The 68,251-nt window shown below is 42.3% G+C and overlaps 1 protein-coding gene and 1 long non-coding RNA gene across 5 annotated transcripts; one reads left to right on the plus strand and one right to left on the minus strand.

Moving 5' to 3' along the window:
* Window positions 1-22,624: 22,624 nt before the first annotated feature.
* On the plus strand, window positions 22,625-30,336 carry TNIP2 (TNFAIP3 interacting protein 2). 3 transcript variants are annotated; one of them, XM_042053495.1, is made up of 6 exons: window positions 22,626-23,172; window positions 25,347-25,652; window positions 27,434-27,517; window positions 28,062-28,343; window positions 28,717-28,836; window positions 29,323-30,336. In XM_042053495.1, exons 1-6 carry the CDS (start codon window positions 22,723-22,725, stop codon window positions 29,602-29,604), a joined length of 1,524 nt encoding a protein of 507 aa, XP_041909429.1. In that variant the 5' UTR covers window positions 22,626-22,722; the 3' UTR covers window positions 29,605-30,336. The 3 variants fall into 3 exon arrangements, with proteins under 3 accessions (XP_041909431.1, XP_041909429.1, XP_041909432.1); XM_042053498.1 differs by having other exon boundaries at window positions 22,627-22,791; XM_042053497.1 differs by lacking the exon at window positions 28,062-28,343 and having other exon boundaries at window positions 22,625-23,172.
* Window positions 23,890-44,698, minus strand: LOC121676677. 2 transcript variants are annotated; one of them, XR_006020531.1, is made up of 4 exons: window positions 44,604-44,698; window positions 41,252-41,351; window positions 31,409-32,429; window positions 23,890-28,202 (listed from the first exon to the last, which is right to left on the minus strand). It is a non-coding gene; the product is annotated as an uncharacterized LOC121676677 (long non-coding RNA). The 2 variants fall into 2 exon arrangements; XR_006020530.1 differs by having other exon boundaries at window positions 31,409-36,225.
* Between the last annotated feature and the right edge of the window lie 23,553 nt (window positions 44,699-68,251).

A 68,251-nucleotide genomic window follows, 5' to 3' on the forward strand; every position in this document is an offset into this window, starting at 1 on the left:
TAGGGTAACCCTCTTACCTGTTCTGCCACCAAAGCGGCGCTTAGAGGGGACGGTTTCCGTGGCTGTGACTGAAGCCCGCCGAGGACTCGCTCCCCAGAGCCGAGACGCGTTTCTCGGGGCAGCTGCACCCCCTGCAGACCGTGCTGGAGCAGCGGCGGGACGGGGACGGAGCCGCTCCTGCTCTCCGGCGCCCGGGCGTGCGGGAAGGGCGGCCCGAACCCGCCAGCGCCCTTGGGGCTGTTCCTTTCCTCCGCTGTCCATTTAGCCGCGCCGGACACAGCTCTCCCCGTTTCTATTCCTTCCTGGATAATACTCCCCCCATGATTTTGCTCTTCTCACTCAGTTTTTTCCCCGCCCCTCTCCATCCCGTTCATCCACCTTGGGATACTATTTCCTTCCTCCTGCCCCAGTTGCCCCCTGCACCATCCCACCAGGCAGCTGCAGGTGGGGGAAACCATAGGGTACAAGCATATTGTTCACTCTGTGCTTTCTTGCACTTTGTACTTCTCAAGGCACCAAAAGGGTCAGAACAGCCCATTCAGGGAAACGCTACTTACCAGTTTAGCTAATTAAAAAATTAGTATCGTTTGCTGAAACAGTAAATAGCAGATTGATGATTGATTAACAGCTGTAAACTGGTGACTGATAATTAGATTGTTAGATTAAATAATTACATTAAATACTCTCAACCCATCAGGCTGGGCATGCCCACACTCAGGATAAAGCCTTTCAAGTACAACATGAAAAATCAATTTTCCACTCTAGGACACTGCAAGAGGAGATCAAGCCTTGCTTTAACCAACTGGCTCCCATGTTCCCAAGCCACCTTTGCCTACAGTATTTATTTACCTTTACTGCTTTTAAGGAATGTAAATGCTAGTCTTTCTTTCCTTTGAAAAGGTGTCCACCACAAGCTTTATAAGGATTATACGTTGCGTTTGAGTATCTGAGAGGGGTGAGCTAAGAGGAACACATGAACATGAGTGAAATTTTTCTCCTTTTTTTTGGGAAGATCAGCCTTTGAGGTTTTTTGATGTAGGGAGTAAAACTTTTACCAAAAAATTGATGTGATATCTTCCCTATACACCCTAGTTGCTGCCCTATTTGCTCTTGTCCTGGCCAGAGCAGGGCTGGCCTTAGCTCCCTCTTCTTCCTCCAGCCCACAAATATTCCTTCCATCTTTCCGTTGAACTGAGCAATGAAGGACACATCTTGGTTTTCCAAGTTGATTCCAAAAAGCACCCACATTTTAAGGTGAAAGATCTTTATATATAAAAGTTCTGGAAGGAAAAAGGAAGATGTGATCTGACTATTTCTATTTTGTCATTAACGTTAAAACAAAACAGGATGAGATGAAACAGTCACCAGCATCTGGACTTGTTGCCTGAGAAACCATTACCCGTTACCGGAAGAAAGGAATTCCTTGGAAACAACAACTTTAGAAGCCAGAAGGAAGTTGCACAACTCTCAGTGGTGAACGCAGCAGTTCTCTAACACAGCAACAGGCGAAAGATGTGCCCTGAGTAATAACAGCTCATCAAGATGTGGCTGAAACCCTTGTTATTACAGGCCCTGGTAGCCAGTCAAGCCCTCGAGGCTGCAGACAGCCAAACCACGTAGCTACTAGGAGTGCCATCACAGGGTATTTTTTCTTTTTATAGTGCTTAAAGATCCTTAAAAGGGATTAACAACCCTACGAGGAGGGTAATTACTATTTTCTCTACTTGACAAACCAGGAAAATGAGATCTGGAAACTTTAACTGACATATGCAAAATGCTCCATGTTATAATTAAGAGATCAGAGCTCCTACCTTTGGGGTCAAGCTGCTGAATTAATTTATGTTTATATATTATGTAAATTGGATTACTTTAAAAGAAGGTTTAGAATGAGTCTTGACTTCTAAATTTCCCTTCTGGTTCTGTCATTCGTCTATTTAACAAAATGCAAAAGGCATACGTAAACCAAGCCACACCTGTTTCACACTTGCAGCCTTTAATCTGCTGATGACTAGGAGGCTTTCTGATGCCTACAATGAAAATATTTGACAGCATTTATCACTGCCATTATATATACTTTTGTATTTATACAGAAGTATGTGCACCAAGAATTGGGAAGTTTACTCAGGAGTGACAAAGCAGAAGGAAATGGGCAAGGGACTTTACAGGGTTTCTCACTCTATTGAGATATGGTAAATGTGGGAGATGCATTTCTGATTTTGCCTGGAAACAAAGCACATCCTACTCCCTACACCTACTGCACTATAGGATTTGAAGCAACATCACTGAACATTCTGGTCTATGAACAGCAAGAGTTTTGGTTACTACATGTGGGGGAAAAGATTTATGCTGCTCTAACCCCATTACACTCATATGATAATATGGAATTTTTGTTCTCTTTTGTTCTCTATAAAGCTTAGTATCGCTGTCTCCAGTAAGACCATAAAAATATCTGCTATTTTGTAATTTGTTTTTTCATCTTTATTAGAAGAGCAAAATGAATTTTGAGCCAGCATATTCAGGACAGCTGTGAGATAAATTGCTGTCAGATGGCTCTAATTCTGAATTCATGATCCAAAGATCAACAGCTTCTTCACAGACAGACAGGAATACTGTACTAGCCCATTTTTTTTTATCCACCATGCAATTAATCAGGTTGATGAAGTCTATCAGCACCTGTACATTTTATCTTTTGATGCAGTGAAAACTGTATGCTCATGCTTTTCATGGTCTAGAGCTCAAGTACGTTCATGCATCCTGTGACCTGAGAACTTGTCCAGAAAACCCAGGCTCTGTGCACTTACATCACTGTCAGCCTGGGGAAGATTGGAGAAAGGAAAAGCATTCCTCAGGCAGGCCTAGGAAGCACTGTGCATCATCAGAGGCAAGGTGAAACTTGCTATGGCGTGTGGCTGGGATAAGCACAGCATGTGGGCTTGCAAAATCACATTGCAGATGCTGAGGTGAGTCCCAGGATTTTACAGCATTGGCAAATGACTACTATAGAAGTAAACATTGGCTAACATAGGCCTGTGTGCCCGTGAACTTCTGGGGCACTGTGGCATTTCAAAACATCCACAAAGACACACAGGATGACCTGTGAGGAACTATGTACTTGGCTGATTACTTCTCACCAGTCAAACACCAAGACAAGGGTAAAGGGACACTGTTCTAAGAAGTAGACACCATAAATGACTGCAGGGTTTGTGGTAATGACTCCTATGGCCACAGTCAGGGTGGGAAGCACTGTACTGATGATTATGACTCATCAGGAACTGAAAATTTTTTATGTGAGTTGGCTTAATGCTAATGTAAAAGTAAATATTCTGAAGAGTGAGAAAGGCAACAAAAAGATTTTTGACGTAAGGTGTGAACCTCTGACTGTGATCAGCATTTTAAGGAGGAATTCAAGGTATTACAGACAAGGAATTCTTATTAGAATAAAGCACTAAATATCTTCTTGTAAGTTTTTTTCCTGCCCTGTAGGTAATCTACAAAGAAAATGTAAGGATCGAGGGCCTTCCAATATTTGTGGGCTAATTTTCTAAGAGCCTTTTTTGAAAGAGCCTCTAAATGCAGTTGCATTCCCCTTCTAGGACAAAAGACACAAGCAGCTTTTGGGTGGCACACGTACTGGTGGGACAGAAACACGTGGTGCTGTACACCTTACTCTTGCCAAAAATTTGACTCTGCCTCATTTAGCAGGTCATCAGTATCATCCACCAGTAGAGTATAGCAGGTCATCACTCCTCAGCAACAATACAGAGTTAGGAGTATTTTATCCTGAGAGCTCCACGGCCAAGAAACATAACAAGGGACTGAGCTCCTGTCTCTGACAGAACACGTGGCACAGGCATCTACCATGGATACGTGTGACTTGAAATCAGAAGCTACGGATGACACAGGAAAGTCCAGTGAACATGAGCCTATTCCTTCATCATACAAAATAAAACCTGCAAATAAACAATAAAAAAAAGTTTGTCTAAACTGGGACCTGCGATTTGTAAGACACAGAAGTCAGCCCAGGGGCTGGCATAGGTATAAAGGTGCAAAACTACCCCCTAAACCAGTGGTAAATGTGGTGATACTTCAGAAATTCGGAAAACATTGTATCAGCAGCAGCAATTTTGCCTCCGTTTGTGACTATCGCTTCTACCCGGGCTCTGGGAAAGCTGTATTTGTGAAGCATTTGTAAGGGAGGTAAGAGGATAATGGGGATTTCAAACACAGCTGATCTCAGCTACTCACCTGTATCAAACAGCACAACAGAATTCTTAACAGTGAAGCCATTACTGTTCCATTATTCATTATTTCAGAGAGAATATTGTAAATATTTAGACATAACAGAGCAGGCTGTCATCCAAGCAAAAAAGGTATCCGTCCTAAAGAGCAAATAAATTAATGACACTAATAAAAAAGCTCATTACAAAATATTATTGGGGATGAACACTAAAAAAGCCCAGAGGGTTAAGGGTACGTGTTTGTTTAATGAGTTTTACTTTCATATTGCTCGCTGCCCTGCCGACAGAGGAGCACCGCTGGGCTCTCTCCCTTGCTCTCCGCTTGTCACTAGAGGGCAACGAAGGCTCCCAGACCAGGGCAGAGGTTCCCTGCAAAGCCTCGGCTTCCCCGGAACGACTTCTTTTCTCTTCTAGTGTGAGTCAGCCAGGACGGTCAGAGAATGGTTCCACCCTTAAATCCTGACATTGCGAAATGGGCTCGGCCAGAGCCCGCGGGGAAGCGGCGCTTTGGCAGCGGGAAGCTCTGGGAGCGCAGCATCCCCTCCATCTTCAGCTACACCCTCTTCAGCCCTCGGGTGCGCGGCCTTAGCCCTCCCCAGCAGCTCTTGCAATGCCTCTGCTAAGCAGTGTTAAAATGCTGGTTAGGCTGCATTTTGCTGGAAGACAACAGGGAAGTTCCCTTATCCTTTACCTGGGATATTCCTCTGGTAAAGGCCTCTGCTGCTGGGATGTGATACACGGCTGGGAAGGAGCAGCTGTGCTTTGTAAGACCAGGGAAAATGGCACGAATCAGATGTCCCTTTCTTTACAGCCCCCGTGCACAGACACAGCGCAGCTGCTCGCCTGGAGTGGCAGGGGGATGTGGGGGTGGGTTTCCATCCTGAATCAAAACACTCCGGCAGCTTCACACCCCCCAGATGCAGCTCAGGGCTGCATCTCAGCCTGCAACACACAAAACACAAGGCTGCAGGTGCACCTCTTGCTTCCCCTCCTCTTTCCCTGCCACTGTGCTGTGGAGAAACTTCTTTCCTTCCTTCCTTCCCGCCTTCCTTCCTTCCCCCCGTTTCTTGGCCTGTAGGTCTCACCCCTGCATTTTGCCAGTGAAAAAACCCATGGAAACAGCAAAATTCTAGTGATTACAACCCCCAGCAAAGGATCACAAGCCAGAAGACTGAAAGGTCAGTTATGGACTTAGGCAAGCTCATAATAACTGTGAGGTTTGGTGGAGCCTGCTGTCACCCTCAGCTCTCAGCACAGGACCTGCTGGGTGACCTCCCCTCCCCTCCAGGTGCAGCCACTGCTCTTTCCAAGACAGATAAGCAAGTGGTATTTATTTATTACCGAGTTATTATAATTTTCTTATACTGCAGTCAGGCTGCAGGAGAGCGTGGGACTGGCAGGAAGGAAAGAAAAGATCATTGGTTGGCTATGAAATAAGACTTCCAATAATAATTAGAGCAGATTAGATTAGAAGCATAGGAAAACACTGGTCTTGCCAGTTTTTCTGAGTTGATTTTCACATGCTTTCTATTTTTCCAAATGCTACATTTGTTACTTTTCCCAAAGTCTCCTACTGGAAAGTAAAAATGGGAAAAGTATGTGGTCCAATCACTACTATGTTGTGTGTCTATATATATATATAAAAATATATATAAACACACATATATACATGTTGTGTACACACATGTATACACAAAATGTATGTATGCAAATATATACACATATTTGTTGTCTATACATACATATGTATGCATATATGATGAAGTATGTGTTTACATGAAATTCTAGTTCACAAACTTGGCATTTTTCCCCAGTAATCTTCTGCACAAGAGTGGAAAAACATTGGAGAACTTGTCAAGAACAGGATTATTCTAGAGCAGTCTGAAGAGGTAAATTTAATATATAGGCAGTTTAAGTAGAAAAGAAAGTGCACAAGAAAAAAATCTGTAAATGTACATTTAATCCTCCTCTGCTTTTACTTCCCCTTTTCTTTATTCAGGGTAACTGAAATATAATTTAATCTGCCTAAACAACAGTGGCACAAATACCCTGGGCCTTATCATCTTGTAACTTTTGCTACAGGAAACATTAATTTTATGCTGCAAACAGCAGAACTGATTTGGATATATTAAGGAGCCCTGCTTGTGACAGGCACGTAGCCCAGCAGGCTGTCCTGGATGTCCTGCTGAGGCATGGAGCAGTGAGGAATGACTGAGCATGGCAGATGGACTGCAGAGGTGCCAACAGGAACCACTGGCACTCCCAGCATGTGGGAAGAAGCAGAATTATCCAGGTTTGTCTGCTAGCAGGGGTGATGGATCCACAGGTCCTTCAGCAGAGCAAAACACAGCAGGGTGGATCCTCAATACCAGCTGAGAGAGAGTGTTGGCTTGGTGATGTGGTTCTCCTGGGAGGATTAAATTGTGAGAGTATAATCCATGGAAAGCCTAATCAGCATTCAGCCACTAACAAGCAAAAACTGGTCTAAAAGAAGGCGTGATCTGCTCAGTATTTTATGCTTTCATTCTCCACATTTTGTCAGTTTATTTTTGAAGGAATTTCTGCCTTTCACTTACTGAGTTATGTTGATGAGGTGGTATTTGTATATGAGGATGCTGCTCAGGATCACTTTGAACCATAGAGGAACCACTGCATGTGTAAAGGTGATGAGATCAAGTTTTTACTGTTGAGCAGAAGATCCAAAATAGCTGTTGGGGATGGCAGCTTCCCCCAAAAAGCAGGAGTCAAAAAACTGAGTCCACTGAATATAGATACCTGACAACTTGGACACAGACTAAAACTTCTCTACAGGTCAGGAAGGAAATGAGTGATATAATGTCCAGGTTTCCAGCACTGAAGGATGGGAAAATGCTGTAAAAAGGGAGTAGAAGAGCCAAATTTTCCACTGTTTCCCTCTGCTACCATCCATTTCCATGACACCAAACAAGGAAAGCAACAAAACTACTAAAAATATGGAAAAGATCTGATATAGCTCTCCAGTGTCAGTCTATTACTGTACAGGATATTTTATTAAAGATATGACAGATGCCACTTAGAAATGAAGACGCCCAGTGACTGCCAATTTCAAGGCACTGCTCCACCAAGTGTCAAGTATCGTGTTAGAAGTGAGGAACAGCAGCTGAATTCTTTTTTAACAGCATCATTTCTCAGCTTCTTCCATAATCTGTTTGACTTCACAGCAGTCAGATGGACATTTTTTTCTCCATTCTTTTTTAAAATAAATCAATACTAAGCCTGAATGTACATCAACATGTTTGGTACTATCATAATAATAGAAGGGAAGTGGCTGAGAGCTAAAAATGAAAGAGTTCAGGACAGAAACCTGAAACCTGAACATTTGTGGGAAAGGACATCAGACTCATACTGTCAGTGTAAACTCAGATGAATAATAAATTTAGTTTCAATGGCCTTGCCATGGTAAGTTTAAGTCAGCTGGCTCTGAAGAAGGGGTCAGGCTTATTTGAAGTGAGATGAGAAAAAAATCTGTGACAGGAAGAACTGAATCTCTGGTATCGAATTTGCCTCCTTCTCTAGAACAAAAGCTGGAGTTTTTTCCCTCCACTGGCCACAGTACACAGCATTACTAAAACCACAGCAGCTTTACTGGTAGCACAGAAGGAAACTGAGAAGCACCGTGTAAACTGCACTGTACATGATGGGAAAACGATGACACAGACGAAACTTGTGAAACAGCACATTCTCCTGTTGGTGTAAAAGCGCTTTTTGGCTTTGCATTTTTGATTCACCTTTTTCTTCTTTCTAGAAAAAAACATGTGGCAGTAATGTGGAAAAATGAGTGATGACGTCAGAACTGGCTTATGAAACAGAACGGTGTGTCTTTACAGTGAACAGGTATTAGAACAGATTTCACTTTGTCTCATGCTCTTTCTGACACCTCACTCTCCCCATTAAATTTCTTTATTTGGGCTCCTTTATATATTAATAAATACACCTGTTTTTTCTCTGCTTGTATTTTTAAATTGTCGCTTAGTTCCTCTTCATCCAAAGTTTCCTATCACTAAAAGGGGAATAAGAATACTGACTTATCTCTGTAAACTGTTAAAAAAGCAGATGAAGACTCTAGGTAACATTATTGCTGCTAAGAAATTGCAATTTGCAGTGTATTTTATCTGAGCCAGATAAACATTCTATATTTTTTATTAGATGTAAATCAATAATTTGAGGAAACATTAATGTTTAATAAATGTTAAATGAAATCTGTAACAGTTTCCTAGTAATTGCATCCATTCTGATGAATGTTTTGCTTTATTCAACATTTTAGAAAGGGCTCAACTGAATACATTTATTAATTAGGCTACAGGGATTTTTCTTCTCTTTTTGTATTGAATTAGAAAATTCTTGTGAGACTGTGGCTTCTACGAAGATGAGGCAAATCAATTTATTAGCCCAGGGTGACAAACTTGGTAAACTCACAGCGTGCACTTCCTTTTACTTTACTGAAAACCAAACATGTCACAGTCCCCTATTTAGATCACAAAAGAACAGAGAAAAGGAACAATTGGTAATGGGAAAATGTTTACAAATCTTACTGTAAAGTATTATTTGGACCTCTTTGTATTACAGCTTTCACACAGCTGTATTATGATGCAATGATGATGGAAATAACTTATGTTTTGAGAAAGATGTCAGTTCAGCACAAATCTATACATTACCAGAATCTGCTGGTTCAATTTCTTGAAGTCAAATGAGAACTTTTCTCCATTAAGAAGCACTACAGAAATGCACCTGTAAATATTAAAATCCTGTTGACTGAAACTAAATAGACCTCACAGGGTTGCTTACTTGTGACTAATTTACTTTGAAAATTTTTCACTTGTGATTTTCCTGCTGACCCCTATAGTAACCTTCCTGTACTTCTTGGTTTGTTTATATTGGGTGGGGTTCTTGTTTGTTTGCTTGCTTTGTTTTGTTTGTTTTTTTTTTTTTAATGGAGAAACATAACCAGAAAATGGAACTGATCATAGTGTTACTTTTTTATCTTGGCCATGTGGTGTTAGAACTTTGAGCTATGGTGCCTGAGTAACATGTCAAGAGCATCAGGAACTCTGACCTGTTAGTAAACTGGGTACTACTAGAGTAAAAATTGATAAAAAATATATTAAGTAGAGGAGTGATTTCAGTTTCAGTTTCTCTGCGATGCTGTGACTCACAGGATTTCTGAAGTAAATGGGTGCAATCCATAATCTTTTGGTAAGAAGACTGTATCAAACAAGAGTAGTTAATTATCAGCACATTGAAATACACTGCCTTAGGTCGAATTCTGAGACACACAAAATAAACCCACAGCCCAAGCTCAACAATCAAGGATCCAGCGTAACCAAAAACACTCATTACTGCTCTAAACAGAGTGAGGCACTCAACTGAACATAATCTGTCACTTTATAATCTAGATTTCTCCAGTATGTTGCATCACTTATGAACTATATTTGCCAAGACTGTAGAGCACTGGCTCTATGTGTGTGTGTCTACACATGCACACAAGTGTGAACTTACAATATATAAACAGCTCCTATGATATGCAATATCATTTCTATTTCTATACAACATTTTATAATAGCAGATAAGAAAAGTTCTTACTCCAGAGTTCTTCTATGAAAAGTTTTTTTCTTTTAAAAGCCTTGTAATTAGCCTTCAGGGAAAATCTGTATTTACATGGAAATAACACACTGAGGCAATGGGATCTTCTGTACCTTGCAACAACCCCAGTGAGCATGTTAGTGCCTATGAAAGATGTCTCAGATGGACAGATAAAGGGGAATACAAATTAAGAACTTGTTTTCACAAAGATCCCAAGTTAAAGAAACACAGGACCGGCATCACCCTGGCAAAGGAATAAGAAATGAATGATCCATGCCCTAAAAAATAACTGAACCCATGAAAAGGAATAAGAAAAAAGAAAATGCTGAAAAAAATGCTGAAAAAAACCCCAGAATGCTGAAAACTAACTGTTAATTATCTCCCCATTCTTTTTAATCTTGCTTTCTGTTTGCTGCTGGTTATGGGAAAGAAGCACAAGATGTTTTACCATCCATTGGTATTTTTCTGCAGGCATCAGGTGCATCTGAGTAAGCAGAGCTATTTTTACATCCCCAGCCGTCTCAACACAGTAAAGTAATCACATTAAGTGCAGAGTCATGCACAGCACACAGGGGAATCACTCCTCTTGGTTTGCAGCGTCATACACAGGGAAAGGCACACAAAGTGCATCCTGTAGATTTTCACGAGTCAGTGACAAAGTCTCAGTTTCAGACTCTGCCCTTACCCATAACAAAATGTTCTCAGAAATTTTCCTCTAGTTGCACTAACATGGTTAAGTCCAGATTCAGTCAGATTTCTTTTGGTGGCAAGAAAATTTCAGAAAGTCCCGAGTACAGCCGTGACAGCCACTTTCCTGGCTGACACATCAAGGAATGCACTGGGGACCTCCAGAACAAGAAACGTGACAGTCCTGAGCACTTAACCCTGATAACGCAAACTGCAGTGCTACAACTTCTGCTTTTGCTTGTTTGGCACACAGGCTTGAGTACTCGCTGCAGCTCATTAAATAGATACAACCAGAAACAAAGTTCAGAACTATGCACATTGGAAGAAATCACACATTTTCCCAGGAGGTGTCTAGGAAGTGTTGTGACATTAAATTGGCCTGATTGTTGTAGGTCAATCAGCATCATACAAGAAGAGATACTCAGCTAAACATTAACACGGCCCAGGGATGAATATATAAGCCGAGTGTATCCAAGTGGAGATGTTCTTCACAGAGGTGTGCTAAGGGGGCCTGGCATCATTTATGCCAGGATCTGCACACAGCAGGATGTCACTGCAAGTATTCTGACCTCCTGACATAACCTTGTTGAAGTTTGACATCACCTTTTAGAATTTTAAATGGAAACACCTCCAGAGTGACAGTGATAAATGTTGCTGAACCTTTCAGTATGTGCAGGCTAACCATTTTCAAGCGTATGGCAAAATTTCAACTTTCACTTCATCCAAGTACAATGCAGCACACAGACTTTAAACAAAAAACAACAGCAGGCATGTGGCAAGTAAAATAACCCAAGCTTTTCTTGGGGAAAATAAAACAGAGCTAATGCCGTAAGGTCCTTTCTGTGCTTTTAGCAGCAGCTCAGACCCTGTGATAAGCCAGCTCCCCATAGAGATTTAAGGATTTATTCCATTTTGAAGTTCATTTCCTCCTGCATTCTGATCCCTGCTACCCAGTGTGTTAGTGAGCTCCTGGGTGTTCTTTTCGGGATAAAACAACTACATCATTAAGAGCACAGTAAGGGGACTATTTGGTCTCAATGGTCAGACAATATGCACAGGACTCAGCTGAGCTTTTTCCTCTTCCAGTAGCCTCACTCAGATGAAGGAGGAGAGCAATGCAAGGAGGAGTTACATGCCCAAACCCATGTGCTAGAGCATGTGCTATGTGCCTGAGACTATTAACACGAGAATCAGGAGGATACAAAGCAGTACTTCCGTAATTTTGGACACCTTAACAAAACAAGGAGACAGCAATGCAGGCAGGGGCAGCATCCTCACCATGAAAGCCACGGTCCCACAGGAGTCATTCCAGAAGCGCAGAGCAGCTCCTTGGGCAGGAACCAGGGACAGCCAACAGCTGCATATTTCCTAGATGACTCCCTACGGAGGGAGGTGAGGAGCAGTGAGGGAGGGTCGGGGTCAACAAGGTCCATGGCCACTGTCCCAGGATCCCAGTGGTGCTCGGGCATGGACCAAGGCTGTTGACCTGAGCTAAAGGCAGCTGCAGAGCTGCTTGTCCACCCAGTGCAGGTTACATGTGCAATGCTGCTTGAAATACAGAAAGTTAAAAGCTCCTTTCATAGAAACTAGGATGTGAACCAAAGACTACTGGCTGTGCATACATGGTTTTTAAGCTGGATGCTGCATCATACGGTCTGGGAAGCAGGATGATCTGCCAGCCTGATTCCTCAGGCAAAAGATGTGTGAAGGGGGCCTATTCTCAACCACTTTTTTTATGTCCCCCATAACTACAAGCCCCCACAGTGTTGCTGGGTGTTTTTCTCTGCTTCAGTGAAGGAGTAAAAATATGGAAAAACAATCTTTTTGAACAGTTTGCTTCATGTAAGCAGCAGGATGACTTCTGCATGTTAACCAACTACATCACACTTTGAATCGTCATCGGGCAAGAGTACATATTTCATAGAACCATGGAATTGTTTAGGTTGGAAAAGAACTTTAAGATCATTGAGCCCAAATGTTAACCCAGCATTGCCAAGTCCACCACTAAATCATGATCCCAAGTGCCACAGCTACAGATCTTTTAAATACCTCCAGATGCTGATTTCACTGCTGCCCTGGGCAGCCTGCTCCAGTGCTTGGTAAACCTTCTGGCGAAAACTTTTTCCTAGTATCCAGCCTAAGCTTTTCCTGGCACAACTTGCAACAGATACACATGATGCAGGTATTTCCCTGTTTGTTTCCATACCAGTTGCTACACGTACATATCTTTCCATCTTCTGCAAGAATCAAATAACATCATTTTACTTTAAAAGTGGTGAGGCACCTGCTGGGAAAATGAAGGACACATCTCACACAAATTTGAAATCAAGAACCATAAATGGCAGACATTTATTCAAATTAGTCAGCATCACCCTTCAGAAGTAACAGTAATAATACACTTTTGCCACTCGACGTCATACTGAGCATGCTACACTTAAAGAAAGGTATCACTTCCCCATTCTATCACATCTCATGTTGTATTTAGCTAAACCTGTCCAGTCTGTGGACAAGCCATATGGGCCATAGTCACTGCAAGGCTGACACTCTCAGAGGGCTGGGGAGAATTATGGACATTATCCATTTCCACACACGGAAAAACCTGTGTAAACAAGGATAGGAGCAGAGAGGAGGGCCCTTCTCCCTCATTGTCTGCCCTCATGGATCCCAAAGACTCCAAGTTTCTTTGTAAGACTAAAGCCACAGCATGACAGATATGGACCAAATCACCAGGCTGACTCCTCTGACAAGGCTTTGAGCATCTGTGCATTAGTGAGGAACAGCCCTGAACTTCCCTGGAGCACTGACCCGCTCCAGACTGAAACAGCAGCACAGGGTTCACAAGCATGCAGGGACAGCACTCCTCTGCTCCATGAAAAAGCATCTCCTCTTTCCAACAGGGCACAAGACTCTCAAGCTGCTTCCCAGACAGAGCAGCCAGGAAAGCCCTTTTATCACCGTGGTTCTCTCTCAATGCACAGGAAGGTCAGCTTCTCAATTCCATTTGCCTCTGGCCGAGGGAATTAGATCTCGGGTAGCAAACCCCTGTAGAGGCTGCTGCAGGAATAAATACACAGTGATCACCGTGGGGATAACAGCACTTTGAATGTCATGTGCTCAGTCAGAGCTGCAGAAAAGCCATTGGCATGACAGGGATCACAGTTCACTTGTGGCAAAGCCATCCTGTAGCTGTTATGGAGATATGCTGGGAAATTTTAAAGCTGTTATGGAGATATGCTGCTCTGGCAGAGACTAGTTCCATTTGGCTTATATTGCTCTGCAGGAAATGTACTTCTGAGAATTTTGCTGAGGTTGGAGACATTCTTAATAAAGATGGGAAAAGGAGAGGCTGGAAAATGTCTTTCAAGTGTAATCTTCCAGTATAAATTGACATTAATCCATGGGTAAACCTGGGAAAGAGAAAATTTTTGTCTTCTGACCATTCTAACTATAATTTTTTCTATTAGCAGGAGTCATTAATGAATTCTTGATCCTATTATTATCAGATATTACATCTTGAAAACTGCCTATTCTTTTCCAATGTGTTTTCAGTGTTTTTAGCTCAAGGATTTTTTGCTTCTTCAGCTCATAATCTTTTGATATTATATGCAACTTCGAGCAAACCTCTTGGTATCTCATTGCTTCAGGTCTCCTCATTCCAAAATAGAGAAAAAAAAAATCCTTGCCTGCTTTCATTCTGTCAAAAGAAACTTGAAAGAGCCGTGTAAGTGCTACAAAATACCAGTGATTTTCCCCACCTCTGTTTGGAGTAACACTTGTGGCACTGGGTGTGGTTGGGATGGAGCTAATTTTAATAACAGCAGCCCGAGCAATGCTGTGTTTTAGATCTGAGACCAAAGCAGTGCTGGTAACAGAGCAGTGCTTCAGCTATTGCTGAACAGCGCTTGCACAGCCTCATGGCCTTCCCTGCTTCTCTCTCTGCCCCCACGAGAAGGCTGGGGTGGGCAGGAGGGAGAGGCCACGGCCAGGACAGCTGCCCCCAAATGACCAAAACAATTTTCTGTGCTGTTGCACATTGCTCAGCAATAGAACTGGGGGTGGGGATGGTGTGTCAAAACAAGCCATTACTCAGAGGTTGTCTGGCCATCGGGCTGCTGGTGGGAGGTGGTGAGTGATGCCTTTGCATCAGTTGTTTGGTTTCCTTTTCTTTTCTCTGTTATTAAACTGTCCTTACCTCAGCCCACAAGTTTTTCTTGCATTTGCCCCTCTGATTCTCTCCCCCATCCTGCTGGGGAGGGGACTGAGTGGCTGGGGGATTTTACCTGCCAGCTGGGAACCACCCATCACACTCCTCTAGTACCTCTGGAAATAAATAATGCCTGAAGCACAGCTTTCTTCTCAACAGCTAATCAATCATTTGGCTACTCTCATTATCACACAAGTGAACTCCTTCACTTCCTTTAAGTTTACAAGAAACCTATAATTTTGCCTACAGGAAAGAACCAAGATTCGGATTCATTATCTGGCAAATTCATAGCTTTTCTTTCATTCTGAGACACTTCCTGCATAGCTCACAGGAAATAAGAGATGGGGGCAATTCTGTTTAATTTTTTTTAAAGCTGTTGGGTGAGCTAATGGCCACCATCATGTCAAAAATCTGATTTAAAAAAATATTACAAGGAGTTGTTTTATCTCTAAGTCACAGTAGTGATCATGCAAATGTGATATACAGATATAATAGAAGCAAAGTTTGTAGGGAGAGAGAAACCAAGTAATCTGAGGAAGTAGAGATGATTTCAAAACGTCTTTGCTCTTTTTCCAGATACAGCAGAGGGTCCAACAAAAACACTCTCCCTCCAAATCCACTCTTGTAACAATATCTCTAAGGTTTTTTTAAAGGTGTAATTTCAGTAAATACAAGATAATGGCAATATTATAATCTGCTCTCAGAGAAAACGGAGTATTTCCAAAGTGGGTTACAAGAAAATTGTGACTGGTGGAAATCCTCGAAGTTCAAACCCACCGTTTCTGAAACCAGTCCTTTTAAAGATGTCTATATATCTGCATGCCCTGAAACTGGAACATCACAATTATACTAAATCTGACTTACTAGCCCCCAAATGAGCCAGTATGTAGAGTATTCCAGTGTAGAGAACCTTTTTTATTTTGTTTATGCAAGGCCTAACACAGTTAACTTTCTCACAGCTGACGTCTAAGCATTTCAGTCAAAACCAGGTAAGTGTGTCAATTAAATGGTCATAATGGGTCATTCTGTTAAACCAGTTTGAAGTCAAAACTTTGATATTTTGTCTAAAAATTAGGTAAGGATAAGCACAGACTGATATGATCTTCATTCCACGGACCAAACACTTAATATTCTGCAGTTTTTTTGCCTTTAAGCCATCTACAGCAATGTCACTGTTGTCAGTAGTGGAAAATTCAAATGGCAAAGCAAACTAAGCTGTTACAAAACTTACTCAAAATCTAGCAGCAAATTCAAGGGAAGAGAGAGCAGAGATCAGTGTCAATCAATTCTTAAACTCACTCCATTAGGTGGTGGCCTCTCTATTTGTTCAGTTAAATATATTAGTAGCTCTCATCAGAAACTTCAATGAAAACCTTACATCTAGAATTCCCTGCAGTATTCCCTCTACAGCTTAGGGCACTAAGATAGTAAAGACTTTGCCAAACAGCCACCTACCCTAAAATGTACATTAACCCAGCAGTCATCATAACATATTGCATAAATTTAATGTAATTAATTGGAAAAAGCATTTAATTTAGAGCTGAAAATATTTATTCCTGTAGACAGAGGCATATTTCACTGTACCACAAGTGTAAGTTCCTGGGCCACTGGGTGGCTCAGACACATTCAGCCATGAAAAAGCTGCAGTGGCTTTTTTTCAGGAATTATCACTTCCAAGAAATACATTATTTTTTCTCATGGTCTGATTTAATCTTCTACAACCCATACCTACCTGCATGCCCACATTAGACTCATTTATTGTGCTAAGCCTGAGCAGGTACTGGCATGAAGGCTCCTCAGAAATACTATTTTTCCTTGTTCCATTAATTCTGTTTGAGAGCAGAAAGTGTCAAAATGCTTGTCTGCTTCAAGCATGACCTATGACTGAGAACATACTTACTCTGGCTTATAATAAAAATACACTTGAACAAGAGCTGAAGTTTTCAGCAGCTGGTATCTACATGGCATCAGTCCTTCACTTCAGCCTGCAAAGGGCTACATTAATGACTTGAATTTAAAACTCTGCTGAGAACTGCTTTTCCCTTTCCTGCCAGGACAATTGATGGATTTTCTGCTTTAGAGATGGAGCTCCAGAGCAACATTACTGTACTGTGCTGTTTCTTGCCTCTGAACTGGACACTAGTCTGAATTTTGGGAAATGTTGCTACTTCTGTGGAAAAAGAGTGAATGGTGTGGTAAGGACACTTCCACTTTCTTGTTCTAGTTACTTAATTCCTCCAGACACTTCTTCAATATTATAGTTCTGAAAACTATTTCACCATCTAGTACCAAGGACATTCTAAGAAGCATCCAATATTTCTTTTCCTGATTTAGAATTCTAGTAGAATTGAATTTCTACTCAACTATTACTTCTTTTGAGGTTCCCGATAGACTTAGACTTTCCCCACCATCCTCTAAAACACACATTTAAAATAAGATATTTAAATCAGAAAATTATCTAACCAAACTCTAGAGGTCTGTTTGCTCCCTAGGTCAGAAAAGCTAAATATTAAAAATATTTGAACAGGTTTTTGTTCTAGTTAGAATGAGTGGTCTGGATCAGAGACATCATGTACACTTCTTTAGGAAGTTTCATTACACAACATTAATATATCAAATAAATCTGCAAACAATTAGGTTTTCACCAGCGAACCTTTGGTTTCCAGTCTTGCAAGTGAATGCCAAGTACTTAGTGATACTTAATAATTTTATTTTTTCCCCCTCAAGTTAGCTTTACAACTGTCTGGCCTTTGAGGAAAGGTGAATAACAGAAACCAGAAAACTCACAGCATTCTATATTAACCAAAGCAGAAAATCCAATTAGTATATATAAAATCCCCAAAGAGTCTGTAATATGGATTTCATATTACAAGTTAGGAGAGTGTTTCCTGCAACACAAAAAAAGTTTGTCTGCAGTATTTCAAATTATCAGATTCGGAAAAAATGTCCTATGACAACTACAAGCCAACATATCCTGCACTGCTCAGCAGGAATAAAGAGATGTGCGCAAATCCCAAGGTTTTATCCGGTTCAAGCTCAAAAAAGTAACTGGCCTCTAAGTAGGAGCAGTAGCTGAAGTGATCTAAGCCTGTGAGTAAGGAAACAGCCTCCACTTGTTGATAACTTACATTCACCAGAGAGATTTTGACATTCCTGTAAATAGAATCAGTGACATCATGATAGAGTTTTCTAAAGAACCAAGCAAACTGACCTTCTCGGATCCAGAGACAGCATCAGCACTACAATAAATTCCAGTCTGCAAGGTCAGACCCAGCCAAGTGGTACTATTGCGCCATGGGCAGATAAAAGAGAAACTGCTAAAAGTGAGAATATCCAGGGGAAACTAAAGCAGGGCTGAAATAGCTGGACTTCTGGGGGGATATAGACAGTACCAGTAAGCACAGGAAGGTGAACTGCAGCAAAGATCCAAAGCACTGAGGAATAACAATAACAATAATCTGATATACTCATGTAACAATAACAAGGCATAACAGAAACCTGTTGCCTGGATATGGACACACACAGATCAAGGGCCTAGTGAGAGACCCATACACGTACTTATGCAGCTCATCTACTAACACCCATGAGACCGAACCACCCTAGTCCATGTAAATGTGAAAGAAACACTTCTTAGGGAACAGAGATGTGACTGCTGTGGATCTGACCAATGTCATGGCTTTTTATGGTTCATCCTGGTTATTTCAGCCTTACTGTGATTTAAGAACATGAGCCCTGGGACTCTGCCCTCTGCATCAAAACACTTTTGGTTTTTACATCCTCCTAAGTGCAAACCGTGCAAAAAATGCAGGGAAAATCTTACATTAGAATTAAATAAACCTTATTCTATTTCCCCTAGCTAAACTAAATATTTTCATGTGTGTAAACAGAAAACAAGATTGAAAAAGGAATGTTGTGTTCCAAGTCAGAGCCTTGATGCAGAGAGATGGCCACATACATACTTCATAGCAATGAGTTCATCCAGTTTCGGGAATCCTGGAAGCCCTTGGGCCAACCTTTCAATAAGTTTGTCGTTCCAGCCATAAAATATGTCGAACATTACATCATCAGAACATCCCACAGAGTGATGTATATAAAGGATGCTTAGTCCTGCCCATGGAAGAAGTGTAAACATGCCTGCAGTTCATAATCATTGTTAATCTATGAGTCACAAAAGCATCAACACTTCAGTTGCTCAGCATGACAATCAGATTTTTGGACCCACATAGAGCTCTCAGGCAGGCATCTTATGTAGCAAGGAGTATATCAGATTATTTCTTTACAGGTTATTTTTCCCCTTTTGCACTGCAAAATCTACAGCAAAGGAAACGCAAATTTACCCTTTTTTTTTCAGCCTACAGCAGCCAGAGGATCACTTACTAATTTCTAATCAGTTCTGTTTAGGTAAATCAGCTCAAGGCAATTCTAACACTTTATATAAGTGTCATTGTATCAGAACTTACCCTCCAGGACAATTAGTGGTGACTTAAGACCATGGGGTAAACCACAGCTTGATTGGCTGAACGACATCTGGAGTTCACAATGAAAAATACAATTTCTTACAAATTGAGCAGATGCCACTATTTAGAAAATGACAGAACCCCCCCATATGTTGTATAGTCATGTCCACAAAGAATTACTCTTTTAAATACAAAAACTCATAAGATTTTCACTAATATTACAGAACTAGAACTACTACATTCAGAGGAATTATTCTTACCACCTCTACAAAAAACTTATGCTTAAAAATGAAATTTTAAATATATCTACATCTATGAACCCTTAATTAATCTAACCATATCATTCACCTTTCTTTCTTCCTGCTTTCCTAGGAGCAGCTTCACTTCCTTTTTGTTTCTAGGCAGTATCTGATCACTTCTGTTCATGCACTGTATGGTGCGTCTCACACATTATAGTAAGTTCTCATGTGCACAGAATTACTTATTCAAAACCAATTTGTAAAGAGCTGTTTAACAAAATCCGAGGTTAAATTTTTCCCACATGGGTTTAATATCCTGTTACACCCTATACTGAGAAAGAGTTAAAGTGAATTTCACCTTGTGTTTAATGTTGAAACCAGTACAGTATGGGAAATGAAGTTTTTCTTTATATTGAGTCGTGCAGAGCATATTTGCTGTTCATACAGTACTTCATAAGCCCTCATGATTGTGCAAAGCCAAAAAAGGACAAGCGTGCCACAGCACAAACCAGCAGCTTTATCAACAAACAGGAAAACAGCATACAAGAGGCAATCCAGGAAAAGCCAGGTACTACGAAACACGGCTTAAGATGTGACTCATTCTTTGGCACAGTTTCTTTGACTGAATTCCCAGGAATTCCTCTGCATTTCAGAACTGACAAAAGGAAACAGTCATCTAAGGACATTCCCAAAAACACATGGGACCAGTTTCTTACTCAGCACTTACGCAGGTCAAATTTCCCTTAAGTCAGTGGTGTTTTCCTGGGGGAATGCTGGCTTCATCCAAGGCACTACTAATACCAAGTTTTCGGTAATGCTTCATTTTAATATACTAATACATACTACAAATACAACTGTATTATAAAGGATTCTATTTGGTAGCTAACTAAATTCCCTGGTGGTTGATCTAAGGATATCACTGCCCCATCTACAAACATGGGATCGCTGAGTTTCCTTGTAGTTTGCTACTTAAATTGGCAGGAAACGAAACATTTCTCCATTACCAGGGCTTCATCATATGTTTCTACAAAATATTTTGACAGTCAGCAAAAGCAATCTCACTCCAAATTTGTCATTTAGCTCTGATTGTAACACAATAATGAAAATACAACATGAAGTCTATCTGGTTTTTTTTGCTTTTCTAATGTATATGAAAGTGATAAGGTACAAGTATTTCAAAGCAGGAGCTTTCTTCACAGCAAAATTAGCATCTTAAGGTTCTAGAATATAACTCTGTACAAGTAAAAAGTCAAAATTTGTATTCCCTCAACTTCCACACAGATTTTTCATTGTCCTTAATCATTTGATATTTACAGTATTAGACGCAATAGCAAATATGCCAGAGACCTGTACCATAAACAAGTACTTTACCATTTTCTGTCACACAGGTCTTCTATGCAATAAAATTCTATAAAATTCAGTTATATTTTTAGAATCAGCTAACGAGCTGGTTTGAATTTATTATTCCTAATACTTGGGATAATTCTTTCTAGCATAATTAAGGTGACAAAATAATGACTTTCCACCTCGAAAAAGCTTAATTGAATCACAGGATAATTCATGTTGGGAGAAATCTCAGGAGGTCTTTAGCCCTTACTCCAGCACCCTATGTTTGATTATGCTTACAGAAAAATAGTTTTCCCTGTACTTGATTGCAACTTAGGTTGCTTGAATTTGCACCCATTGTCTTCATGAAAGGCTGAAATATTCTATCTTGTGTTTCATATGCATCATGAGGCTTCTGATCCATCACCAGTGCAACTGACAGTCTCAGCTTTGAAATTCACTCTTTTCCTTTCATCATGTTCCTGTTCCTGTAAATTCTTCCACACAAATTATTCATTGCTGTCTTTTTACCCTGAGACCTGCTAACACAGGAGGCTGCTTTCTAACACATTATCTAAAGTCTTCTCTTTTTGCTGCCTCCACCAGTAGCATGTGGTGATTTTCACTTGCTGTATTTTGGGCACTTGGCCCAGAAACATCTCCTGTGATTGTGCTGAACCTTGTGTACTAAGGCTGTGTGCACACATGGAGCTCCACGTTGTACATGTTATGATGCACATGCATACACGTACACACAATAAACACTATTGCAAATAGTAACAAATGCAACCTGGGTCTTAATTTTGTACTGGTTTAAGGCTTTTTCCTCCCAGCTGGTTCCACCAGAATGGTAGCATGGACATAACGAAACCAATCCAAACCATGCTTTCTCTCAGTCCAGCTTATCATACTCTCCTCTTCCTATGAGAAATACTACAGCAGCATTACTCTCTGACAGGGATATTCTTAATTAACAAGTTCTGTCTCTACGTCGCCAATAAAAAAGTTCTCCACTGCAAGGGCGCCCAGCAGGCACTAGTTTGTTCAGTGTCAGCCACTTAGTTTTGCCCTCATCGATTCATCCTGAGAGTATAAACACTGGCTGGTGATACTGATTTCGACGACCGAAGATTTTGTTCTCTTCGAGGTCCTTGCTAAGGAAGTTCCTCCTCTATACCTGCACAGGTACCCGGCTTGTGAAGAGGGATGTTCTTCTCTGCCTGTGTCTGGAGCCATTCCCTCACAACCGATGCAGACACACCAACAGATGATTCCTGGGTGTTTCTTCTCCTGCTGCTGCCCCGGGCATCGGGGCCGGGATCGGTCGGAGAGGCGAGAGCTCCATCCCGGCCGCCCCGGGGCCGCTCGGGCAGGCGGCGCGGGTAGAGCGGAGAGCCCCGGGGTCGCCGCCAGCGGGGAAAGTCCCGCTCCGAGCCGGGAATTCCCGCAGCGGCGCCGGAAGGATGCCGCGCTCCGGGGCTTTCGCAATGCGGGGCCAGCGCCGCCCGCCAGCCCCCCGAGGGACCCTCGCTCCGCCGGGACCCCTTCTCCCCCTCAGAGCCCCGCCTGCAGCCGCCTGCCCGCATTCCCCCCGTTCAGCCGGGACTTCCCCCGTGCCCTCGGAGCCTCCCGCTCGCCCCACGCCTCTCCCTCGCCCCCAGGTTTCTCCTCCCGCCCCCAGCGCCGGTTCTCCCGCTCGCCCCTGCCGGGGTTCCCCGGGCAGCGCTGCCCCCGGGGTCGCATCCCGCGCTGGCCGCGGGGGAAAGCGCTCCCTGCTCGTCCGGGGCTCTCCCCGGGGGCGGAGCTCGGCGCGGCCCGGCCCCAGCTGTAGAAAAAAGCCGCCGCACAGGCGGGTCCTGCGAGCCCTTAAAGGGGAGCGGCCGCCTCCTCCCGCGGCGGTGAAGGCGGAAGAGTGAAACTTCTGCTTCGGCCTTGCTCGGCTCCGGGGTTTTATGCACTTGTCCGGGCTCCTGCTCGCCCTGGAGAAGGAAGAGAAGGAACCTGCCCCGGCCATGTGCTCGGTAAGCGAGGCCGGCAGCACAGACCCCTTGGTGACCCGGTTTAGGCAGGTGGAGGAGACGCTGGAGAAGCTGCACCGGGAAAACAGGAGCTTGAAGAATAAAGTGCCTCGGTACAACGCGCTCTGCACCTTGTACCACGAGTCCGCGCAGCAGCTGAAGCACCTCCAGCTGCAGCTGGCGGCCAAGGAGGCGACGATCCGGGAGCTGCGGGGCAGCCTGGCCCAGCAGCGGCTGCCCCCGGCGCCGGGCGGGGATGCGGCGGCGGGCGCGGAGCCGGCCCGCTCGCTGGTGGAGAGCCTGCTGGAGCAGCTGGGGCAGGCCCGCGAGCAGCTGAGGGACAGCGAGCGGCTCTCGGCGCGGAGAGTGGAGGCGCTGAGCCAGGTAAAGCCGAGGGTGCGCAGGGAGCGGCGCAGCATCACCGCGCCTTTCTGCGCTGCTCCCTAGAAAGCGAGGGCCTTGAGCGCAGTAGGGCCAGTGGTGGTGCGGAACGGAGGGTGCGGGCGTTCTGCCCCCAGAGCGCTCGCTGGGTGCTGGGAAGAGCTGGGGGCGCGCAGGAACCAGCGCTGACAGCGGGGGCTGAGCGAGGGTTTGAGCCCCGCCGAGCGATGCCGCTGCCTTTGACAAGACTTGCTCCATCCCCAGGTGCCCAAAGCAACTCGCCCGTCTGTATCCAATGGTAGCTCCCCCTGCGTTAAGATCAAAAGGCAAACTATAAAATCCTAAACCAAAAGCTTAGCATGACACTATAGATCTTCATGCAACCATTTTCATAAGGAGAAAGAAAAATAGTAAAAAACTTCCTGAATTTAGCAGATGCAACAACTTCATTCTCAAAGATAATCAGCTGATGCCACCAATTTTTCTATAGAAGTGGTTTGTTTAAAGTGCTCTTAGAAATGGATTTTTGTATTGACACTAAGGTAGCACATTCATATTTGAAGAAGTAACTGACAAGACTGGATTGTGAGGAGAGAGATTAGGGAAATCAGTATCTTTCTTGACAGAAGAAGTCTCAAAACGGCATCCCTCCCCATCTAGCACAAGTGCTGCTTTGGTTACTGTCATTAAGACTTTCCCAGGTTCAGTCTGAAATACTCAAAGATTTTTAAAGCATTTATTTCTAGATGAAGCTGTATAAAGTAATTTCCAAACCGAGCAGCAGTACTTAAAACTGAAACAAGTGTTTTTGTCATAAGTAATTTCTTGACCTAATGCTTATACAAAACATTTTCAATATATGACACTCACCTAAAATACATTTTAAAAAGTTAATGTTTGAAAATTTATTATAAGAGATGATCTCACTGACACTTTGCAGACAGATGACAAACCTGTGGTATCTGAACATATTTGAAAGGCTGGTGCTGAATATCTTTAAAGGGGAAGTTTAGCATTTAGCATGATGCTAAAGAATTTAAATGTCAGTAATAAGAACAAGTGCTGTTTATCTATATTAAACATTAATATTTATTTATTGAAAGAATAAAATGTTATGCCCAATCAGAACACCAAAAGAATTGGCACTAAATAATAACCAAATAAAAAAGACATTTTTGTTAAGTCAGAGACCAGTGTGCTGGCAAAGATGGGTGATCCCAGTGGTTTACAGCTCTGTTAGCACTCCTGAGAACTGGAATGGTAGAGCTGAGATTGTAGCTGTCTCATGGTCTGCCACTGGCATCCGGAGATCCCGGATTCTGGAGGAGCAGTGCTGCAGAGGTTTCTAGTACCAGCATCTGCTCCTTCTTGAGGGTGTGGAGTCCAGCTTGTTTTTCACAAAGTCAGGACCAGTGCCTTTCAGGTGCATTGGAACTACAGGCGGTTTGCTCCAGTCACCAAGCAAACCTCTTCCTTCTCAAAACACCTACAGAGATGTTAATGCAGTGTGGATGATCCCACAGAGCTTCCAACAGGACAAGGAGATGTAGAAACAAGTTGCTTCCTCGGGGTGTATCAGACCCCCTCATGTACCTGGGAGTCAGCTGTGGCCAAACTAAAGCCTCTGCTGCCACATGGATTTTATTTTCTGCTTGTTTGTCCTTACCTTACCATTCCCATCCTTTCCTAGGTGGGAAAGTTGCTCTGTGTACTACCTCTGCTTTGTCCTTGTGACAGTGCCAGGCAGTGAATACACTTCACTGGATTCACTGGATTTGATGACTTTTCAGTTCTTTTTTTTTTTGACAAAAATCTCTATTATCTGATAATTTAGTGTGTGGGACCAATAAATATTTTTCAGTCTCCACAGTTATTAATTTTAAACTACTCTGTTTCTTGTTTTTGTTGCTGCTGTATAGTCATAAAATCTTCCTGAATTTTTGCTGCTTGTTCCTCCATTCTACTGATTAGAAAGTGTTTCCATGGCTGCCTGAGCAGTTTTGATTGATTGATCCATCAGTTTCAAGGTCTTGTGATCATACAGAAATGAAATGGATTTATTCTACTTTTTCAGTACTTTGCAATGAGTACAGGAGCAATAAGGAATTACTGCAATATGGAAGTCAGACATATTTTGGCTCTTGCTTTTAAATAACTTCCCTTCCCCCTCTGTTTAGGAAGTGCAGAAGTTGAATCAGCAGCTCGAGGAGAAAAATGGAGAGATACAGCAGATGATAAATCAGCCTCCATATGAAAAGGAGAGAGAAATCTTACGACTGCAGAAGACCTTGGCAGAGAGGGAAAAGGCTCAGGCCACCAGTGATGTTTTGTGCCGTTCACTCACTGATGAAACTCACCAACTTCAACGCAAATTAGCATCCACAGCAGAAATGTGTCAACATCTGGCAAAATGTCTAGAAGAGAAGCAAAGAAAAGAGAAGGGGAATTCAGATGACCAGATACCTACAGAAAGATCTAATCAGGTATTCTTACAGCTACTATGTGTCTTTAAAGTCTTATTAGCTTCTGAGGTGTTAATTATAATAGCTGTAACTGGGGAATGGTGAGAAACAGCCTTTAAATAATGTCATGTAGGGTGTTAAGACAGCCATGGCAATGGTAAATAGTTCAGCGCATCTGAAATTTGGGATGGAACCACTTGTCTACCACTTCAGCTCTGGCCATCTCATCATCAGAGGCTTTTTTTGGAGAGGAGAGCTAGAGAGGTTCCATCCAACCTCAGCAATGCCACAATTACAGTTCTTTCCTCTATACACGGGGACAGTACCTACCTTGTAGTACCCCTGCTTCTGTGCAGCACTAGGTGGTGCTGTGATTTTGAAGCCGATCTCTCCTGATTACTTCTTTAAGCATCAAAATCACAAAACAAAGTAGAGATATTTCAAAGTAGTATTTATATTAAGAACTCCGTAACATGTGGTCTTCTCAGATCAGGATTTGGCTTTGCACACGTAGTACAGACCTACAGAAAGTTGGTTTGGGGAATATGACTCTAGGTGTCTTACCTTTTTTTTTTTGGCTCTGGGATTCCCCCAGCCTCTGAGTGCAGGGCAATGTTTCTCTTTGGGAGGGATGTTTAAAAAAAATGCTTTATAATAGGACAGTGCCAGAAATGCTACTGCAGGGCACAAAGAAACACCTGGCTTTTGGTGTACTTTGCTAATGGCTGTTGAGGCTTCAGTTGAAGTTCTCAGCATAGGGCAGAGGTAGATCATTGTTCTGTTGTTCCTGAAGTCCTGATGGCTGAGAGTCATTAGGTAATTCATTAAAATACCATAAGGAAACAACATTAGCAGTGCTGCCTCTAGTAACAGATCAGAGTATTGAGTAGGGTGCTACAGACAGTTCTCACGAAAAAGAGTAATTCTGACTTATTCTCTTACTGCTACATGGTGGTAATGCTGTTTTTCACATGACCACTCATCTGTGCTGTTGTGATGAACTCTACACATGCTCATGGTCTGCTTTGTCAAACATTCCAGCAGTGTTTCCAAAGAAAATTTATTCACATTAAAGTTACTTGTTAGAAATAGGGGTTGAGCAGATAGATGAGAAAAGGACTTCTTAAGGGACTTGAAGCATTTGGCATTATCATATTTAACATGTAATTGATAGACAGGAAACTTGATTGACTTTGATATATGTAATAAGAAGCTAACCTTGTACAGTGGGGACTTCCCTGTTGAAGAGGAGAAATTTCAGATGCCATTACTAGCTGATTCTAGGGAATTTTACACAAAAGTGTTCTATATTACTCATGTACACTGGGGTTTTTTTAAGCAGATGTCACAACTGTAAAAAAGAGGTATCATTTTAGTCAATTATATAGCAAGCAGGGTTTTTTCCCCTCAGTAATTTCTTCCTAGTACTGGCCAAAATTGACAGTAATAACAAAGCAAGATGAAGGCATATCTGTGCCTTTGTCATGCATTCTCCCACTCCAGACAAGTAGTAGTTTTCCAAGGAGTTTGTCTAAACTGTTAAACTCTGTTGTCATCAGGTCTATTTAAAAGCAGTACCAAGGTCACAAGAAACAGAGTACATTTTTGCTTTTCTTAATAATAAAAGTTGTAGGGTATACTATTAATATTTAGAAATAAACCATATAGGAATAAATAGACCTAGATGTATGTCATTACACATAACTTAAAAAAACCCCATTACTTCCAGTTTCACAGTATAGCCAAACAGCATCTGAGATTTTTAAGTTAAAGTAACATCTAACTTTATCTGAAAATTACAGCTTTTAGACAATGAAACTTCACTTCGAGCTCTTATCTGCAACCTACAAGAGGAAAACAGGATGTTAAAACAAAAAGTAGCTCACGTGAGTACTTTCATTTTGTTACAGATTAATATTTGTTAAGTATTTTAAATTAGAGTAAATTTGGAATAGATAAGGTCTGGTTAATCTAATTAAATGGCAGTTTAATGCAAGACAGTTTTTCTTAGTCATTTCAACATGGCACATAGTTTTTGTTCCCTTAGCTAAGAACAATTTGCTACATAGTTTTTAACATAGTGGGTTTTTGTTGTTAAAAACACAGTGCAGAAGAAAATTTTCATGTTCCTTCCATGGATCAGTATTCCAACCCAGAAGAACAGCACTAGGCCCAGAGTGACCACCAACCGCTCCCTTTCCATATTATTTAATACTGTCCCTTTGGACTGGGAGATGGGAAGGCTGCCCATGAAGAGTCTGCACAACCATCTCCTGCTCTCCTGTACAGTGACTTACCCACCCTCAGGGGTCGAGTCAGCATGTTGCATTATCCCCTAGAGAATTTTGGTCCTGCACAAATAGACAGCCTATAAAACCTTGGAAATTTGTGTCCTCCTGTTCTTCATGCCTCTCCTGGATAAACTTTCAGGTGGAAGATTTAAATGCAAAATGGCAGAAGTACGATGCGAGTAGGGATGAGTATGTGAAGCGACTCCACTTGCAGTTGAAGGAGATGAAGTCACAGCTGGAGCAGCACCATGGTGGAACTTCAGCACAAAGGAATTCTGACCTGATGCACAAGGAGATATTCCGGTTAAACAAGCTACTGGAAGAAAAAATGAACGAGTGCATAAAAACCAAGAAAGAACTAGAAGACATGAAGAAGGCTAGTGAAGGAGATCATGAGCGCATACAAATGCTGGAGCAACAGGTCATTAAGTTTCTTTTTCCTAGAGATGGGAATTCTTAGTGTCTTCCCAGACCACTGAAGTCCAAGGGGGAGAAATGGATTTTTTTTTTTTTGACATTTGCCTGTTTTTGGACATTTGGCCATACAGATACTTAACAACACAGATTTAAAGGAAACCTTACTACTTAAAGAACCCCATGCAGTTCTGCTGGCCTTAATACAGAATATGAAAGATCTGTAAAAGAAATACAAACAGCATTGAAGTACAGATAGGATAGAGAAGATAATACTGAGATTCTGGGAATAGGTAACCAAGGAATCATAGCCTCAGCTTTTCAATCTAACCTGCCAATGCTCTAATTTATAAAATATTAACGTAATAATTCAATTTCAGGTCCTGGTTTATAAAGATGATTTCACATCTGAGAGATCAGACAGAGAACGAGCACAGAGTAAAATACAAGAACTTCAGGCAGAAGTTTCATGTCTGCAACACCAGCTAGCAAGAAGACAGGTAAGAAAGCAGCATGCTCCTTTTTTAATTTAAGCATGTAAACAGGACTGAAGACTAAAATATACTTTTAAATATATTTAAAAAATATCTTAGTATTTCTAAAAGAGTTTCAGCTCAGTGCAGCTATCAAAAACTTAGATTATTTCATAGTCAGTTCTGGTGGAGATGCTTCCCAGTTCAGATGTAATACCCCTTTCTAGTCCATTTTCCTTCTACTTTTGGATCAACATAGTAAGGGTGAATTCTTAGAAGGCAGAGGACAGCCATAACTCTCGGCATCTTTAAAGTAGCACATTGGCTGTACTCTGTGTTTTCTACAAACCTTCTTTACAACTATATTAACACTGAAAAAACTGATCAATAATTTATTTACAAGTCCTCTGATAAATATTTGAGTGGTGTTTCAGATAAAGGTGATAAAATATCACCTGTTAAAGAATATACTTTTACTGCATCTTTTTCAAGAGCTCTCCTTTCTCTTTCTAGGACTCAAGAGACACAAGTAGTCATTTCAGAGTTCACGCTGGTAACCAAAATAATTTGTACGTTCAGACGAATGTCGAACATCTACGAGGCAACAGCCCGGGCCAGACAGGCACGAGAAGAACAAACTCACAGTCTGAACAAGCTTCTCCTCCTGGGGATAATGGAAACTTGGGATCTGAAGGCAGGGCACAGGGTGAACTCAGATGCCCTCATTGCATGAGGTTTTTCAGTGATGAACTCAGTGATGAATTCCTCAAACATGTTGCTGAATGTTGTCAGTGACCACAGGATGTGAGGGGTGTAAGTTAATCACTACTTTTATAGACATAAAACTTGCTCTATACATATCTCCTACAGTCCTAAAAGAGAATAATTCAAATGGAGAGCTCTGGGAAATTAGGAGGATGAACAATACCTACCTCTTGCTTGATTTTGCCTTCTCTTGGACTGTGTGAAAGGCTTCAAGAGAAAGCAAAGTATTTTTCTGAAGAATTATTTTTGACAGCTACAAGGAAGGCAAGTGTAATGCAGATTCTACTACAAACTAAACTGAAACCTACGGTGGTAGTTCAGCTTCAGAGCGCAGCTTGACTTTATTTGGATCTAATTCTCTACCGCAGTCTGATGGCTTGTGAAAAAAATTACTGAACTTGAAATTTTCCTCCTCTTCCAAAAAATGTAGGCTGAAGAACATTTTGGCAGAAGATAAAAAAAAGCTTACTGTGCTGTATCTGGATTAAAAGTGAAAGTATTTTCTTGACTCTTGAGGCTGAACTTTCAGACATCTAATCTGAAAATCCTTCTGTTTAATTGAAATCAGAAGAAGTGAAGAAAACATAAAAGGGCTGGTTATTGACTTAAAACCAGTCTGCATTTTTTGCACAGAAACAAGGTACAGGGATATTTATATTTTCTGTGCCAGATTTGTAAATGTATATTTGTGTAATTATTGATTGTATTCCTATTTGACGTAAGGATTATTTTTATAATAAAAATGATTGTGCATTTGCTTTACTACGTTAGTAAAGGGGTCAAAACATCTCTTTTGGTGTAAGTATTTAAATGTGAAATAGTCCCAGTAACTACACTAAGGGCTAATTAAATGTCATGGTTTCAGATATGAGTTATTTCATTACTTCAGTGATAACCAGCTTCTCAGACTATTTTCAAATATGTTGAAAAAAAAAAATCATTCCTCATCTCTGAGCAGAAGATTGACCTTTCAGAGGCACAGGAAGACATTTAACCCCCTACCCTGCCACACACATGTGACTATGCCAGTGCTACCTTGAATTTCTTCTTGTCTGCACTGGAGAGAACCTTAACATCTAGTAGGGGACTGCTTTGAGAAGAGTATCAGCAATTAAAGTGTACAAATATAAGAGGTTTTTGCAGCCTTGGCTCCACGTGTTTCTCACTGTGTCAGAGCAGGGGTTAAGGAGGGGATAGAAAGTAAAGGTCTAGTGCAACCATCACACTTCATAATTAAAGAAAACTTGCTTAGTGTAACAACACTCCTGTCCTCTGCTTTGCTTCATTCCCTATTCTACACTTCAGGAGGAATGTGGATATTTTTCTGGATATTTCCTTTTCAGGATCCTGTTGCAGCCCCAAAAGAAGATGATGGTTTATGCCACTGTTGTGGGATATTACCAAAAGCAATGCCTAGGCCTTTGCATGCAGCAATGGTTGCTATTAACCTAATCTACAACTGATTGCAGTCCTGTGATTCACTACTAGCTTGTTCTTCCCAACACAACATGCAAAAACATGCAGAAAGTTTTATTTCTTTCTCTTTTTTTTAGTGACCATTTTTTACATTGCCTTTTAAGGTCTTAGAGATCAGAGGCAGCCCAGAGAATATAAGCTGAGAAACATGATTAAACTTCCTGTGGCATAAGCTAATCTTACTTTTTTTGACTGTTCTCATTAGACAAGCCTGGTTTACAGCTTCAATGTACATCAAGATGTAAACTGTAGTGCCAGTGATTGATACAGCAAAATAGGGACTTGACTTTTGTATTGACTCACACTAGAAGACACTTAAGAAAACACAACAGTAAAGTAAGTTAGATCTTGGCAGTACCTTTTTTTAATTGCATTGAGATGATGACTGCTTTAATATATATCAGAAGCTGAAGTCTGCTGTAGGTTTCCACTGATGCTAATCCCTGTGGGTATAGAGTTGGATAGACTGACCTACAATAAGAAATAATAATGTCTAATAAGAAATAGATGCAGGAATTAGATAGGTGAATCTGCAGTACACAAAAATTAATAGTGCTTATCCTTGTGGATTTAAGTTCTGTGAATTAGTCCCCAGTCAAAGCAGTGGTTAGTTTCACCCTAATCCTGGGGAAGGAGAGCACTTCAGTGCTGGGAAACTGGATATACCTACAGCAAGGACAACACTGGACCAACAAACAGGTGAAGTTACCGATCAAGCACAGATTAAAGCTACCACATAATGCAGTAAGAGCAATAAATGAGGACTGGCATTTGACTATCTGTGGCATAAATCTAGGACAAATCTGCTGGTTCTCTGTACAAAAATACCTCTCTTCAGAGCTCTTTGACTTTACTGAGATTTTTGGGTTTTTTTCCCCAGCTGGTAAAAAGTATAACTCTTTCTTGTTCTGGCTTAATCAAGAAACATTACACTATGAAGAACTACCAGTGTCTTACAGGCAAATGTTTGTTTCAGATGATGGGCCATAAACTATTGCTCCTAAGAAAAGCTGTCTGTTATGCAGTGCTTTGACTTTTACACCAAATTCACTGGTAGATCTCTTGATAAAACACTACAAAACCTTTACCTGCCCTCTCCTCACCAGGCAAAGCATACACACCAAGGCATCCCCAGCAACTGCCACCACCCCCTACCTGCACAAGTCACATTCTTCAACTTATAGACCAGAATGCATAAAACCTGTCAGCTCCACTATCCAACACTGAAGTGAAAGTGGTTGTGAGTTTCCAGCAATTCTGAACCCTCTAAATTAAGGAAAGCTCCTTCTGGTCTCACACTGGTACTCTCTTCTTGTTGGATGGTTGTCCAAATGGAGTATCTTACTTGGTTAAATGTTAACATCAACCCAGCTCCTTTCCTAAAACAAAGCAATAAAGGCATAATGAGTAAGAAAGTAACTGCATACAGTGAAAGGAACTTCAATAGCATAAACTTTGTGAACTTTCATTATCCATTTGTACTACACTCGTTCACTGAAACACGTCATCTGTAACACTGCAGAAACACATCCTCACACAAGAGATTCTTGAAATCATACAGAAAAACTGTGTATGTGGCTTGGTTCCTTATTTGCTGTATTGTTAACAAAAGGCATCCAAGAGAAATGAACCCTGTTTTCAGGCAAAGTTAATGCCTGTTTTCAGGCAAAGTTAATGCCTGTTTAGGCTTCTGTAGATCTCTCATTCAGGTGAACACTGCCTGTACTGCCGTGGCATGCCAATACCAGATAGAAGGCAGACAGAGGTATCACTGCAGTTCCACAGAGGCTGAGAGCAGGATAACTGCCTCTTCTGGGACTTGCAGGAATGTGTCTTAACATATTAACAGCTGCCAAGATGGATTTGTCCAATTACCTTCATGATTAGTCCCTTCTCCTAAAATTTCTCCTTCACCAAATAACTGTCCCCCAGTTTTGCTCTCTAAACCAACCTGAGTCCAGGCCCACGGCAACTCAGCTCCTGAGGAGCTGTCTCACCTCACCAGCAATGAGATTTTCAGACTGTATAATCTCCAGCTGGCTCTCATTTCTCCTGGACCTAATTATAATGTACCTTGTTCGGGATTTTAAAGTAAAGGCTGTTTACTAACAACCATGTTGGTTGCCATGCAGAAGTGGGCCCTTAGCACACAATCACAACAGCAGCTGTAGGCAACACTGACTCACTGCATCTTAGAAAATACAAATGCAAGAAGCCTCAGAAGTCAGTCCCTACCCTTAAAGCCCCAAGGGAGAAAAGATGAACAATAATGCTCTTTCCTTTAGCATGGGCAGTACAGAGCCTAAAAGGTCTATCAAATAACATGCAACTTCTAAGACAAGGTCTGCTTCCCCCTTCGATGATTTAGGATATCATATCTTTTAAAATAAGCCTTAAATGATGCCTCAAGATTAGGTGCTCACTAATAATAAAACCAACTACAAGAATAAAATTCGTTCAAGAAGCAGATACCTATGCTCTATGCTTTTTTTTTAAAACTTCCATTTCCTGTGGCTTTGCTGCATGTGTATATATAGAAAGCAAGGGAAATTCCAAACAAGATGCCACACCATTATACTCAGAACAGCAGTGCTTCTCATTCTAAAAAAAGGGAAGTCTCAAATGCTTTTTCTACAAAATCTATGTGAATTCAAAGTATGCTGTAGTAATATTTCATAGTACCATGCTCCAGTACCTATAAACTGGGGCACAGAGGGTGTTTCAGCTCAAAACCTAAAGCGTAAGAAATGCTTATGAAGCACTAGGTCAGTTCAGCAGGATCTCAGCAGAGCAACGGAATATAAGGTTAAGCACTCCTGCCTTCTAACCTGATGCCTCAAATTCCTCTCTGAGGGCAGAGCACAGCCCAGCACCCTCACTGAAGCATTCCCTGAAGCAGCCTGTCCTGGGGGTCAGGGCTCCAGCAAGGTCAGGTGGGGATTTACAGGGTGCTGCAGGAACTGCTTAAACAGGAGCTCCTGGAAGCACTAACCACCCCAAGGGGCACAGCACTTGTGTCTCCACTCCCACTGCTGCTCAGTGCATTATTCACCCTTTCTCATTAGTCCACTTTTTACCTCTCTTTTTACACTTGCTGGTGAGAAGCTGCTGGTGCAGGAACACTTCACACTATGTGAAGGATGTAAGGTGTCGATACAGGCCAACAGCCTCCCTCAGGACCTTGAGGTATTTCCATGTCACATGGGGCTCTGGTGTGGAGAGCACCAAATCAGATGGGGTTAAAAGACAGCTGATTTCAAATGGGCGTTTTTGGTGCCTTCTAGAAGCGTGTACTTAACCACACTCATTGCCTCACCACCCTTCCCCAGACCAACATTCCAACACATCTTCTGCTGATAGCTGGGCCAAGCAGGGCAGCTGGCTGCTCATGCTGACCCCCACCTCCTCAGGGTCACAGGAGCTCACCTTGCTTGAGGCTTTCACCCTCTCATTTCTGAAGGAGTGGGAGGGAGGAAAGAGCAGTGGGACCCTACTCCACCATCCTGCACTCATCAAATCTTTGTCAAATCTATCTTCATATAGAAAGCATTTCAATTGCATTTTTTTTTAAATCACAGGTAGACACCTTAGTTACACACAAATATCACAGGTCATTTATACAGGAGGGGCACCAGGCAGCCTGGTGTGTGCCCCATCAGCTCTTTGGCCAGCACTGGCACACCCCATGCCTGCTTAGCTTCTTGGTTCCTGCTGCAGCCAGACTTCCTTCAGCCCCATCCCCAAATTCCCCTGCACAGCCCAAAATGGCACACCTGAACAGAACAGTTGTCACTTTCTCAGCTCCACAGTAGTCTGGACTTGGGCAATACACAGTTACCTTCTCTGCCGAGACAAGATGCTACACCATGGGAACAGTGCCTTGATGGCAGCGAGGGCAAGGTGATGTCATCTCCCTCCAGCTGTGCCCCCACAGCCCTCCCTGGGTTGTGCCAGCTGCAATTTAAAGGAGCCAACCACCTGCACCCACCACCTGGGCCCCGGGCTGGGAGGAGAGCCACAGGCACCCAGACCAGCTCTGGGAGCAGCCCCACTGTGACTGGGGTCACTGGTCCCACTCACAAAGCCCTGTTTCTTTCCTGCCCAGTGCAAAGCAGGAAGGAGGTCTCAGACCATGCTGCAACAGGGTAGGGTCTTCATCTCTCTTAGGACTCACAGGTGGGGAGGTGAGAGATGCTCAAATCTTGGACCAGTTGATCCCAGCTCATACAACAGGGAAAACAAGCAAAGAAAGGAGCTCAGACACCCACAGAACAATCAGCCCTCTATCACTACATCTCAGGGAAATTCAGACCTCCAGAGAGGCATGCAAAGGTCCACAGACAGTCGAGGAAAAAATATCACCTACCAAGAGAAAGAGGGACCCGGTGGGATGTGAAGTGACTCATGCACACACAGCTGAGCACACTCTAACAGAGCATCCTACTCCTCTTTCCCACCACCTGAGCTTGCCCTCAGTGGCGCAGATCTAATTCAGTGATTCTCAGCTCCTCTTCTGACCTCAGCATTGAGCACCTGCTCCACCTTCTGCAAGGCTTGTTCTTACCTCCCCAGGTGGAAGGACAGGGCTTGTATCACTCCCAATGGCAGCAGGCAGATGGGAAGCAGGCATCTCTGGAGGAAAAGGGATCTTCCTTTGATCCTGGCTGCTGTCATAAGGGGCGTCTCTATCCTCCAGTCTCTCTCTCCTGAGCAGTCCATTTACCGATTATCAGAGCCCACTTTTCCCCTATTCCAATCACAGTCAAACACAAAAATGGTTCTTGAACCATCAGTTCAATGTCACTCAGAGCCTGTGACACAGGCCAGACCAGCTGAGTGCCTCTAATCACCAAGCTTGGCCCCAAAAGCACCATGCAACTGCCCTTCTTGCTTCTTCAAGAATCTCTTCTATTAAAGACTGGTCATTGAAAGGCATTTCAGCTGCAGCAATAACATCATCACTTTCCCCTGTGGCACCTGGGAGGTTTTACACTTTTTCAGGGCCAGTCTTCTTGCAAGAGAGAGACACTCCAAAATAAACAGGTCACAGGTGGTGCCTGGTGGTCTGCTTAGCCCAAGGGGGAGGGGTCTCTGACAGCCCAGGAGGTTTATGCCATGTGCAAGCCAGGAATGGAGAGGATGGCTCTGGAGCACTTGCCACTGAGCAGAGAGGATCTGGAAAGGGGAATAAGGTAGAATTTGTTTTAAAGAAACACCAAGGCAAATTTATGGACTAGACCAGGGTGTTCGAGAGAATCAAGTCTGTGGCTGAGACTAGGAACCAGTGTGGGGTGCAGGCAGGCCTTCCCCTCCCACACAAGATCCATCCTTTGATAACCAGGTACGGAATCCCCTAAACTCTCAGCATGGTGACAGGTCCTGGGGACAGTGGAAAAAACTGATGAGCAGAACCACCTCATCACCCAAAGAATGGGCGACAACTTATTTTGTGAACTGTTTTGAGGTTTTGTTTTGTTGCACCTACACACACCGGTTGCATGGCACCACGCCCCCTCCTTCAAAATGTCAGTCTTCAACTCCTAACAATAACCACTGAGGGGGAAAATAGTGTGTGCTGGCCAGGGTAACTCCTGTGCAGTGGGGACTGCACTGGTCTGGCCTTTCTCCTCAACTCAGGTTGCACCCACCTTGTCCTAAGTTTCTTGCTGGTGGTATCTCCTTTGATAGACAGTGGGCAAATATTAATTTTTACCTCTGTGGTTTCCAGGTGACTCTCTCAGGGAAAGTTTACTGGAGCTTTAATCTTCCTGAAATGGCAGCAAGACTGAATAACCACTTCCTCTTAGCACTGCTGAGGAACTTGAAATGTGGAGTTGTTGCAAAAGGGTGTGAGGACACTCTCCCCTCCTGCCTCTGCCGTACTCTCCTGCGTGCACTAATGTCACTTGTTACACACACTGGGCAGTAACAAGGTTGGGAAACACTTGAGCAGTAAAAGCCACTCTGACAGCCTGAAAAGGCGGGCAAGTGATACCTTTTACTCTTCCCTGCAGTCAGCTTATGCCTTTGTGTCCCCAGCAGCTGCAAACAACCTCTATCAGGCAGTCACCAAAATCTATACCTGGACCTCTTTCATAGCCTGGGCAATTGAGAGATTTTGAGCCAAGCCCCAAAAGGATGCCTGCACTATATGTACTTGCAAGTATTTCTGTTTTGCTGCAATAATGCAAAAACAAATACCAAGAACAGACAACAACTTGCAACAGGTGTTCACGAAACTGATCTCTTAGGTTGCTTCTGTAACCAGAGAGACACATAACGTTCCCAGCACCCACAGAAAAGGACCCCAATGCCTATAATAAGAAGCTGGGTTTGTGTAACTCTTCAGCAGTTCTGAATCTTTGGGCAGCCTTCAACAAGCAGGGGTTCGTATTGTTATAAGGCTTAATAACAAAATGGCTCATGTTTGACTGACTTTCAAAGTTCCAGTCTCCTCTATGCAGCTTTCTACTTAAGGAAGGCAGAGGGCTGCTGACTCGTTTAAGCTCTCCTTGTCACTTGCTAAGTGACAACGCAGGGGCAACCCTGAAGTGTTTCTAGAGATGGTGCTAACACAAACCAGAACAAGCTTTGTGCAAAGAGTGCAACTGTTTTGATGTCATTCCAATGAAACAACCCTGTGATGTTATGGAAAAAGCCCTGAGCTGGATACACTAAAAATCTTGCCTCAGATCACCTGTACAAACTTTGTATTGTCACAGGCTACAGACTCCATTGAGGCTCTCCTTTCCATAGTTTTCCATATTATTGAACTGTTATCCTCCCCTGGTTGTGTACCCAAGTTCTCTTAGCCAGTTTTTGCCAGGACCAGCAAATTACCTCCACTGGCATTTTTTGGCAGCCACAGATTTGATGTTCCCAGGCTGAAGAGGCTACTCTGGGGCTTGATGCACTGCTGTAGTTTAAGGCTGTGCCCACATTCAGAGATAACAAATAATTACAATGACCATGCATTGATGTACTTTTTAAGTGCACTATATAAATAAAACACAAATCCCCACCACCTTTGAAAGCTTTATTGACTAAAAAATCCCAGCTATAGAATACAGAGCAAGTCTCCAGTACACCCAGCCCCATCCCATTACTTGTCCACTAACAGGATGTGGTTCAAAATATGCCTTACTCAATATATATCAACACATCATTAACACCCATTTCCAAGTAGGCATGGTTTGAACAGTGAAAGTTCAGCTCCAAAGAGTTTTGGGAGCACTTGTAGTGGCAACACAACCTGCAAGTCACCAACAAGATCTTGAGGGCTTCAATGCACCAAACCAGTACAACCTGTAGCTACACAGTTGTTCATATTGGTGCAATTACTCCAATTCCTGATGCAATGGCTCATGAGTCAAGATGAGTCTGATCTACACAAGGGGCTGACAGTCAAGGCAGGTAACAAATTCAGACCCCAGGGTAAGCAGATCCTTCACATTTGGAAAGCCGAATCTCTTCCAAGTAACATTTGTGGACTACAGGTTTGGAAAATACCACTTTGTGTTTGTGTGTCCTGAAGTTTGGGATTTCCACTCCAGCTCTTTGCAAGTGAGAGGTCAAAGAGGGAAAAGCATAATATAAATACAGCAAAAGGCTATAACAGCTTATGGATTTGGAAGCCAAGACTGACCATAAAGGAAGGGACTTTTAGGAAATAAATAAAAGTAGAATAGCTTTTAATCATCCATTAAATCAATAATGGAAAATTCTGCATGCATGCAAGAGTACTTCAGAGAAAAGGACAAGGGCATGGAGCCAGTACTAAAGGAAACACAAAGAAACTTACTGGAACTTCTGAACGAAGACAACAGGTCTAGGCATGAATTATTTGCCTAAGCCAAATTTATGACTGCCACAGTCAATGGAAAGTTTTCAAATCCACAGAATAACTGAACTTGGGAAGAGGAAGGTTTGAAGATCATGTAGTCCAACATCCCCTACTCAAAGCAGGGTCAGCTAGAGCAGGTTGCCTGGGGCTGTGACCAGTTCGGTTCTGACCATCTCAAGGATGAAGGGTCCACAACCTCTCTATGCAACCTACTCCTGGTTCAATCACCCTCACAGTAGAAAAGGTTTTCCTTACATTTAAATGGAATTTTGTATTTCAACTTGTGCCCCCTTGCTCTCTTGTTTTGTCATTGGATACCACTGAGAAAAGTCTGGATCCATCTTCTATACTACCCCCACATCAGGTATTTATACGCATTTGGAAGATCCCCCTGAGTCTTCTCTTCTACAGGTTGGGCAGTCCCAGCTCTCACCTCTCCTTGTTTGATGGATGCTCCAAGGCCTGAACCATCCTGGTGGTCCTTCGCTGGACTCTCTCCATGTCTGTCTCATCATACTGGGGAGTCCAGAACCAGACTGGTCCAGATGTGCGTCACTGAAGCTGAGCAGAGGGGAAGGATCCCCTCCCTTGACCTGGTGGCAGTGCTCTGCCCAACAGCTGCCACCTTTAGTACATGGCACACACCACTGGCTCATGTTCAACTTGCCTGCCAAGACCCCTGGGTTAACTTGAGCTTGAGCTATTTGGCACTGGTCAAGGAAAGGAGAAAGGAGTCTGTTTTTTGTCCTGCCCCTCCTCTCTGACCCAAATCCTGAAAGGGATTTGATGTACTTTATTTATTAACCATCACATTCAAAGTATTCAAGATCTACAAGTAAATAAATACCCCATGAAGGTACAGGGGAGACACCTAAAACCTCAGCTAAAACACCAGACAAAGACCCTTATCTCAGAATCAGTGCTGAATAATCAGAAAAATGGTACATTTAGCACAGCTTTTAAAACAAGCACTTCTGCAAGTGTTTATAAGAAAGATGACACAGTCCATTGTTGGCAGGGATGGAATGTGAAGAGGAAGGAAAGAAATCTTCCACTTAATTTTGGCAGACTATAGAAATTCCTCAATTCAAATGCACAGGCTTGTTTTGAAAACTCAGCTAACAGACTGGTAGAAAGAGAAAGAAACTTGAAAACCTGGGAGGTCTAATGCAGGAACCCATTTTACAGCTACGGTTCCCTAAATCACAGCAAGTTAAAATCCTGATAGAACAGTTTCACTATACATACATTAGACTGTCTCTCTTGCCTGGCTGAATGTTGATCAGAGCTATCCCTTCTTTCCTGACTTCATGGTCCATGACATCTGTATTTTTTTTGCAGCTTGTGCAGGTTTTATGGTAAGCCTGGGGTACAGCAATTGTTTCTGTTCTTTTATCACATCTGATTTCCTAATGGCTCAACTGGATGAGATTTCTAAACCTCTTTCTTTGTAGCTGCTCTCCCATTTTGTGAAGACTGTGAATCTCATCAGACCATGCACAAAACTATGGCGCGATACCACGGAAATCCCCCACACTCATTGTCAGTGCTCGGAGCATTCCCTCCTCTGTCTTACAACACTGATGCTGCTCCAATGCTCACAAAGGTGAGGCAACAGTGGCACTGACTAAAACCAAGCAACCGTTTTGGAAACTCTCCCATGAGCTTGTGAGTGCATCACAAAAGTGACCTGCACGAGGGCTGTCCTGAGATGCTGATCTATGTCTACTGAAGAACTAGAGTATGACCAAGCATAAAACACTAAATTTCTAAGTTTCTAAGCCAGGACCTGAATTGCTAGTACTTGAAGTGAAGAAAAGGGCATTGATTCACTGCTGACATGACTGCATTTCTGATCTCAATATGACAGTGAATCTGCATATAATGACATCAAACTTCAGCATGTCCTTCTGAAACTCGCATGGGTCCATATGGCATTTAGGACCCTGATATTAAACTGAAAGAGGAAAAGAAAAGGAAGGACTTGGACTCTGACTGAGAGAAAAGGACTGAAATCTGATACAAATGCAGAATTCCTGCTGTTCTTACCAAAGCCAGCTGTAACAGAGCAGAAAACACAACAAGCACAAGTGATAGCAAGGGACCATGAATTTAAACTAGGGATTCATGGGATACACTAGGTTTTTCAAAGTAACTAGGCTGCTGCTAATGATCAAAAAGTTTATAATAAAAAAACTGGTTTAATTTTTTAAATTCCCAAAGAGACTCAATCTTGTTTGGGAAGTAATGGATAAAACTCCAAGAGCCCAGAAAGAACTCAATTTCATCTTAAAAAAGAAAACAAACTAACTTCAATCTCCCCTCAAAGGAACAAGCAGATGATTTTTAAGTGCCTACCTGACAATAAAGAGATGATTTATTCTTGACAAATTCATGGTGGCTGCTACTCATGGTTAAACTGCTAACTGTTTCCTCCTTTTTCAGCACAACAACAGCCCTGGTGAACAGAAGAAAAACAGTAGATATTGTGAAAGATAATGGGAGTTTCAATGCCTTTTTCACATGACATTTCAGAAAATAAACTCTGAAAAACATTATCTTCAGGGATGCAAAAACTGATGTGGGAGAATATACCAGCAAGGTTCCTTAAATATTGGTCCTGGATATAACAATGAGATATTTGCACTACTGCTTGGGGATGGGACAGAGAAGATGTATTAAATACACAGGCAGATCCCAAATGTAAATAAGGTGCCAATGCATAGGTAAAAGGAATCAAAATAGTTTAGCAAATAGATGGTTTGAAAAAAAGCTGGCAATTCAGCACGTACAGATGCAAATTTACATTGTTTGAGGACAACAAAATGCACAAATATGTGACAAGGAATCACTAATGGGCTAGTTCCTCAAAAAGGATCAGAGCCACAGGCTTCTGTGAATAAGCCAGACATGGAAGTGCAGAGGATAGAGAAGAGCTGTCAGTTGGATGTGAAGAAATCCCTCTGCTCTGCTTGGGGTTAACGAAGCGCAGCTGAAATAGTGCACTGTGCTTTGAAAATTATACATCAAGAAAAACATGGGGAAAAATAATAATAATAACAAAATGGGACTAAGAGCCACAGGACTTCAACAAAACAGTATAAAATATGACAGCAGAGCAGAAGATTGAGGGAACATCACTGGCTACATCATTGCAGGAGGCAAGGAAACCATGCAGCCTGCCTCCAGTCTTTTCAGTACAGCAAATTTCATTTGTTTCCCTGACTACCCTGATTAGAAAACTCCATGCAGTGTCCAGTTGGTCCCTAAAAAAAACGTTACCCTGTTTTCCTGTCACTGTGCTGTGTACTGCCCTCCCACAAGGAGCCTTTGCAGCCTGTGGAGCCTGCTGCAGCTCTCTGTCAGGTGGCAGCCCTGCCCTGCTCTGTGGGAGCATCTCCATGCACTCAGGAACATAGGCACTAGCAGCTGCCTCCTGCCAACCTACCCTCCTCAGACACAAGGTGCATCATGCAGTACCTTTGCAACAAACCAAAGAGAAACAGCGCCGTGCACCCCCTGCCACAGCTGCTCACTACATTGCCTGCAAAGAATCTCCAAAATCCATGTATGTATATGTAGCAGGAGAGTGTACATATGAGCATGTGTGCATGTACATCTGGTGGTAGGACAGGAACCCTTCCTGCTGCAGGGCAATGCTCTAAGAGACAGGCTGTTCAGGGATACCTCTTCCATTCTGTCCTGGTGAAGTTTTTCCACTACATACAGAAATCCTGACACGGGCTCAGCCGACTGTCTGGAAGGAGACCTGAAACTCACTCACCTGACCTCCAGATGGGCCCACTCTTAAGCTTAACCTTCTGGTTCACACAGGCTCTTTCTTTCTCTGTTTTATCTCCCCTGGTAGAATCAGAAGTTCAACTGAGGTTGAATTTCCATAAAAGCTTGTTGGTTCTGCTAAGTTAGCTTGCTCCAAAAACACCAGCTTTTCAAAACTCCCAGCCATCTCCAGGCCAGGAATTTTCAATTATTTCAAACATCTCATCCTGCTTTCATTGATTCCTCAAATATCTTTATTTGGAAATTACTTGGTTCCATGGAAATTACTTGGTCCTGTGAAGTGCATGTCTGGGAGCTGCATCACTTGCACGCATCCTCTAAGCCAAAGACACAAAAGACAGACAAAAAATTCTGCATCCCCATTACACTAGTCAGGACCAGAGAAATTATAAAAGCCATGATTCTTCCAGCTTCCTAAAACCTTCAGCTACACAGATCCAAGTTGTGCTCTCATGAAACTGCATGTTTAGAAGAAGCTGAAACCCCTTTGCCAGCTCTTCAGTTCCTCTTTGTGCCCACCTTTCTCCCTTCTCCACCCTTCCAGGCTTAACCTTTTGTTCCTTTTTTCTTGGCTCCTGCACAAGCCTTTCCACTAAGCACCACCACCTTAGGGATGACTGAAATACGGTCTCCCATTGTTGGACTCAGTGATTGTGTCATTTGATCAGTTTATACTTTCCTGCTCCTTGACACAGTGGTAATGGAGTCACCTCAATGTATTTAATCTGGGCTGGGCTTTAATCAGCACCAGTGAGTAATGCAAAACAATTGGAAACTAGAAAGGGAAAAAAAAAAAAAGTACACTCCCTGTGCCACCCCTCTATGTGTAATAAAAAAATCCCTGATCCCAGTGAACAAAGTTCTTGGATTTTTAATGCCTGGATCCAATTTCTCAGGCTCCTTTTTCTAGATGTCAGCCTCACAGCAGCAGGCTTTAATAAGAGTCTCATAGTGCTTAAAGCTCCTTCTGCTGCATTAAAACACAGCTGAGACTCGAGTAACATCCAAGAAATCTCCACTGCCAGGGACTGCTCAGCAGCTCCAGCAGAGCAGTGATGGGGTTTCACTGCCCACAGTGTGGGTGGAATGGGTCAGCGTGCAGCAGGATGCAGGCAAGTCTACAGCAGCAGAATATGGGCCAGCTTTGGAGCTTCCCAGTAACGCCAGCTCGTCCAATTTGGTGTTGCTAAGAGTGCCAAGCATTGCTGCAAAAAAAGACAGCACAGAAAGGTACTGAATTTATAAGCAAAAAGATGAGTGGAAGGGTTGATGTGGAAGAAAGGCCGAGAAAGCAATACTGTCTTTGGCAGCGCTGGTGAGAACTGCACATCTGGCTTCACCTCCTGCTTCCCTGCAATGTATCCCTGCAAGGTGGAGGCGGCTGTGCGAGCAGGGAACAGCCAGGGTGCTGCAGACACACTGCTACAGCCACTTCCCAGCTAAGGGGAGGTGCCTCTGGCTGCAGCCGGGTGCTCTGGCTTCAAAGGCAGAGGTATCACGTACCCGAAACCAGAAGACATTTGCCACAGGGCTGTCTCTTCTGATAGAAAAGAGAACACTTGCAAGGGCTGAGAAAAGTAAATAAAAAGGGCTGGGGGTCAACATAAAAGGCAGAAAACCAAGGGGATTTTGTCTGATAACAATGAGGGGAATGCCAGGCAAAATTTCCTAGGAAAAGAATAAAAATCAAGTGTAACAGAAGAAAACATGATGAATACTTAACACTGGCTTTGCATCACAGCCCAAATACAATGCAATTCCACACAGAGATACAGCAGAGGGGCTGGAGGGTAATAGAGTCCAGCAGAAATGGAAGTTAAACACCAGACTAAAGTCTGATGTTATCTTTGATATTATTTCAGGACAAGGGTTATAGAAAAATGCTATCTTTCACTAGACGAACTAATACCTTGGATAGAAGTCCAGACTTGAATCCATAGAAGGGCAGTGGAGCTGGTGAAGGGTCTGGAGCACAAATCTGATGAGGAGCAGCTGAGTGAGCTGGGTGTGTTCAGCCTGGAGAAAAGGAGGCTCAGGGGGGCCTTATCACTCTCTTACAACTGCCTGAAAGGAGATTGTAGCCACGTGCAGGTCAGCCTGTTCTCCCAGATAAACAGTGACAGGACAAGAGGACACAGCCTTAAGCCTTAAACCAGGGGAGGTTTAGGTTAGGCATTAGGAGGAATTTCTTCACAGAAAGGGTGATTAGACATTGGAATGGGCAGCCCAGGGAGGTGGCAGAGTCTCCATCCCTGGAGGTGTTTAAGTTAAGACTGGATGTGGCACTCAGTGCCATGGTCTGGTTGACAGGGTGGTGCTTGGTCATAGGTTGGACTCTTATCTAAGAGGTCTTTTCCAACCTACTTGACTGTGATTCTGTGAAAACAGCTATCCCTCCACTTCAGCTTGGTCTGAAATAGTATTTTATTATTTTCCACATAATAAATGCAGCCTGTGCCATCTTTCTGGGACAGCAGAATTTGCTTTACTTGTGGCAAGGCTGAAAAATTACTTAAATTCTCCTTCCATTTTTTCCAAAAAGAAAAAGAACAACTGTTCGGAGTAAGACTAGTGCTTCAAAACATCTTAAATTTATTTTAAAAAATTCATTAAAAGCTTCAAAAATAGTACTGAAGTAATTTTCTTATATCACCTTCCAGAGCCTTCCTGAACAGCTACCTTCCTTAGCATACATGTGGACTTTTCAGTAGACCTGAAAAGAAACCTGGCATCTGAAGTTTTCATAGGATCAATTATATCAGCACTTATCATTGACCTTTAAAGTTTCTTTTTGCTTCTGCATTCCCCAAACCCCAAAAAGTAGTTCAAACTAGTAAAGCCAATGGTGAAACTCCTCAGTTGCTGCAAAACTCCCAGCTCTTTCCATTCCGTAAGTGTAATTTTGGGAAGGCTTTTGAAATCGAATTCGATGCATGCAACACAGATTGGACTGCCAGGATCAGTTGCCTGTTTTGTTTCAGCTCCTCTTCTTATAATCAGAAGAAGAAAGTGATTTGCTTCTGTAATACTGGGAATTACTGATACTCTGAAGGAGAGCTCAGGTTGTTTTCCTTTGGAATCAGAAAAGAAACAAAAAACAATTTTTGAGAAGATTTTCCTTTCCGTTTCTTAGAGTTGTCTCATTTGGGAGGGGAGAGAGAGAAGGAAGAAAAACAGGCATGGAACTTGGAGAGGACCAGTAACTGTAACTTACAACAATATAAACCCATCCTCTCCCTCTCCAGCTAGTCAGCTTCTCTAAAAATCACAGGTCCTTAACTGATATGGATTGGCACACCACTCCAAACACAGTCTGAGTTGGTGCTTTTAGGCAGAGGATGTCTTGTGAGTCATTGGGGAACCTTAAGTCCTTGTCTGTATCCAGGTTAGTTTTAAGCTCCCTGAACAAACCAGGGCAGGGATCAGGTGCCACGACAAAGACAAAAAGAAGCTGGGAATTAGACAGAGAAACCAAAGACTCTGTGCTATCTTATAAATCCATATCTCATCACCACTGTACAGCTTGGGCTGCCTTCCAATAAATTACATAAAGACAACATACAAAATACATAGGAAGGGAACCAAGTAGAGAGATACAGAAAGGCTTTCACCTAAGGAAAGATTAAATAAGCTCAAATCTAAGTAGAAGGAAGCAGGAAGAAGTTAAGAAACTTAAGTAGAAGGAAGAAAAAGGACTGATGGGTGAAGTTTATCAAACCAGGAGTGAGCAATGTGGTGAATGGATGATTAGTATGTGCTGCTTTTCATAATGCAGGGATGCAGTGTCAAGTGAAAAGAAATCCCCAAACAAACCCAAACCAAAAGGTCATTTCATATCAAAAGGTATAATCAGACTTGGGAACTCACTGCCATGGGATATTTTGGATGGCAAAAGGAAAAATGGGTTCAAAAATGATCAGATGAATTGAAGGAAGAAAGGTCTATTTGCTTTTAAGCACAAATGTGGATGACAACATCTGGCTCAGGAAGTCCTTAAATCACTAAGTGACAAAAGCCAACAGGGAATCCTCAGGGAAATAAAATTAGAAAAAGAACAAATACACTCATCAGTATACTATTCATTACTGCCCTCTGTCAGAGGCTGCTCCCAGATTCTTTATCAGTTTTCGTATTCTGGCACACACACAGAAAGGGAACAAAGCTCTGTACCTCTTCTTGTTCTGGAAGATTCCTCAGAAATTCCATCTTGGCCTCGGGGTTCGTATAATTGATTTTAGTCCTGTCCACTCTAGCTCTATCTGGGAAACTGATATATGAGAGGTAAGAAATCAGATTAGTAGATAACACAATTCATTTTGATGACTGTAAATTATCTGCTGGTACTCATGTAATACCACTACAGCCCAGCTACCTGAAGGACACACTGAAATTATGTGTCCAAAATAGTGTAATGCTCTTCTGGATCCAGAGGTCAGTCTCTACCCAACTTATTTCTGTAAAAAACACCAAAAGGTCCACGCCAACTAAAAGAATAGACATCCCTATGGTACAAAGCAAGAAGTTGTTGGTTTCTGGCCATTCATCTACTTTTCCTCCTTCCTTTAAAATCCCTCAAAGAATTCTGATATTTATTAGAAACAACCCAAGACCTGAAAAATTACCAGTTAGATTTTCTTTATTGCAGACCACCTTCAGCTAGCTTGTTCAGCAGAAGAAACATTTTGGATAGTGTTTGCCATTCAGCAGAGTGGTCCCTGGCACTATCAGCACAAAGCAAGGAGTCCAAAACCTCCAGTTTTGTACCACTGCTTTTTAAAGGGACCTTTTTGAGGAATTAACTGTAATAGCTTTACTCTAAACACATCTTTTGGTGCTTGGAAGTAGTACCCTTTATAACAAGTATACTTTGACTACAGTCTGGTTATCATAGAGTGGTTTAGGTTGCAAGAGATCTTAAAGACTACACAGTTCCAAACCCCCTGCCACAGGCAGGGACACCTTCCACTAGACCAGCTTGCTCAAAGCCTCATCCAGCCTTGAACACTCTCAGGGAGGGGGCACCCACCACTTCTCTGGCCAATTACATATCTTGATATCTCTAAAAAAAGACAGAAGAGCTCAAAGATATCCGTGGCACAACACATCCCTCTCCACCCATTTAACAGAGCTGTTACAGAGTCGCTGAATGGACTAAAGGAACCTAAACCTAAAATTTTTAGTATGTTTCCACATCCTTCACCCTCAGGATTTTTTCTGTGAATGCCCACTGAATAACCTGGAGGAAGACACATGTATTGTGGTTTTCCACCTCTGCAGCAAAGTGAAATTCCCTTTGGTTAACCACCTGCTAGCTGTATAACATGGCATTTGCTTCACAGTGAAGCTTAACCAAAAGGCACACAGACAGCACAGCTGTTGGGTTCACACAACTCCACTACTGGAGATTTTTACTGTTGAAAATCCAGGCATTTTGCATCTATTTTTTTTAAAAAGGAGCTGCTTTTTGCAGTTCTCTAAACATGCCCTCACTTTACCCCACCAGTTTTGCCCAAGTACTTTTGACCGTGACATGCAGGCGCACAGAACGTTCACTTCCTTCTTCGGTTCACTGAAATTCCCTGATTTCATCATGCGCAGCCCGCTGTGACAGCCAGGACATGGCACAGGAAGCCAAGAAGCTCCCTTGTTAACGACAGCCTGAGGACAACCAGCTGCCTGGGAAATAACAAGAAACACTTTAATTTATTCAAACAAGATTTGCAAGCAGCCATGCACGTGCGTGCACATAGAACACACATATTTATTATGAAACCTGGAGGGGACAGATAGAAGAAGTGTTTACTGCCACAGCTACAACCTTTTCCTAGAACATTGTGTTTTTAAACTTTCCACATCACAAAAACTTGCTGAAATAGGGAGCTCTCACCCCATCCAGCTTAACTTTTATTTGACCATGGGTTTTCAAACAATCCCAGGAATGAAAGTGCAGCACTAGAATCCCATCAGTCACTTCAATACCATAATGCCTCCATGTTACTTAAACTGACACGTATTACATCTGTAGTAAACAGGTTAAAAAATCCTTCCAGAGATTAGAGGAATTGCTTCAATTGATGTATTTCAGTACTGACCTGGAGAAAGCACCAATAACATCAGGAACTGAAATACTGAAACAAGGGCTGAGGAAACCTAAGGGTTGGGGTGGGGTTTTTTTGTTTGGTTGGTTTTTTGTTGCTTGGGGGGTTGGGGGGTGTTGTCCCATTTAAAAAACTTGAAACACATCTGCACAGCAAATCAGAAGAGCAGGAGGAAGTCTTGAGGTGTTCACCTTTAAAAAGCAAACTACAATCCACAGGAACCTCATGCAGAAATACCATCTGCTTGTTACTACCCTGCTACCTACTGCTGAGTAGCTCTGCTCATGTCTGCTCAGAGAAATCAGGAACAAAATCTCAGCAGCATTACTGAAGGGAACACAGGGGCCATATACAGCTCTTCATCCCTGGAAGATAAAGTGCACATCTGGAAGTGGTCCAAAGAGCACTGCTAAACACACCAAGGCAACACAACACAGCAGGGGCAGTTTCATTCATTCAGAGAGCTAACCAAGCCTCCTCCTCTCACCACCCTCCTCTGATTATACAGGAACAGGAGAGGATTTCCCACATTTCCTGCAAAGGAACGCGGAATGTCACTCAAATCTGTTCCCAAGGTAGGATAGCTAACGTACAAAATAAAATCCCTGCATGTTAAAGGCTGTTACAAAACCATCAACATTCACGTAACCCCAAAGGACTGGCGTCACCCTGTATAACCCCAGGGACTCACAACCAATGCGGAAATTCCATCCTTAAGTCATTGACTACGACATCCTTTGGCAGTTTTCATCACTAGTACTTCACATCAGAAAGAGAAAAAAATCTTTCATCTCACAGAGTGGCCCATTTTATGGCTTGCTACTTGAACTCTTACATGTACAGCTTTCTGGTTCAGTGTGCAGCCAGAGGGCCAAGAGGTTTTTTTGTCCTTTTAAAAGCAGCTTTTAAAATTCTTCTGGGTTTTCCTCCCAGTCTCCCCATCCAGAAACTGAATTATGTACCTGCGGTCAGAGCTGCCATGTGCCAGAGATCGCCTTGCAGTCATGTGGCCGGTCTTCCCCATCACACGGCCATGTGGGTTGTGTCACCTCTCATGAACAGATTTCTGGTGCTGCTTGTCCACTCTCTGTGACCAGGGACTGTTTATTGAAAAATGCAGGACCACATGCAGCAGAAGTACAAACCATGAATGAGCTTCAGATCATCTCTCTGAGATCATATTCAGACCATCTTTCTGAGCCTCAGAGGCAGAGGTGTGAAGGCTTTAGAGATGCAGGGCAGTGCTGAAGCATGAACAAATGACAGACCATGGCTGCTACATTCACTACATCAAGCTGCCCTTCTTCCACACAAATCTCTTCTTTCTCCTGCCTCAGGATTCTCATACTTTCACATCGTTTCCTTTTTCACTCTGGCATGAGCCACTAGTTAAAGACAAAAATGTACATGGTAACAACCATCAACTCTGCAAAAAGTCAAGGGGAAGGATGAAGGGAAAAAAATAGGAAAGAATGTATTTTTTCTCCTCACATGCATCACAGCTCTTAAGCTTCTTTGCTCCACAAGTGTTAAATCCAATTGTTTTGGTCTTTTTCCTTACAAGCAGAAGAGAGAATGAGACTTTGGAGCTTGTGGAAGACACTGATAACTCTGGTGGAGATCCCAGAGCAATATGACACAGAGGTGAGCTCCCACCTGCTGCCAAGGTCACACAAGAGAGAGGGGAGATTGCAGTCACTGTGTGTAGAGAACATCGATCTCCAAACGTGCTCCAGCCCTGACAGAGTGAGGGCTGAAAGGCATACTCCAGGTCAGCAAGGTCAGTCCATGGGCTCACAGCTTATCACTGCTCATTACTGCCCTGGGAAGGCAAACCAAACCACCTCTCCCACCTGAGATCTTGCCTGTAACAAGCACCAGCAGGAAAGGCAGCCCTGAAACACCCACACGGCTTCCTTCCCATCTCCTGGAATGAGAGGAAAAAAAGTCATGGTTCCAAGAAGGTATAGAGAAACAACAGAATAGACACTGGAGGAGAGGAAATAAACTCCTTAATGGAAATCTAATTTATTCAGCATACTGGAAAAAAAATGCAGCATCACAGTGATCAGGCCTTACGAGATTATAGAAAAGGTATTGTTCATTATAGGAAATAAATAATAATTTTAAAAAGGGTAGAAAAAGTAATTTCTTATGTGGTCAACACAAGAAGCAGAATTCGGCCTTCCTCTAACTTGCTACAGATCTTGAGAATAAAGGCGAGAGAGTATCATCAGATCAGAAAATGAACTGTGAAAGTTGGATAAATCAGAGGGAAGTTGGAAAATTCAGATAAAGTTGAAAATTCTGAGAAAACCAAATTAATCAAATCTGACAGCACAGGAAGAGAGACTTTCAATGGATAAGCTGGAGTGTCACACAAAGCCAGGTTCTTAAAACCTCATTGTTTTATCAGAAAAAGTTATGTTACTGTTCCATGAGGATGCTGTCATTTCTGTGCAAATATTCCTGTATGCAAGGGAGGGGGGGAAAAAAAAAGATGCTTGTTAACTTCTGAACAAGTCAGGGTAGACATTTTTTACGTAACTCCTAGTTCCAGTTCTAGCTTGGTGCTAACTTACTATGGTACCTCTTTTGGGTTTTGTTCAAATGATTCCTTATACCATGAAAGGGAGCCAATGAGTGACTGCCATCCTCTAATAGCCCAAAGAGTGAATTCAACACAACTTGTGTTTGCTATGGGACAGGGAAAAAATAAAATTTTGTTTCTCCTGGTCCCATGGAGAATTACCATTAACATCAGTGATACATGTCTTTTTGTTAAAAAGTAGTATTTAAAATGAAATAGTTCAATCACATATAAAACTCACCAGTACTGAGAAGGATATTTTCAGTTATCTTTTGTTTGTGCTCAGTACATTACCAGCCAATATAACAGCATTACCTAAAATCAGAAGAAGCATATTAAAAGGATGCCTGACAGGTAGCATTACTTTTCAGCAGAAAAAACCCCCATCCAACCATAGAGGCTTGTGGAGGACAAAGATGAATAGAGAACATAACTACTGATCCCTGGCACACTCCCAAAGCCAGGTATCACTAGTGCAAGTGGAAGGAATCCCCAGTTCAGCACTGATGTTAGATGAGCTGACATACTAGTACAAACAGAAAGCCACCAGGCATGGGAAAGAAAAGGATGATGACAGTAGACAAAAAACGGCAATTTCAAAAAGGTTCCCGATAGCAGCTGAATTTTTTGTCCACTCTAACCAAACCCCAGCATGATCAACATGTGACCTCTTCAGCACACACACAACCTGAACAAGAACTCCTTCGCTTTTGGAGTTCACTCTGATGAAGGTAGAAGCAATACCTCTTCTCTCCTCACCCCAGAAAAAACACCTACCTCAACACTCTAAGAGGAATTGATATGAGCCTAAAGAGCACTGGCCCTTTTGAGGCAGAGACAGTGGAACATCTTGGGATTTCCTACCCAGTGTGTGCATTCCCACTGCAAAGCACTGAAATTCTTAGGGCTGTGAAACTGTGCCACCTATGTGATCTTTGAGATGGCTTTGGGGAGGGGGGTGTGTGATAATTCTGCTGCTGTGGTTTGGTTAAAGATGGTTTCCTGTGAGGCTGAGCCTTCAGCATACAAGTTTCAAAAGAGAGGAGAAGAAAAAGAAAACCAAAAAAACCCAAAAAACTGACGAGCAAGCAATACACAAGCTTGGACTCTCCAGGAAACCACAAAATAACCCCTCTGAGGACTGCATGAAGTGCTATTTCTGCGCCTTTTTACCATCTTTTAAGGAGACAAGAATGGAGGAGGAACAGCTAGAGAGGAGAGCTGAGCATAAAACCAGAGCTGAACACATGCTGAGCAAACATAGGCACAAAGGAAAGAACGACTGCGGAATGCCAAACCCTACTGAAGCCAATGGGAACTTCAGCAGCAGCTTCATGGAGCTGGGGCCACATACAAGGATGAAAACCCTTCTAGACTGGAACAAAGACAGACACTGACTGTCAGCATCAGAGCCATGCATGGGAATGCCCCTGTTGAGATGAGCAAGGTACGCATGAACAGTGTGCTGGAAATACCAAGGTGGTTTGAGCGACTGCAGGGTTAGGCCACCACAACCAGACTGTGGTTGAGGGATGCTGTTATTTTAAGCAGGTCTTCAGCACAGCAGGGAAGACAAACGAGGTGTGGAAATTGTTAGTGGGCTACCACCTGTGCATTAGCTGTACAAGCCACCACCACGAGGGTTTGGAAGACAAATGGTCAAGAGCAGAGACTGGCCTCAACCCTGTCTGTAGCAGAGGTGTTCTGTATCTGCTCCAGCTCAAAAGCTGTCACTGAGAGACACATACCTTGAAAATGTAACATGGGAGTATAGCTCATCTGCTTCATTTGGTTTTAATGCTTAAAACTGGGCAACATTTCAAAAAGAGATCAGCTAGAAGAGGGAAAGCATTTATATCGGACTAATGGCTCTTAAATGACAATGAATTTACCTTTGCCTCTGCCATGCCTCATAATTCAAATTCATTTCCTAGCAGTGAAAAAACACAGAACACTGCATTCATTAGGCTGAACTCCAGCTTTAAATTATACCAGCACTTCTGGAAGCCACAGGCACCTAAGATTCTTCACATTATGCTTGTTCTACTAAGCATTGGAGCAGAATTCAACCTTAAAAATTGAGAGGTATCAGTTGGTTTCAAGACCATCTGACCAAGGTGAAACAGTGCCTTGCTGGAAATTATGAGAAAGCTTTCCCCCATAATTTTCAAAATATTAAACAAGAAAAGCTCACCTAAATAATGAAGTCAAAATATGAAGTCAGAAAGTCCTCTGCAGCAGATGACAGGTCTGTGCTGTAAGAAATGAAGCACAGAGCATTTTTCAGCATCACTAACACATTTTTTAAACATCTATTTTGAACATAATAGTCTTTCAGTTAAGTGACTGCAGTTCCAAATAGATTCACATCTTGCATTTGAATCACATTATGTTTTATTTTAAACTTACATTCAGAACTGTATTAATAGTAGCAAGGTAACCTCTGCTTTTTAAAAAATCATTTGCTTCAAGTGAATGAAGCTATAGGGGAGAGAAGGAAAAGTACCTTTTCTTCTCATAACAGGAAAACCCTCCTTAGGAATAATGATTAGCCCATATTAACACAGACACTGCTAACTTGATACAAGAGCAACCTCTGTGTTCCACTATTGCTACAAAATTATTTAGTCTGTGTTCAAATGGGTCTCTCGTTTGAACAATAAGAAGAATCCATTGATAAGATAGGGATGCTCCATGCTCTGACTACTGCTTTCAGTGAGTCATTTAACTCCATTTACCCTCCTGTTGACCTTACAAATGTCATGGATGCCCTCAGCATCAATGTGTATATGAAAAGTGCAATCTAAGAACAAAACAATCTTATCGGACCACTTCTTTTTTGATACTTGTTTACTAGCATGAATTACACTAAAAGGCTACGAGGATTCCAAGTACAAGCACACTCCAAGTTAAGAAATGACTCTTCAGCAAAGCATCAGTTCAGCTCTTTCACACCGATACTATAGCTGCATTTTTATAGCTATATCCAAACCAGGAGATTCTAGCTTCACTGGAGGTGTAAGTGGACTTAGCTGGGGCAAGACTGCTGTAGTGAATGAGACATTGGACACCAGGCATTCTCCACATGAAGGCATGCCACAGAGAAATAAGAAATCCTAGGAAAAATCCTTCCTCCTTTGCTGGTACACCCTATCTTTCATCTCTTGAAATACAGGAGCTCTGTATTTGCTTCAACTGAGGAAGAGCTGAACCACGGCTGAAGCACAGGTATATCATACCTGCAGCAGGGAAGCCGTCTGGGTTTGGGCTGCCTCTTTATTCCTTTGGCCTCCCACTGTGGCTCAGGTCTACTTCTACATGGCACAGATAAGCTCTCTGGCAGCTGTGCTTCCTTGGTCTCTGATGAGGGCTCATAAGAGACAGGACAAAGCAGCAGCACCCAAAGGAGAAAGGCTCTACCTCTGTGCTCCTCTGCAGAGACCAATGTGCCAGGTGGGATCAGAGATACACAGCAGATGCACCCCATGTGCCAGGTACGAGTGGAGGCACAAGCTATGAGATATACAGCTGATGCTCCAGGGGATCAGAGAATGCAGTGGAGGGGGATAAAGCTTAATTTAGGAGTGGGTGTGAAAGGGTAAGTGCACAAGAATGAATGGAGCCAAAGCCTGCTTTGATAGAGCTCAGTATTTAAAGTTCCTTTGGATCGAACACCCTGTTACCACAATATTGTCACTATTAATGTACACAGTGACTTCTCAGATTATGTTTTAAGGAGCCTTAAGTTTCATAAAACAGATGAATAACATTACTCAAAGAAGAGGAAAGGAAACAATGGTTTGCATGTAAAGCCTCAGTGCCCATACAGAACATGGGACAAACAGATAAGGACAGAGCATTCATTACACCTCAGATCAGAAAATGAGCCCAAAACACTACTCTGATAATCTTTTAACAACAGAAACAAGAAAAAACCGTAACTATGATTTCATCAAAACATACATGCCCTTAGATAAGTGGTAAGATGAGGAAATTACAGTAAGATATTCTTGTCCTGTCAAAGCATGTGAAAAGCTCTACTCCTTCTTGAAAAGAATTCCACTAATAACAGGTTGTTTCCATCCTCACATCTGCCTAGTAACAGGCTGCATGCAATAACATGACACAGCAAGGCACTCCATCCCAAGCTTTTACAGCTGCCACCAGACTCTGATCCATTTTATTGCAATGTTTTTATCACAATCAACCCTTGCAAGACACACTCTGCTGGATATAGGCAGATACAGTAAAGGAGAGAATAAGGCTGAGCAATCTGCTCACAGCAGCTGTATAGTCCAGGGACTTAGAGCACAGCTCTAAGAAAGAGTCTCTCAAACTACGTAGAGTAAAATCCCCTCAAGCAGTTACTAAGACACTTCAGCCAATGAGCACATTGTAACTTCCACAGCTATGGAGAAGTGCTCAGGGGAAGTGCGTACTGAGCTCCTAGCAATTATTCTAGGATAGTTCCTCTTCAGATAGTTGGTTTTGGAGCTATCATAGCCTGGGTGGAATTCACCTGAAGAACCCTGGACATGAAAAAAAATTCTAATCATCAATAGCTGCACACATCTGAGTAGAGATGAGGATGTGGGAGGAGGGAACTGCAATCTTCCAGCTTCTGAGAAGAGGAGGAAGTAAAGGGCCAATGCCAGCTGATTCTGCTCCCTTACATTGGAGAGAGGAAGAAAGAAGTTTCTTCCATTCTTCCTCATTGGGGACTAAATCTCAAATCCACTGTGGGACATCCAGAGTCCACCATATGGAAAAATGCTGAAAAAAAGCAAAATCTGCATGAAGAAGGCCGAATAGAAATTATCACAGAGACAGAACAGGTGTGTTTGTGTAAGTGCATTTAAGTAGGTGAAAGAATGTATTAAAGTAAATCATCTGGAATTTAGAATATTTGAAAACTGTCATAAAGAGTGACCAATCCCTAAGAGGTAGACCAGCATCGTTCTACAGGTACACAAATTATGTCACAGAAGTTGAGTATGAAAGAGCTGGATTAGAAATGCCTGTTTCTAAAAGCGAACAAATCTCCTACTGTGTGCTCACTCACTCATGCCAGAAAGGGGTTATGAAAGGTTTTTTCACATGATTAACAGTACCCAGGAATTACATTCCTGACATTTCCTACACAAGTGGAGCAGCTTCTTTGCTTCACAAAAAGATTAACATCATGACAGCAGAACCCGTTCCACAGAAAAGGAAAATCAAGGAACAAATAGTAGCCAGTGTCCCTACTCTCTTTCCCAGACTCTCCCTCTCCCACCCTCCAGGCGTATCACACGAGCTCTCTCTGAAGTACCTGTACACAAAAAATGCTGCAGAAAGGAAGAAATTGAAAATCCATGTGCAGGTACAAAGCTGTGATGTTTTTAGGAGTTGAGATATAGCGGGATAGTTTACATGATTGCACTGCTGAGATGGATGGATGGATGGACAGATGGATGGGTCTTCAGGAAGGTAAAAAGAGAAAAGTGAGACCTTGGGGCCATGTTCTTTGCAAAGACGTGACCTTAATGTGCAGAGCTTTGCAAAGCAATAGGTGACAGTTTGATCAAAAGCTTCAGAGTCAGGATTAGAGAGGAGACCAACAAGCATAATAGCGTGACTGGAGTCTGCTACAGGCCACCAAAATGAGGAGAAAGTTGATGAAATCAGCTGTCATCAGCTGGGAGGAGAAGCCTTTTGACTGCAGGCCCTGTTTCTCTCAGAGACAGGATAAGTGGACAGAACCTCTAGGTGTGCCAGGGAGGCTCAGGTGGGACATCAGGAAGAGTTTTGTCACTGGAAGGGTGGTTAAGCATTAGAACAGGCTGCCCAGGGAGGTGGTGGTGTCACCATTTGTGAAAGTGTTCATGAAATGATGGGTTGTGGCACTCAGTGCTGTGGCTTAGTTGATGGTGGTGTTCAGTTAGAAGTTGAACTCCATGATCCTGGAGGTCTTTTCCAACCTTAATGATTCTCTCTAAGGGGTTTCACCACGCCAGTATCTGCCTGGGAGGGCAACAATGAAGGGTGCAAGCAATCCCAGAGAGCTATCCTGAAGGGCACCTTTTTTCACAAAAGTTATAGACAAGTCGATTAGTACAGACACTCCCTGCTCAATCTGCTACTCATTAATGAAGATGAACTCGTTGAAGCTGTGGAAGTTGATCACAGCCTTGGCCACAGCAATCCTGAGGGTCATTTAAAAATCCTGAAAGAAGCGAGGTAGGTGGGTAGCAGAATATAGAGATCTTGCACTTCAGAACAGCAGATCTACACTTGTGCAGGGAACTGGCAGGCAGGATTCCACTGGAGCTAAGGCAAAGGGACCTAGGAGGCCAGCTGATCTCCAAGAACAGCCACGTAAAGCAGAACAGACCATCAGGATGTACAGGAAGTCAAGAAAATCTGGCAGGGGGCCAGCTCCGCCCAAGGGGGAATTCCTGACTGAGCTCAAACACTAATAGGAAGTGTACAGGAGGTGGAAGTGGGGACAGGCTACTTAGAAGGAGTATGGACACAATGCCTGAGCACATAGGAAGGCAGGAAAATAAAAGCTTCTCTGGAGTGAAACATGGAAGCTGTGCAGAATGCAACAAAAAGTATTTCAGCAGCAAGGAAAACACTGATCCATGGGCAAAGAACACAAAAAACCCCACCAAGGTATAAAACATCTACCTGGCTGGGAAAGTGCTCTCAGATCTCCCTGAAGGTAGGGGCAGAGTCTATGCAAGTGTAGCATGAGCCAAAGTAGAGAAAAAGCGGATTAGGGGCCACTTCAGCCAAGGAAGCATCACGCAAGGTAGCAAGAGGCTGGACTAGACGGCCTGCAGAGGTCCCTTCTAACCTGAATTAGTCATGATTAAAATTCTGAGGGATCACCATTAACTCTTTGGCTATCCAAAGAAAAAACAAGGTAGAAGCATCATGTCAGTCTATTATCTTAACCACAACTATGCCAAAGCCAAAAAGCTGCTATATTTCAAGACAGCAGACATAACAGTGCATACCCAAAATGGTGATTTTAATTTCACTAACAGTTCTTATCCATATACACTACTCTGTCAGATGCTGACATCTCTAGAGTTATGTTTTCAGACACCAGTATCTTGGGTGAGAACAAGATGGGGCCAAACATAGTGCTGCCCTCTAAATCGGATCAGAAAAGCTGAGAGCATCATTGCTTCCCCCATTACCAAGGAGTTGACATCAGAGATTTGATGGCTGAAATGTAATCCTATAATACTCAATAAAGTCCCCAAGCACTTAGAGCATGTCAAAGCAGCCATTAGAGCAAAATAGAGGGGGAAAAGCCCCTACAGGGGCACCTTCCAGTGGAGCATAGTAACAGCCAATTAGAAGAAAAAGTACAAACAGGTATATTAGCTGTGTGAAGACAACAAACCAGACAAATATTATGAAAATAAGTAAAACATCAGTATATTATCAGGTCTCTGTATCAGCCAGGCAAGTTCTTTTAGACGTTCCAAATTCATGGTTACCTTGCAAACACAGAAAGCCACTGTTTTAATTATGATTTTTAAATAAAGCAAGGTCAAGCACTATGGCAAGACTGCTGCAACAATCAAACACCAACTACACACTTATTCCCAGAGCTACAGCAGGAGGGAGCTGAGCAGTAACAGTCTGTGCCTCTGGACAATAAAGCTTTTGAAGTTCAAGTCTTTTTCAGACCCTTCTTAGAAGCTGAAACATTCTCAGCTGAGCACATGCACTCATAGATGTTTGCTTTAATGAACTGAAAGTGTCAACTTCCCATTGGTGCGTCAGATGGACTTTTTCTCAAGCAGTGGAAACAATTGTCTAGGCAGCACTTGCGTGGGGCTGCAGACACCACCGAGCTGCTAAAGTACCTTTTATAATAAATTTGAAACTATGAGGAGAGACCATTCATTCTTTACCTCTGAATCAGGAAGTCCATTCATTCAAGCAATCACCAGCTCCTGTAGCAAAATACATAACATTCACACCATCTCCACCACTCCTCCTCCGGATGTTAACTCACAAAAAGCCACTCAGAGGCTTCCTCAAGCCCACCTGGAAAACGAGCAGGGGCTTTTTGCAGATGTAGTTTATGGTACTCTAAGGTCAACAGCTAACTTCAGTTAGGGGAAGCCCATTGCCATTTATTTATTATTTCCTTAATGTAACTTACACAGAGTGAGTAGGTTATAAAGGGAAAGGCGTGCCACAGCTATGATGCAGCCAAAATGAAACAAGGCTCCCCATCAACAAGCCAGCCTGAGACAGTATTAACAAATGTATCACATCACATGCCAGGTTAATACAATATTCCACCACAAACAATCACTACTGCCGCAATGCCTACACCACTATTGTCACACAGTGGAAAAATCTGCCACAAGAACATGATCTCTAGGCTGATGTAAGGCAGGTGCTTCACAATGGCAATGCTGTTTTGTTTCACTTTGAAACTCTTGAAATGCATGGGTTAATCCCCACTCCTTCCCCAGAACTTCCTTAGAAGCCATATATAAGCTTTCTGTCTCTATCGGTAAAAACAGAGACATGAAAGATGAGCCTAAAGGCTAGAAAGTAAATTAACAATAATAACAAATAGAAGGCAAATTTATTACAACCGATAAATCAATAAACAGATTGCCCAGACATGCTCCACTCTCTGTCCTAAAAGGTTTTCAAGGCCAAACCAGATAAAGACTGGAGTAACCTGATGCCATCTCAAAGCTGATCCTGCTTAGAGCAGGTGGTTGGACTGGAGAATTTCCCAAGTTCCTTTTGCCCTGAATTATTGTTTTGTATTCCTGCTACACAGCCTTTCCTTTCTGGGTTTAGCCTCTGACTAAAGAGACAATTTCTTCAAGCCTGGCAACACAGACATGTTCACATACAACCTTCAGAACTAAAACTCCCCTTGCAGGCATCCCAGCCTTAAAGTATTCAAGTGAGAAAGTTATTAACCCTCCAGCCCAGTAAAATCAAACCATCAGTTCCATGATCACCTATTGCCAGGTGGTGCAGCAGCTTTGAGAGCACAACAGCTAGCTGGGCAACAGCCCTTGAAACAACACAGGGAGGGTGCTAGAGAGTATCGAGAAGGAGGGCCAGGCTGTAACACACGTGCTAGACTTCACTACCCTGCCAGATTTCAGGGCTCACTAGAAACCACAATCCCCGTGAAGTCTGCAGCCCACACTTCATGTCTGCTGTTGGGCTGATGTACCAGCACAGCAAGCAGGGCAGCAGCAGGTGGCATCTTGCAACTGGTGTGGCCTCAGCCCGTCTCCTGGAAGTGTCAAACTAGACTGAGTCAGACAGAATCAAAATTTGAAAGAAAAGCCAAAAACCTCTGCAAAATGCCAGTTTTCTGATTACTGGTGGCTAGCCCTCCACTGGGTGCAGACCTTCCCTGACTGCCACCTCGTGTCTTCTGAAAGCACTGCCAGTGGGAGCAGGATGCTGCACTAGGACTTTTTCTCTAGAGCTATCACTCTTTACTCTGATTAACCAACACAGGAAGCAGTGCAATTAAAATTTAAGCCAAACTTGTAAAACGAATCTCTGATATCTGGGTTTTTTTATCAGTTCCTGTTTAGCAGCACCCCAGGCTAACTGCCTTAATGAGTTGGAACTCTCTTTGAGGACCCATTGGTTGTCACATTTCTTTTGACAAGAAGAATATTTAAACTACACCTGCATCTTTATTGTTACGTGAAAATTCACCACTTTTTTTTTTTTTTTTTTCTGGAGAGTGCAGCTAAATTCTGCTCAAAAACCTCCTCTGTCCTTTGAGGTGTGTCCACTGAAACACCACACATGGCATACCAGGCACAAAGAACTGGAAATTACTTAAAATTTGGATAATGTTTAAGATATTCCTGATGCTGATCCCTAAACATCTAGTACTGGCAATGGAAAACAGCAGTGGAGGATTACAGTGAACAAAAAAACAGGAAGTCCACTTGGCCAGAAAGCACAAATTTCTGTACTGGCCACACCACTCTCACTTATAGGCAGAGCATTTCCTTTCCTGGGTGGCTTCTCCAACAAGGGACTGCCAGAATGCCACCATAAAAGGGAGCAGGAGTGTTTTAGTGACTCATCCTAGAGGAAAAGCAGGCCATAACTTCCACACTCCAAAAGAACAAGAACCACACAAATTATTTGTATATATACTACATTTGGATGTAGTATGTTTTGAAAGCTGGGCTTTCAAAGTAACCAAGCTTCTGTCTTGGTTACACAGAAAAAGGCAACCAAATTCCGCCTAGGTGAACATTACCCTGAAAAGGCACTTTAATCTTTCAGGTTAAACTTTGGGTTTCATCACCACTAAAAACAGTTACCCCTTTTACAACCCTGGCAAAGTCCACTTTAGCTGAAACACAGCAACTGACATGACTGATGATCTGCATAGATAATGGCAACTCTTAAGTGATACAAAAGTACCACACACTCCTTACAAAAATCTAGCATCCGATATCCTGTCTTGTTGGTTATAAGGAAGATTATTTTATCACCTGAAGACCAAGACATGGGAAAGCTGGTTATTTTTTTTTTCCAGACAATGTCAAATTTCATAGTGAATTCTCATTAAACAGCTTTAAGAGGCAACTTTTCATTCTATCAGAAGTTATCCCACCCGACCAAGATGCTTAAACATACTCAGCCAAGCTCTCCACATATACCTGTCGTCCTTCCTCTGTATTTGCACAGCAGATAATTTCAGCTCCTACACTTCTCAGCAGGAAATGGCATGTAGTACCTCAATTAGCTGAACCCATTCTGAGCTGATCATTGGAAATTAGCTCACTCCCATGCAAATAAGTACATCTGCTATGAGACAAGGATCCTCACTCAATGCAAAACTTGCTGTTACTGACGAAAGCTCTCAGTTTCTTTCTATCAGCAAAAGTAAAGTGAACCAAGTAAGTCATGTGCTTTCCTGGAAATTAATTCCTAGTGGGTAGAAACCATTGCAATTCTACACAGTCCACAATCACTGTTGCAGATCACATTTATACCATAGCTGAACTACTTGAGGTCTTTCATATTTAGAGTTTCTTAAGCATTAAACGTGTAAGCCAGATAATTAACTTCCTCATACCCTGGACGGTGATACTGCACCGGGTAGCCAGTCCATGCAATACTGACCTCAAAATGCAACCTACACCATTAATTAGCATTTAATGTTTCCATCACCTCACTTATTAAATGTTTCTGCTAAACTTCTATACAGCACCTTTCAGATGAAAATTCTCCCCATCAGCCTGTTCCATGATCTAAAGACCAAACACCCTTCAGGGGTATAAAAGAAGTATTTAGCAACAACTGCCATATTTTAGAAGTACAAAAGTGATACCCAGTTTTAGGGTCACTCCACAGTTCTTATTCCCACCAAGAAATGTGGTCATGTATGACTGAAAACAGCAACCAGACTAACCTGATATGGTAAAACAAGACTGCTTTACTTAATCCCGGAGCAAGAGGCGAGATCAATCCATAGAAAACTGACTACTAAGGGTTTGGACTTCAATCTGGCCACAGCGCGTGAGGTACACGCTTCTTGATTTATGAGAATTTACCAAAAGAGACTACTACAGACGAGGAAATCCACAGCTCCTATCCATCCCAATGACTGCCTCCTCCAGCAGAGGACATGCTGTTATTGTGACAGGAATGAATGAGGTAAGACAGAAACACCAGACCCCTCCTCTTTCTCTCATCCAATGCTGTTTAAAGAACAATGAGGAGTTTTACTTTGCTCTGACCCCATGGAGGTTACTCACAACATGTCTGACTACAGCACAGGGTACTCCGTCACTTTTCAGTGATGCCACTGTTCACACATGGGAAGAAACGCTATAGCACAATGCTGGCACTTCAAGCATGCATCAAGAAACACTTTAACTGAACAAATGAAGCCCCATAGTATTAACTCTGAAGTTCTGCTGTCAAAAAGCCTGAGGAGAACATTACTGCTTACACAACCCAATCCTCAGGTATTTCCAGGCAACCTCAGCCACAAGGTCTGTAGGAGCAAGAAGACTGATGTGATGATCTGGGAGGTGGTGAGAGTAAACGGACAAGGAAGAGAACATGTAGTGCAAAAATCACCACAAAGCAAGAGGATAATGCTTCACAGTGCTCCTCCTCTCTTTTATCCAGTGACAGTTCTTTTCTAAATCCTCATGACATAAGACAGGCTTGTAATTCAGCCATAGACTTAAGTCTCTGAATGTCAGTGTTCAGGTTCCAGCTCTGTTTCAGAGGTGCACTGAGCTGAGGCAGCTCTGAGGCAAAGCTGTTTCAGCTCTATGCTGACACTTCTTCTGTAAAATGGAGTCAATCCGTGTTTGCACAATGTCTTTCCTGCCTCACCTATTCCCATTATACATCAATGTGGGACACCAGTGCCAGCCTGAAGACATCTTTATCACAGTTCAGATCCTCATCAATAATCCTCCTAGGAAAGACCAATTCTCAGTGCAGTGATGAGTTACTGGATTGCAAGGACCACAATAAACCAGAAATACTGTCAGCTGGTTAGGGCAAAAACCATTTAAGAAAGTAGTTAAATTAGAGTTCATCACCAAAAGTAAGTAACACATTTCCAAAGAGTCAAAGACACAAAACCTTGTATAAAAACTTAAAACAATCTTTTCTACATGCTTTACAAAACAAGTTAAAATGCAAAAAGGAATTGCAAAAAACCTTACGATGAAAAAAACAAAATCTTTTTTTTTAAAGCTACTTTAAAATAGCTATTTTTTTCTTCTTCATTTACCCTCAGCTACCTAATTTCAGTTTTCACACAAGATACAACACCTGAAGCTGTGCAGAGCACAATACATGAAATGGCACATCTTATTAAGTTTAGGCCTATGGAACACTACCACAACACAAAAAAAAAAAATTAAAGAGGAAGTAGGTCATCTCTATGCAATGTTTAAGCCTTATGCAATTAAAACAATGTTACCTTTAAGACCAAAACTATTTTAGATCATTACACATTAAAACAGGGCATCAATATTTACACGTGTAACTGAAGTAACATGCTTGTTTTTCATACTTATGCTGCATTATCTCCTGCAATCTAACACACAAAATGCATTCCAGGCTATACCCAAAAGAATTAGGTTTTGTGGTGATGGGTTTTTTTTTTTCCCTCACAGTCATTTCAAAACACTATCACTTCCACAATTTCTCAACCAGCTGCACTGTTTCCTTATTGGGCGATTTTTGTTTGGGTGATTCTGTATTACAGCAACATTCAAGCTTGCTTAAGTTGCCAACAGCTAAACATTATGAAGTGTCCATTGACATCAAAACCAAATCCAAAGTAGAGATGGTAATCTCCCAGTCTAAATACGTAAGAGGTGCTAGGTTCACTTTTTTAAAAGATACTGTGCAATAAAGAAGATCAGCCAGCCAGCCTGGAGACTGTGATCTGCAACTGTATTTGGGATCCAACTGGTTTTAATAAATACTTCACCCACATCATCAGACCATGTCATGCTGACACATTGCTGGCGTGAGAAAAGGGAACTGGCAGCAGGTCATGCCAGACCTTCTCTTTCCCTACACCACATCATTTAAAGGATTCCAACGCAAAGACAAACATACCTTTGTATGGAAATTACTTCAACATTTTAGGACTTCTCTCCCATGTTTATTCTATTTGCATGCATCATACAGATTAGCATGTCCTAGTCCAAGGCACTGCCTAAGTCTACTGCCAGTGCCTAATCCTTTCAAGTCCCTGACTCCTACACCTAAGATGTTCCAAGGCACGTAGTGATGACACTCCTGTTGCACAAGTGTAGATTAGTGTCCAAAAAGGCATCTGCATGAGGAAAGAGAAAAAAAAAATAAATCAGGCTATATTGGTTAACTGTGATAAAAACAAGACACAAAGTTCAGACCACATGAGAACAAGCCAACTCTCTCCAGCAACTCAACTCTGACCAGCCTGGATTGACCAATTGTTAAGATGGGCTAAAAATGGATTTCAGAAGAGTAGTTACAGTAATGTTCACAATTGGTGGTCTTGGAGTGAACTGAAATTAAGAAATATCTTGGAAGAGATTAACAGTCCTGATGTGGCAAGATGACTGACCTGCTTAACTCCTGCATTTCCACTTACCTCCCTATCAAGCATTACAACCCCAGCTGCAGCCCTGCAGCAAATATAATAAACATCTGAAACATCTTACAACTTTATGCATGTATTTACATAATTCTTTCACTATCTGTTATGCTTCTGTACCACTTAAAAAAGACAGTATGGAGAAGCTGAGTGATGTACTTAAAACCTTCTCTGGCAGGCTGTTCAATGAATTATTTTGCTTCATGTTGAACAAAAGCTCTAAGTAAGAATAAGGAGCATCACATAACAGACTTAAGCCTTTTACCTCATAATTCTATTCTTACCTGTACAGTTTATTAAGCCAGCTCCTCCCACAATTACACTTGAATACTGCAGGCAGTCTCAGAATTTTTTATTACTATTATTATTTTAATACCCCACCCCCCCAGTCAATACACAATTTCATGCCTTTTGACTCAAGGAACATAACTCAGACATATACAGAAAGGATAGGATTTTCTGCAAGACTGCCTTCAGAAAGCTTCCCCACCTGGGGAAATATGCAAGTATGACCAATGTCAATGACAAAAAGGCTCACAAGGCAGCTGGGGAATGAATAAAAGAAAGAATTTCACTTTAGACCACAAAATGGCTTGGGCAAGTGACATGCACCACAATTACATTACTGAAAAGGTTCATTAATTCTTCAAATGGACTTTTCAAACATGAACTCAGAGTCTAAGAAGGAATGAGACATCACCTTTAAAAGCTTTTAAAATAGATTGATGGCAGAAAAAGGAAAAGGCAGAAGGCCCATATATGATAAATGCCAGCAAACTGCATTTTCATTTCGCTCTTCAAATGGAAAAGTTTTTTTACTTGCTAACTAGAAGATATGGACTTTATCTGCAGACTGTTACAGAAAGTAAGAGTACACCCAATTAAGAAATCTCAGAGGTGACCTTGCATTAAAGGATAAAGGCGACAGTACTGTTGCTATGTTAGGTACTAGGGTATCAGGGCACTCTTCCCCTCCCACTTTCAAATACTTCTAGCCATCACATCTTTCAGTCAGCAAGACTACACAACTATGGCTCTGCTTCCAGCCTTGAAATTTCACTCCCAACAGCAAAGAGCTCATAGCCTGATACAAACAACATATGTAAGTGAAGAGGCTTAGAACTTGGCTTTCCCTGTTACTCTGTTAAGAGTGCCCCAAGACGGCCTCTCTTGCAAGCCAGTTATATCTAATTTGCCCTCAACTTAATTGATTTGAAAACAAACCATCCAAAAAACCATGAAAACCTCAATTTAACTGCCTTTAGCAATACTGTGGAATTTATTTAGTGGTCAAGCAATAGTTGGACAAAAACCAGTACCAGGTCTTGAAGACAGACTGTATGAGACAAGTATGTATGGTCAAATATCTGACTTCAAGTGACTTGATTTCTGTGTTTTTTCCCCTCTTGGTAAAAGAGGGCTTTGCTGTTTATACATTTCCAGCTGAACCACTCTCCCATGAGCTGACACAGATGAGTGGATTGAAGCATGAAGTCTGTTGAAGCAACAGCAGGCAGCAATACACTCATCTGGTGAGTTTGGCATTGCAGCTTTACTACTCTAAACCCCTGGATTCAAATCTTGTATTTCAGTCACAAGCAAAACAACCTTGTACATCATCATGTTGCTTGCATGCAACTCCCCCGCTCTCTCAAAACCAGCACAAGTCATTGTAGCAACTTGATTTGAGTGAACAGGCTGTTTAAGGGAAACCAGAATGGGACAAGTCCAGACATCTTTCCTTCAGAAAAATCAAACTTGTGTAAGCTGGTTGAGTGACATACTTGGTGTAGAATGCATGCTAGTTTATGCAGTATCAGTGACAATCATTTGTGAGTACATCGGTATAGATTTTTATTTATTCTTCCATTTAATACTATGTGTCTCTTTCTTCACAGATATTGCACCTGCCCACTGCCTCGTCTCTTCGTTGATAGCAAACTGGATGTAAGTACTATTTACAGCAAAAACATTACCTTGTCATGTGTTCCTCACCAGTCAATGAATATGAAATTTTCAGCTTATGGGTATTACAGCACTGTCCGAGATCTTCGTACTACTTTTCTGTTCAGCTTCCAGAATAAAATGGTAAAAGTAAGGGAGGTTAAGAGTTGATACGAGATTCCTGAACGCTCCTCACTGTCAGAGAGTTTGACTTTGGGCAATTTCTAGAAAACAAGTGTCCAGTAGATCCCTCTTGACACATTGCATCTATGCAGATCTGTGGACTGCTGTACTTCTGCAATACAGACAAACTGGAAGGAAAAATTAGGTTAAAGAAACATCCTCTCCTCTCCTGGCAACTCTGCCCAAGGAGCCATTAACAACACAAAAAAAGACTGCTTATTTCTTGTGAAAGAGCAAGGTTAAAGGCTATGGACCTGTGATTCAGGTGAGATCCCACTTCAAGCCACTCTAAAATGAGACATTTAAACTAGTAGGTTTAATAACAATATTTTAGAAGAACTTATCAGAGAAGACACAATCAATACAACTCCTTTGGGTTTTCACAGAGATAGAAACTGGACACCACCTGTTTTAAAATCCCATTTATACTTATCTCTATAAGCAAACCAGTAAAAAACTCAGAAGTAGTTACAGGAAAACATAGGTTTACCTGGCATGTTTTTCAACAGTGTATGTAGACCCAGAGTGCATCAATAAGTTCCTTTCACATCTCTAAGCACTGAGCTAGGAGAGGCGCAACTCTCCTAAAAGCAGCAGCA

This window comes from Corvus kubaryi, unplaced genomic scaffold (genome assembly GCF_017639235.1).
Source record: "Corvus kubaryi isolate FWS band 111438036 unplaced genomic scaffold, C.kubaryi_AGA036_p1.0 split1-131, whole genome shotgun sequence".
NCBI lineage: Eukaryota > Metazoa > Chordata > Aves > Passeriformes > Corvidae > Corvus > Corvus kubaryi.

Coding starts and splice junctions, on each gene's coding strand:
- TNIP2 (XM_042053495.1), top strand. CDS start 22,723: ATGCACTTGTCCGGGCTCCTGCTCGCCCTGGAGAAGGAAGAGAAGGAA. Junction 25,653..27,433: donor CTACAGAAAGATCTAATCAG/GTATTCTTACAG, acceptor TGAAAATTACAG/CTTTTAGACAATGAAACTTC. Junction 28,344..28,716: donor TACAAATGCTGGAGCAACAG/GTCATTAAGTTT, acceptor ATTCAATTTCAG/GTCCTGGTTTATAAAGATGA.